This window comes from Dama dama, chromosome 25 (genome assembly GCF_033118175.1).
Source record: "Dama dama isolate Ldn47 chromosome 25, ASM3311817v1, whole genome shotgun sequence".
In the NCBI taxonomy this organism is placed as follows: Eukaryota; Metazoa; Chordata; class Mammalia; order Artiodactyla; family Cervidae; genus Dama; species Dama dama.
In genome coordinates, this window is record NC_083705.1 from 55,453,574 (window position 1) to 55,525,662 (window position 72,089).

A 72,089-nucleotide genomic window follows, 5' to 3' on the forward strand; every position below is an offset into this window, starting at 1 on the left:
TGTAACTGGGCTCAGAATCTCACACATGTCATCTCATTTAGTCCTCCCAACACACTGAGTGGTTGGCATCACCATCCACAGTGGTAAAGAGATTAATCGATAAATTTAAGGAAAAAAAAAAAAAGATTCTCAATTACAGAACTGTAGAGTCAGGAATTAAGTTCAGGCCTGACTCCAAAGGTCACGCCTTTCTCTCTATGACTTATCTCCTTTTCCATTATACTATTAGAGTCATCAACCAATGAATGTGCATGAACTTAGCAGTGTATATTACAGTGACATGTTTATACATTTTATTAGCATTAAAAAGCTAATGGTTATTGCTATATTACTGAAATATATGTTGCATAGTCTTAATGGTTATTGCAATATTAATAAGGTATGAAAGAATATTCTTAGTGGTGATTGCCATTTTAAGAAGATATATGAAGAAGTTTATAGGCTACAAAAGAAATAAATATGCTAAAGGAAAACCTTGTCATAATGCATATTCCAAGAGTAACACAGCTTGAATGGTTATAGATTACAAAAGTCATTTCACTGGAAAATAATTTTAATGTCTAATAAATTTAAAATTATATAGAAGAAAGATATACTTAAAAGGGCTCCCTGTCATCAGGCTAGCCCTGCTTCAATCCATCTACTAGAATTCTCTTCTTCCTAAAACATAGCTTGGAAAGTATTAAATCAGTCTTCCAAATTGCTGAAGTTCCATTTCATTCAGTAGTGAAAAGAAAATAAGGTCCATTTCTGGTAACTTGATATAACAAGCCAATCATTACCTGACTCATCTAAATTTCTAATTTCTAAACTGACATAGTTTTCGTTTTTGGAATAAATTTTATTGACTCACTGTGTATGTAAATTCTAGTTACATATCATCTCTTCTCCTAGATGGCCAGTGTCTGCATGTACACAAAATAGTTCTTCTATCTGTAAAGATTGCTAATACCCTGTTCCTATCTTATTTTGTCAACAAGCTTGCATTAGTTCTGTTCAGTCACTCAGTCATGCCCAGCTCTCTGTGACCCCATGGACAGCAGCACACCAGGACTCCCTGTCCATCACCAACTCCTGGAGCTTGTTCAGACTCATGTCCATTGAGTCGGAGATGTCATCTAACCATCTCATCCTCTGTTATCCCCTTCTCCTTCTGCCTTCAATCTTTCCCGGCATCGGGGTCTTTTCCAATGAGTCAGTTCTTCACATCAGGTGGCCAAAGTATTGGATTAGTCCTTCCAATGAATATTTAGTATTGATTTCCTATTATGATTGACTGCTTTGATCTCCTTGCAGTCCAAGGGACTCTCAAGAGTCATCTCTCCAACATCACAGTTCAAAAGCATCAATTCTTTAGTTCTCAGCTTTCTTTATGGTCCAACTCTCACATCCATACAGGACTACTGGAAAAATCATAGCTTTGACTAGATGGATCTTTGTCAGCAAAGTAATATCTCTGCTTTTTATATGCTGTATAGGTTGGTCATAGCTCTTCTTCCAAGGAACAATCATCTTTTAATTTCATGGCTGCAGTCACCATCTGCAATGATTTTGGAGCCCAAGAAAATAAAATCTCTCCATGTTTCCATTGTTTCCCTATCTATTTGCCATGAAGTGGTGTGACCAGATGCCATGATCTTAGTTTTTTTTGAATGTTGAGTTTTAAGCCAGCTTTTTCACTCTCTTCTTTTACTTTCATCAAGAGGCTCTTCAGTTCCCCTTTGCTTTCCGCCATAAAGGTGGTGTCATCTCCATATTTGATATTTCTCCCGGCAATCTTGATTCCAGCTTATGCTTCATCCAGCTCGGCATTTCACATGATGTACTCTGCATATAAGTTAAATAAGCAAGGTGACAATATGCAGCCTTGATATACTCCTTTTCCAATTTGGAGCCAGTCCGTTATTCCATGTACGGTTCTAACTGTTGCTTCTTGAACTGCATATAGATTTCTTAGTTTACATTTGAAATATTTCTAAATATTATTTGAAATGGAATTTTTCAGTACACATTTTAATTGTGTATTACTGATATGTAAGAATACAATTAAGCAAAGAGGCCGTTAGACCAAAGTGGTCCAATCCATTGGTAGCTTACGTAAACAAAATCTAAGCTAGAGTCAATACACTTGAATCCTAGGGAACAAAACTTAAGAGCAACTGGTACAGACAGCCAACTAGGCTTTCCTAAGTAAGGTAACCACTTAAGCAATAGTGAATCAAATAATTTATTAATGTTTGCTTTGCCTTCTAGTCTTCTTTGTAAAAGACTTTCCTCTCGTTTCTGTCTGTGGAGTTCTAACCAATTTCAGTTTGCTTTGCCTGGTTGGAATTATATTTGCTCAAATAAAATCCTAGGAATTCTAATATTCTTCAGTTTATCTTTTAATAGATTTTTTATTTAAAGTTGCTTTTTCTAATGATAACGACAAATGTCCTTTACCTAGAATTTTCCTGGTATTATATTTTAAAAATACTACTTCCTACAGGGCAATTTAGACCATTTTACTGTTTATACTTTTCAGTGTATTAAGGACTAATTTCTATTATCATAATTTGTGTCTTCCTATACTCAGTCATTTATGCTATTTTTCTCCCTGATATATTTGGACTTTGGGTGTTTCTTTAGTTTCCAACCCATTCACATACTGGTTTAAAATTTATACACTCTTGTTCTTTATTTTTTTTTAAGTCTAATTTTAAAATCATTTCCCCAGTGGCTCAGCAGGTAAAGAATCCACCTGATGCGGGTTTGATTCCTAAATTGAGACAATCCCTTGGAGTAGGAAATGGCAACCCACTAAGTATTCTTGTCTGGAAAACTTCATGGACAGAGGAGCCATGGATTGTAGGACAATGGGTTACAATCCATGGGATTTCAGAGAGTTGGACACACACAGACTGAGCAGAACACAGCAGAGTCCTAGAGCTAACAAATTTTAAAAATGATGTGTGCAATCCTAAAATAATCTACTCCAGGGCAGCACAGACTTGGATACAGTGCAATAGGTAACCAATTTCTTTCCTCACCAATCCCTAAGATTATATTAATGTTTCAATAACTAGTCTACATATTGATATACCAGGATCTAACAGGTTTTAAAAACTTCTCATTATATTTAGTTACCTACAGTTTCACTAAGATATGCCCACATGAAGATTTATCCTATTGAATTCTTGTGCCTTTTGAATCTGAGAGGTCATTTCTTTTGACAAATTATTCCTTTGCCTTCTCTCCAGTCTTTCTGTTTCCTCCTGCTTTGAATAACACCTGCTAGCCTCTCCCCTAGTTCATTATAGTTTCTTTTCTATTTTTCCTTGTATTGTAATATGCATCGCAATCTCAGGTATTTCTATTTTTTTCACCTGAATTGAATCCACTGAATTAAATGTAATAAGCTTATAAGTTTTATCTATAATATGCTTAGATATATCACAAATGAATTTAAAATGATCTTTTCTCTTTTGATTTCTATGTTTGCTTTTCTTGTATGTTTAATCAATTTCTTTGTTTTAAATAAATTAAGCATTCTTCTTTAAAAGGCTATCAAATACTTCTATAATCTGTAGCTATTGGGAATTTAATTCTGTTACTTATTTTATTTACTAATAAATGACTCATGATATATTTTCCTTTTTTTACCTTTGGCCTACATAATAATCCTTCCTCAGTACTATATATGTTGCAAATTATTTCTTCAAATATAGATTTGTAGGCCTTTGAATATGTAAGTCCTTTGTTCTATACTGTTGCTTTTTGTATTAATATAGTTAAATCTGGGTGTGTTCAACAGCACATTTTTCCAGTACTTTTTGAGTTTTTCTATTTATGATTATTAGCTTTGTAATTTCAATTGACTTTTGTGTATTCAAAATAAAAATCTAAATTTAATTTTCTATATGCAGAAGCTATTACACAACATGAATTTCTGAATAACTAATATTTATCCCACAGATCTGAAATGTTAAATTTATGATATAATAAATTTCCATGTAGGTGGAAAAAAGAAGAGAATAACTAGTATGAGTTGCTGGCTTTCCCCCAAAATAGGGATACTTCAGGCTTGAGATGACATAGAAATATGTGGATCTGCAAAACTGACACAAAAATCTGTGTGAAAGCTCTTTAGAAATAGAAGGCATTTAAGAAAAAAATGTCATCCTAGGATACAGTGTGCATGTTTCAGGGACTGACAAAAGAAGATAACATACAATGGAAAATCTTTTTGTGCACTTTTAAAATTTTGGACTGCTCTATTACCACTTGCAATCCATTATATATTTTGTTACATTCATGAAATATTGGAGTGATAATAATTCAATATATTAAGAAAATATCTCAATAAATTTCACTTCATATTTGTGACTTTCAAAACATATTCAATTAGAAAGAATGCAAAGGAACATTCTATTAATACCTTAAGATGTCTATATTACACACACTGAAAACAATCATCAAAATTCATGAAGTTACTAAAATGTATTTCTCTTAAACTTCAAAAAAATAATTTATAAAAGCATGTCTGTCACTACTGCTATTGTTTTTAGTTAAGCCCTATGAATATTTTAAAACAAAAAAAAAATGCTGTATGAGAATGCTGTAATACCTGTTAGAATGAGAAGATAATTAATTTTTTTTTGTTATTTTTAAACTTTATCAGCCACATTATAAATCCATCAGGTGCAGCAAGTCATTTTATGGATACTGATAAACTGATTCTAAAGTTTACATGGAGAAGTAAAAGATCCTGAATAGCCAATACTCTATCAAAGGAGAAGAATGGAATTGCAGGACAGATGCAACCATACTCCAAGACCTACTATAAAGCTATAGTAATTAAGATGATGTAGTACTGATGAGGGCTTCCCTGGTGGCTCAGACGGTAAAGAATCCGCCTTCAATGCGGAAGACGTGGGTTTGATCCCTGGGTCGGGAAGATCCCCTGGAGGAGGGCATAGCAACCCACTCCAGTATTCTTGCCTGGAGAATCCCATGGACAGAGGAGCCTGGTGGGCTACAGTTCATGGGGTCGCCAAGAGTCAGACATGACTGAGTGACTAAGTACAGTACTGACGAAAGAACAGGCAAATAGGCCAGTGTCACAAACTAGAGACCCAAGAAGTAGATCCACATAAATATAGTGAACTGATTTTTGTAAAGTAGCTAAGGCAATGAAATGGAGCAAAGATAGTCTCTTCATCTTTGCAAAAAATGGTGCTGGAATAACTGGCCATCCACATGAGACAAAAATGAATGTAGAAAGACCTTATATTCTTCACAAATTAACTCAAAAGGGGGCACAGACCTAAATGTAAAATACAAAACTGTAAAACTCCTAGAAGTAGAGAAAGCCTATGTGATTTTAGGTATAGGGATGCCTTTTTATTTTTACTTATTTATTTTTTAGTATGATTTATTTGGCTGTGTCGGTCTTAGTTGCAGCAGGCAGGATGTCTCATTGCCTTTCATTGCACCATGTTGGATTCTCTCTAGTTGTGGCAGAGGCTTAGTTACCCCACAGCATGTGGGATCTTAAATTCCCCAGCCAGGGATCTAACCTGTGTTCCCTGCATTGGAAAGTATATGTTTGTTTGTTTGTTTTTAATCCACTTTTATTTTCCTTTTCCTCCTCACATACGGAACTTTTCTACACACTGAATTTCTTGCATCTGTAAGGTCATTTGATGCTGGTCAGGTACCATTTTATCCCCTAAAATAACTTTGCTGGCATCAAAATATGACAGTTAACCAGTGTTAAATCTCTAAAAATATTTGCATAGCACAGCACATTAAGTTTTAGACACTTGGCCATCAAACCACATAAAAATTGGACAAGACCCCCAACCTACATGTTCAGAATCAGGTGTTCACAGTCCCTATCTGGTGACTGTACATGGTTCAAAAGGCAGCAGAGGCAACAGGCAGTTACCGCAAAGGACACGGACCTCTGTTATCCGGAAGCACACTATGTGATGCCAGTGTCAGGTACCACTCCACCTTTTTCTCCAAGGCGGTCTCATAATTCTGGAATGGCAGGTCCGGCTGATACAAAATGAAGACAGACAACACAACGTTTACTCTGTGGAGACATCCTAACTCCTTCCATGCATGGTGATCTTGCATGCAACTCGTCCTAAAAACTTGTCATGGTCATTCTGGGTTTATAGGTTGGGTGATCCATCAATCTTGCACTCAACTATTACTTCTTTTACATCACCATCCCTACCAAAGCTGAGCTGGACGGCAACCAGTGGCTGCGCGTAGCACCCATGCAGTTTTGTTTTGTTTTCCATAATATGGAAGTATTTTAAATCTATCTTTCCATTGGGAGGATAAGTTGATAGAACTGCTGTGTTCTCACTTTTTGTAATACAGTCTATCCTTGGTTCTCCTTGAGGCTTTAATACAATTATCCTGCTCATTTTCACAAGAATACAAGGGTTTCCTGATTGGTAGCCAAAGGTGGGCTCATCCACACCACCGTATGCTTCACGTAAAGCAAGAGGAAACATATGCTGTGTATGCCGGACCCTTCTGCTCCAAAAACTTCCATTGGTACGATCTGTGAGATTCTTCTGTTCTTCTAAGCCATACGGCTTTAAAACTTTCTTAAGGTCATCCATGTACCCTTGATAGGATTCTGAATAAGACAGGCTGAATGAAAAATCCAACGCTGGCACCGGTTTTGGAAAACCCATAAGTCCTGGACTAGGAATCTGGTCACGCTATTTTGGAGCCATCTTCGTTCAGAGTCTGAAGCATGGCCCACATTCTGAATGAAAAGCGTGCAGCCAGGAAAGCGTAAAAGACGTGGTAGAAGATCAAGGTCAAAACCCCAGCTCTTGGCCTTGAGCCCCAGGAACTCTCTGGTGGTCTGGCTGTAGATGAAGAGCTTCCACTCGGGCAGGCTCCAGTTGAAGGACTTCTTTTCTCTCTTCATGGTGTGTGTGCCTGCTCCGAGCGGAGCCTCGGGGCGGAAGCTGCGAGGAGGGCGGAGGCGCATCCCTGTTAGGGCAGAGCAGCCCTGAGACGTTGGCGGAATGCGCATCGGCTCAAACAGGAAAGGTGGTTTTTTGTTTGTTTTTTGTTTTTCCCGTTATTATTTTTTTTATTGAAGGATAATTGCTTTACAAAATTTCATTGTTTTCTGTCAAACCTCAACATGAATCAGCCATAGGTATACATATATCTCCTCCCTTTTTAACCTCCCTCTCATCTCCCTCCCCATCCCACCCTCCCAGGAAAGTGTATTCTTAACCACTGGTGGTGGTTTGTTCAGTCGCTAAGTCGTGTCCAGCCTTTTGTAACTCCGTGGGCTGCAGCATGCCAGGCTTCCCTGTCCTTCCCTCTAACCCAGAGTTTGCTAAAACTCACGTCCATTGAGTCAGTGATGCCATCCAAGCATCACACTCTCTGTCGTCCCCTTCTCCTCCTGCCCTCAATCATTCCCAATATCAGGGTCTTTTCTAATGAATTGGCTCTAGGAATCAGGTGACCAAAGTATTGGAATTTCAGCTTCAGCATCTGTCCTCCCAGTGAATATTCAGGGTTGATTTCCTTTAGGATTAACTAGTTTGATCTCCTTGCTGTCTAAAGGGCTCTCACCAGGGACATTCTGTCGATTCCTTTTTAGATATAGAATCAAAGGCACCATCCACGAAAGAAATAGTATTTACTTCATTGAAATCGAAAACTTCTAACCTGTAAAAGACAATATCAAAAGACAAGTCAAGACTTAAAATGTTTACAAAAGACACATCTGAACAAACTAAGCATACTCTTGTTATACTATTGAGCAGTCAAGCTCCTTCATATGTATTCAAAGGAGTTACAAATTATGTCTATACAAAAACATGCACATGGATGTTTATAGCAACCTTATTTGTAACTTTCAAAACTTGGAAGCAACCAAGATGTCCTCAGTAGTTGAGTGTATAAATTGTGGTATATCCAGATGATGGAATATTATTCAGCACTAAAAATAAATGAGCTATGAAGTTATGGAACAACATGGAGAAATCTTAAACATACATTATTTAGTGAAAGAAGCCAACCTAAAAAAGCTTTGGTTTGATACCAAATATATGACCCTAGAAAGGGCAAAGCTTGGAGATATTAGAAAGACCAATGGCTGGTATGGTTGGAGGAATGGGGAAATTAATTGGTAGAGCACTAGAGATATTTAATACAGTGAAAATATTCTCTCATATTATCATGATGAATATATGTCCTTATACATTTATCTAAGCAGTGAGTGTTGATGTATGATAGATTTTACAACACTAAGAGTGAACCCTTATGTTTTTTGGATGATAATGATATATCAATGTAGGTTCATCCTTAGTAAAAATTAGCACTGAGCTGAGTGATGTGATAATTGAGGAGAATATGTATGTATGTAGGTGCAGAAATTATATGGGAAATTTCATTATCTTCCTCCCAATTTTGCTTAAAACTTATCTTTTATAAAAGTCTTAAAAATACATCAGAATTTGAAATTAAAAAGTGATGAAACTTCATCACAATTGCTAAATATAATATCAACTTATAAAATTTAGTGATTTTTATTTAGAATATTACTTAGTATAAAAACCAAAAGCAAGATTAATATAATTAAAAATCAAGAAAGCATTTTTTAAGAATTAATACACAAACAAGTCACAATAGATTATGAAGAACTGTCAATAAGTAACATAAAAAAAATCTAAATAAAGACAGAGATAAATCAGCTCATGAATAACATTGTATTTTAACATTGTATTTTAACATTGTAAAGTTTGTAATCACTTTTTCCAGTAATAGGTAAACATGTTTGTATTCAAGAGAAAAATTTAACTGTGTATTTTTGAAACTCTGTACATTTGGAATTTTAAAAGAGTAAAGGCTCTTTGATAATTAATTTCTTATAAGAACAGAAACAGAAATCAACTTAGCAGGTACACAAATATACTACAGAGCCATATCTTTTAAAACATTTTCTTTTCTTTCTTTTTGCCAAAAAATCAGGAAAATAAGACTGATGGAACACACTAGAAAGTTCAGAAACAGATGCACCCAGGAAGATACAGCAATAAAGGTACCTGAAATAAATGAGGAGGGGTGGAATATTTAGGATTTGATTTAGAACAATCTGGCACACCACATGCAAGAAAAAAATGGCCCATATTTTGTTATAAAAAAATGTAAAAAGAATTAAGATTGTGGGGCTAATTATAGAAAATTCCAGATGATAAATCAACAAATAACTGCAATCTTGAGTCAGGAAAACAGATTTTAGAAAGCTAAAAAGAATAATTCATAAGAAGAAAATATAATGATTAGAGTGCATAAAAACCAGTGACTATATTCAATGTAAAATTTTATAGTATGTTAATTAAAGCCAGATAGTCACACAATTTAAATTATATGTAAAGCATCTGTACAATGTCTAAAATAATTGGAATGCAGTGCAAAATGGCACAGACTATAGGTCATTGCCTGTTTTCAAATATTGGCACATATTTGATTTTTATTGTTGTTTTTGTCATAGGCATATTTCTTAATGTCTTTGTGGATCAGATTTTTTTGATGTTCCAGTGTTATTTTGATCACTGTACTTTTATGGAAATTAATCAAGTTCATGCATGGGGTAATACTAGAACAGTGCATGGAATATAAACATCTAAATAAATAGTTATTAATATGCATTAAAATATAAGCTATTATTTTAAGTCTTATTACTTATATTATCATCTTTTACTGACAAAGGCATATAATTTAGATCATCAAAGGGATATTTAAATTCAATAAGATAAATACAAGACAACAAATAGATATATGGCCACAGATATAATTAGGCAATTCATAAATGGGGAAACAGATAATTAATAAGTAAAGCATATCAAAGTTAAAGGATACACAATTATTGTTTTCTCTTTCTATCATCCGTGCAATTTGCATGTAGCTTACATTTATTGTTTCATGTGATTTAATTGACAGATTTTTAAACTGTACATAATTAATGGAGAAGTGGATCTTAAATTGTTTGCCGTCTCATCATTTATGAACAGAGTATAAAAACTCCTTAATCTCAGAAGTAATCAGGGAAATGCAAATTTGAGAAAAGAGAAAACTTTACACTCATGACATTGACCCACATACTAAAAAAGTTAAGTTACAAAAATGTCTGATGACGATTTGGAAAACAGAATGCATCCTGCGGGCTTCCCTTGAGCCTCAGTGCTGGATACTGCTTGCCTGCCAATGCAGGAGACTTGGATTTGATCCTTGGTCCAGGAGGATCCCACATGTCATGGAGTAACTAAGCCCATGAATCACAGCTCCTGAGCCTGTACTCTAGAGTCCAAGAGCCACAAATACCGAGGCCTGCACACCCTGGAGTCCATGTTTCATGACAGGAGAAGCCACCACAATAAGAAGCCTGCACACCCCAGCCAAAGAGCAGCCCTGCTCACTGCGACTAGAGAAAAGCCCTCAAAGTAAAAAATAAATAAATAAATACAATCATTAAAAAAAGAAAAAGAAAGCATCTTGTATCTCTAATGGGAGTATAAGTTTGTCAACAACCCTGGAAAGTCATCTGGGAGTACGCAATGAAAGTGGTTATTTGTATACCACAAGACTCACCAAAATTTTCTATCTTATCTATCTAATCTCCATTGTATACATCCAAGAGAAGTTATTACAAAAGTACTTTAAAACACTTCGCATTGGTAACTGTAATGTATTTGGGGATTTCAAGGTCATTTAGCAATAACCTAGGATTTCATCCTATGCAAAAATCAGACATAAACTACAGAATATAGTCATCAACAAACTAGATATATACACAACAGCATAGGTTGCACTAGCATACATAATGATGAATGAGAAAAATCAAGAAGTGAAAAATATATTCGTGTAAATTAAATGTTACATACAGGCTAAAATACACAACTAAATATGTGTGTTCAAATGCCTATACGAATAGACATACAACATTTTTTTAGTAGAACGTCTAAATGGGAAGATCCCTTGGAGAGGGACGTGGTGGAGACTTGCCTGGAGACTTGCCTGGAGACTCCCCATGGATGAATGAGACTTGCAGGCTACAGTCCATAGGGTTGCAAACACTGAAGAGACTGACTTAGTGCTCCTGGAGTTAGGGAAATAGCAGTGCGGATTTAGGAATAGAGTGGAAAAAAAATAAAAGAAAGGAACTGTCCATTTTTGGCCCTCTGATGATAACATATTATGAACAAGAGCACAAGTTTGATATTTTAAGTTAGACAATTAATGAATGAACATTATACTGGTTTGGGGCTTGAGATTCTGTTTCCTTTATGTTTGGTTTATTTCTGCACTAATTGTACATATTAGGTGCTGCTAGTAGTAAAGAACCCACCTGCCAGTGTAGGAGATACTAGACATGGATTTAATTCCTGGGTCAGGAAGATCCCCTTGGAGAAGGGCACTGTGACCCACTCCACGACTCTTGTCTGGAGAATCCATTGGACAGAGGAGGCTAGTGGGCTATGGTCCATAGGGTTGCAGAGTTGGCCACAACCTAATTGACTTAGCACTCAGCAAGCATATATTCGCTTTAAATCTGATCTTCTGAAGTTCTCACTCCCTCACTGTATTCATCATTTCCCAAACTTCTTGCTGGAGGAGGTCATGGCGAGGACTTGACTGCTGGTTGACCTGCAAGCTGGACCCAGGCAATCAGAGATTCTCTCCACCCACCAGCCCTCCACCCTCCCCGCAGAATGTATGTTCCCACCCATCATTCCAATGCTAAGAGCTATTTAAAAGACACAGCTTTGAGAGAGTGAAGTGTTGTTGAGACCATCTGGACTGAATATGTGACCAAACCCAATTAAGGCCTCTGTATAAACTTTTAAGATTCTGATAGGCAGATGCTGAGAACTACTTGTCTTGTGGCTGCCAAGACAAGTTTCATGTGTAAAGTTCCCTTGCTTATTAAGCCTGCCACTTATTAACCGAGACTGGTCTGCCTCTTCTACTCTTTGTTTGGTCTCTTCTTGCCCTTCTCGTACAGGGACCAGTTTCGAATTTCACACTGGTGTCAAACCAGCAATAGTGGAGTAAGCCAGGAGACTGAAGAAATGGGTCTTAGGAAAGAGGCATCCACAGGGGAAATCCCAATGGTGGTGCTCAATCACTCAGCCATGTCCAACTCTTTGCAGCCCTATGCACTCTAGCCCTCCAGGCTCCTCTGACCATGGAATTGTCCAGGCAAGAATACTGGAGTGGGTTTCCATTTTCTACTCCAGGGGATATTCCCAACCCAGGGATCAAACCCGGATCTCTAGTGTCTCGAGCTTTCACAGGCAGATTCTTTACCACCTGGGAAGCCCAAATAGGCCATGAACCTCTACATGGGGTGTTGTGACACCTAGGATAGATGTCTGTAGACTATGTGGATGCTCTAAAAATGTTGGCTGGTTTGATGCCTGTGTGTGAGGAACTGTACGCTGTGGCAAAGAGAGGAAATAAAGGCCTGTGCAAGGAGCTGGCCTTTGCCACAGGCTATTCGGCTGGCCACAGATCCTCAACTAGAGGTTGAAGGCTGAGTTAGAAAGCTGGAAGAAGAGCTAAGATTAGAGGGGAACTCTGCAAACTTTGGGGCTGACAAACAAGATGGGAGAGTAGGATATTATGTCTGAGACCTCAGCTTGCCATTTTGTGAGGCTGTGCTGTGCTTAGGCACTCAGTCATGTCCGACTCTTTGTGACCCCATAAACTTGGCCTATCAGGCTCCTCTGTCCATGGGGATTCTCCAGGCAAGAATCCTGGAGTGGGTTGTCATGCCTTCCTCCAGCGGATCTTCCCAAGTCAGGGATTGAGCCCAGGTCTCCAGAATTGCAGGCAGACTCTTTACCATCTAAGCCACCAGGGAAGCCAAGAATACTGGAGTTGGAAGCATATGGAGAGCACAATCTGCTTTGGATTCAGGTTTGGCCACTGTGGCAAAGCCTGTGGGACCCTGAGAAGAGGGATTCTTTGGAAAGTGAGAAAAGCAAGAAGGAATATATGGTGAGCGTTGACACTGAAATGGACAAAATATTCCATACTGCCTGATCCCCAGTACAAAAGGAAACCAAGACACCAGCAACAATCCCAGTCAATGGGGCAACTCCCAATTCAGGAAATGGTGATGATGAGAGAATGTATTCCCACTGAACTTGTTGGTATTGCCCCCGTGTTCTAGCAAAAGGCCAGGAAAAGCATTCAGGCATCGTTAGCGAGGCTATGGGATACCTGACGGGGGTGGGGATGGTGTGGTGACAGCTTTTCTCTGACTTGGGGCAGGAAGCACGGAAAATAAGCAATATTACTGTGCACCGTGCTCTCAGGCATTGCCTGCATAGTGCTCAGGGGTTCAAGGTATTCACTTCCTTTTAGATTGCATTCTTCTAGCCTGCAGGAGGCTTGGCCCAATGAAGGGGATCTCCCTGGGCACATGGGGCCTTATAAGTCTATAAAGGAGGTACAAAAATCTCATAGGGAGTTGGGAATGAGATAGTCTGTCTAGGTCCCTGTGTTTGAAGGCCCTTAAAGAACCGACCTGTCAATGCAGGGGACATAAGAGATGGAGGTTCAATCCCTGGGTAGGGAAGATCCCCTGAAGGAGGGCATCTCAGTCCACTCCAGTATTCTTGCCTGGAGAATCCTATAGACAGAGGAGCCTGGTTGGTTACAGTCCATGGGATTGCAAAGAGTCAGCCGCAACTGAAGTGACGTAGCATGCACAGTCAGACCACATTCATTTCAAGAATAAAAGCCAAGATATGCCAGTTCACCCCCAACACCTGGTATAAATGCCAATATCCACAGTGAATCCAGATGTGGGACAAAACATATAATGTTGAACGATCCATTGCTGATCTGAGGGGAAAATGATAGATCCTGGGAATGGATATAAGTTGTGGGGAAGCCATAAGATAGAGAGGAAGCTAAAAACTATAACACCACCTTGATTAGATTCTTCACTATGGGATAATCTACTATTTTTGTAATTATTTTATAGGTTTCTCATATTCACATATTTTTTATTTCTGCAAGAAATTTGTCAACACGGTTTTGGGGAGATTTTTATATCTTGTCATTTTATTGATAAGAAATTATAATTTATCTAGTTGTATTCCTTTATGTATGTTTTAAAAATGTATGCCTACACATTTTTCTTGATTTTGATTGCCCTAAGTTTTGTGCGTGTTATATTCAAAAATTGCACTATTTTTTCAATTATATAATTCATACTTTAATTCTTAGTAATTTACTTTTTCCTTTTTTAAAATAGCTTCCTGACTAGAAAACTTAGTTGCTATATTTTAAGTTTTGTACCTCTTTTGGCAGAACAGCTTTTCTGTTTTTTGGATGTAATTATTTCACTTTCATTCCATCATTATAAGAAGATATGTTTATAATTTAACATTAGTTTTTGTAGATGTCTGATTTTATTTCATTGTCTTCAGGGAGAATGATTTGTAAGAAGGTGGATTTTGAAATTTTGTTGACCTTTATTTTGTGACCTAATGTATCATCAGATTTTCTTTGTGGTTTCTGTGAATTGGAAATAAAATCAGTTATAGCTTTGTTGATTATAAAGTTATTTATGTAAGTATTATATTTAGTTATTATACAGATCCTCTGTATTTTGCTTATATTTTGACTTGGTTTCTTGGTGTCAAAAATCAGCCTATAAGAGAATTCTGTATTAAAGTTTTGCAGATGCAACTTAGCTTCATAATTTTTCAGGTCTTTAAAAAATAAATAGAACATAGATGAATTTTGACATTTTAAAATTTCGTGTTTAATCTTTTACTTGAAAGATGATTTTATCAGTTCACAAAATGATAAATAAATATGATTTGTCCTGTAATCTTAGTTTTTGTTTTATCCTTGCCTTCCTTTTCACATACTCATATGGTTCCATATTTTAAAATTTAAAAACTTTGATAGAGAATTTAGTTTGATAAATGCTTATGCTAATATTTAGATTATTCTTTTCTCTAAATAGTTGGCCATCTGTAACCTATGATTAGCACTTTATTTTTTTGCATTGCTTTTCAATTGGTCTTTATATAATAATTATCCATATTATTAGTGTCTATTATTATTCACTCCCTGTATGGGCTCAGTTACTAAGACTTGTTTGACTCTCTACAATTCCACGGACTATAGCCCACCAGGCTCCTCTGTTCATGGCATTTTTCAGGCAAGAATATTGGAGTGGGTTGCCATTTCCTCCTTCAGGAGATCTTCCTGATGTGGGGATTGAACCTGCATCTCCTGCACTGGCGGGAGGATTCTTTACCACTGAGCCACCTGGGAAGCCCATTACTATTCACTAAATTTCATTAATCTGCATAATTGTGAGCCAGTGTCAAAAATATCTAATTATTACAACTTTAATCATCTTGTTATTCATTTTTTAAATAATTTTCTCATCTATCCAGCTATAATTTACTATTTATATAATACTGAGATTTTTTTCTTATTTAATGATCATTATATAGATGTATTGAGCTTAATTTAATAGATAAAAGAACATTCTATTTATAATGTTTACAACATTGAGTATTTATATTCAAGAAAAAATTATGTTTCCATTCTTAATACTTTTCTTTTTTTATTTCTAGTTCAACTTTTCAATTATCTAACCTAAGTCTTGCATACCCTAAAGTGTCACCTTCTTAACTATTGTTACTATAAATATTTCTTTTCTATATTACATTATTTTAAAAAGCAATTGCTGGTATTGAATGCTAGTTAGAGTGTTTATTTTTCTTTTAAAATTAATATGTTCAAAAAAAAATTAAAAAAAAATAAATAAAATAAAATTAATATGTTCATTCAATATAGTTGTGTAAGTCCAGAAATTTTCTCAAAGTTTGTAGGCCCAGATTACAACATAGATTCAATTCAGATAATTTGTCAAATGAGAGTGTTAATAAAAAAGAAGGAAAAAGAGATTCAAAATATTAATGTGACAAGTTTTCATTATGCAAAACAGAATTATGGAGATGGAGAAATTTAGAACATAAAAGTGGATTTGAGTCTCAAAAAGATAGAATTTCTGTGAGTGTAATTGACCTAGAAGAAAAAAGGAGTGACTAGAAATTTCTGAGGAGAATTTAGTGTCACATTAGGAGACACTAAGGAAGTGGGGAGAATGTAAATAAGCAGAAGAGGGAACTGATTTTTCAGGAATTTGGTTGACACATCTTTATCAACATGAAGTTACCAAGCATAATGGAACAGTTTGGGGGATACAACAAGGTTGTCTCATCAAGTTTCTGATTGTTATCTTGAATTATTCTCATGGGTTTTACAGATGCCAAATTAAATCTTGTAACAAAATCATATTACTGCATATTTTTTTCCAGTTACCTTACATCTTTTGTATTTCTCTAGACTAATTGTACTGAAAAACCATCATCATCATTACGTACCCAGTGTCTTTAATAGACACATATCTATTCTAATATTTAATGAATATTCCAAACACATTTCATTGTTTTTTATTATTTTTAATGAGGAGAAATTTATTCAGACATTTATTTCATAATGTAATTGTGTCTGGGAACTGAATAGTCAGAAAAGACTTATGATAGGCTAGACTGAGGACTAATTTAAAGAATGAAAATAGTCTACATTTTTTCACTATATAAATTCTACATGTATAGGAGAACAGTATGGATTTTCCTTAAAAATAGAGCTACCATATGATCCTACATTTCCACTCCTGGGTATGTATCCAGAAAAAATCATGATCTGAAAGGATACACACACCCCAATGTTCTTTGCAGCACTGTTTGCCATAACCAAAACATTAAAACAATCTAAAGGTCCATTGACAGAAGAATAAAGACGATGTGGTGCATATATACAATGGAATATAACTCAGTCATTATAAAGAATGAAATAATACCATTTGCAGCAATATGGATGGACCTACAGAGTCCATACTGAATGAATGAGGTCAGACAGAGAGAGTTCATACTGAATGAACATGTGACAGTGCCTACATGGGAAATCTAAAAGAAATGATACAATTGAATTTGTTTACAAAAGAGAACCAAACTCACAAACTTGGAGAGGGAACTTAGAGTTCCCAGGGAGGAAAGGGTAGGGGGAAGAGACTGTGTGGGATTGATATGCACACACTGCTATATTTAAAATGGAAAACTAACAAGGATCTATTTACAGCACAGGTTACTCTGCTCAATGTTACGTAGCAACTTAAATGGGAAAGGAATTTGAAAAAGAATAGATATATGTATATGAATAAGTGAATCACTTGGCTGTCCACCTGAAACTATCACAACATTGTTAATAATACTTCAATATAAAATAAAAAATGAAAAATAAATTATATATATATAATTTTATACATAAATACACATGTAAATATATATAAATACATATGTGTGTGTATGAACTATGCAGTATGACCTCCTCTACTTCACTGTTGTCAACTCTTAAAACGTGGAGAAAGTACACAGATATACATGTTTGCAGTCAAATATATATGTATTTAATATATGTATGCAGTTAAATATATATACATGCACACACACACACACACACACACACACACACACACATATATAATTAACACAGAACTTGTATTTCTTATTTGTTTTGGCAACTGATGTCAAACTTTAAGACAAATAAAATGGCAGCTCAATTATGAAATAGTCTAACATAATGACATAGTTCACCAATTGATTTTGTTCAATTAAAGAATCCATCACTTTGTGCAATTAATTTTACTAAATTGTCACTAAACTGCCCAATTTGCTTATTTCAGTTTATTCATTTGAACAGAGTTAGATGGATATTTTCTAAAATTCATAAAAATTGGAAACCAAGGTCAAATCACCATTATAACAAAATAGAAGACATCAGGTTTATAACTGGCAAAATATCTCCTGCACTATCCTAAAAGGAATCTCCCTGTCAGAGATTGTGAATTATGTCATTTAGAAATTATTGAAAAATAGCACAAATATCAATAGGGAAAATGCTAGAATGCCCAATTACATTAACAAGAAAATATTACACTGCATATATAAAGTTGAAATGTTTTCAAGTGGTGTAAATATATTTAATTTCAAATATTACTGGCTCAGATATAAAATAATAAAGTAAAAATGTATACAATATTTAAGTATAGAGCATATCTTTGATAATTTATAAGTAACATTTTTCCATAATTTTCTTTTGAAATAACTTGAACTAAAGATAAAGCATCATTCAGATCTGAATGAGGATAAACAACATATCCTTTCTCCCTTCGACTGCATCTGTTTATCCTGCAATGTTCTCAAATAAGAGACTCGGGGAATCCAAGAACTGTCCCCTGATTTTGGCTCAGAAACATAGGTTGTCTGGATGAAAGAGGATTCAGGTTTTAGCAAAATCGGCAGTGTACTTGAAGATTAGCCATTAGCTTCAAATACATGCCAACAGTAGCAGCTGGCCTTTAAAAGACTCACATGTTCATTTCATTTCTGCTCATTGATTTATCTAAAATGAGTGAAGAAGAATAAACAATAAGAAAAGGAGGACATGAGTATCTTTACAGTGTTTTTCACTGTTCTGGAGTTAAATTTAATTATTTTTGTCATTTAAGGATCAGTAAATTTGCATGTAATAGTGAATATTTGGGACCATATCTCAGAAATTTTCTCAGACAACAGTCTTCATATATTATGTACTATGTGTATGTATATATGTGTGTATGTAAGTATGTTGGTATGTGCCATACAAGTATGTGAAAGGGGAGAAGGAAAAGGCAACCCACTCCAATATTCTTACCTGGAAAATTCCATGGACAGAGGAGCCTGGTGGGCTACAGTCCATGGGAATCGCAAAGAGGCAGACACAACTGGGCAACTTTCACATACATATATACATACACATGCACGTAGATATATGCATACACATACATATATATACACATGCACACATATACACATGCATATATATACAAACATAAAAAGTTTACAATGAATATGAAAAGTAGAAGCAATGTATTAAAGATGCATAATTTGCTGTCTCTCTTGACTATATATCAAGATTACATAGCTAATTATATGTAGAGGTGCTGGTAAGTAACTATGATAGCTGGCTATCAACATTATTTTAATACCATATATAAAAATCCAAGGTGGCACCGTCAGTAAAGAATTTGCCTACCAATACAGGAGACACAAGGGGTGTTGGTTCACTCCCTGGGTCAGGAAGATCCCCTAGAAGAGGAAATGGCAACCCATTCCACTATTCTTGACAGGAAAATCCCATGGGCAAAGAGCCTGGCTGGCTACAGTCCATGGGATCAAAAAAAAAAGCCGGACACGAGTTAATGACTAAACAACAATGACAAAGATCACTTTAGCAATGATAGCTATCCAACAGTGGATGGAAGGATTTGGGACATAAGCCTAGAGACCTAGAGACATAGAAGGATATGACTGGGGACTGTCCTGGGGCTTCAAGGGGCACCTCTGTAGCTAAGCATGTTTAGAGAAAATCTGTAAAAAATATGTGGCATGTCATTTCTAAAGATGGGAAGGGTTTATAAGAGTGAGAGTTCACTCAATAGTTTGTAACAACCTAACCACCTTTTTTCAATCTCCCTTGACATTATACTTCCAAATGATATCATTTAATTTGCATAAAAGTTCTTCCAAATGGCAATGTGTTGTCTTAAGAAACAGAAAATATGGAAATTCAAGAAGATATCTGCAGTGTGTTTTGCAAATCTGTGAGTTGAATAAATTTTGAAATCATTAAAAATAAAGTGAGAAAATTTCCTCTTCTCACAGGATCTATCATTATGAGAACATCTGGCATTTGGAAAACAGATATTAAAATAAAATTCATGAAATTTTACAATATTGTGCACATTATATAATTGATCTTTTTAAGCAGATTTTTCAAGTTAGCTGTTCTTGTTTTCCTTTCAAAACATATTTTACATGACCAAAACTTTCTATGCTACATTAAAAATATTTTAATGAGAGAATTATAGTATGGTTTTTAAAGAAAATTAAAAGCATAATAACTTCATGGTTTGAGAAATTATTTAAGACAAATAAAAAAATATACATCATATTCCCAGGAAGGAAATAAACTAAAATATCACCACCGGATAACATCTTTTATCTTCTTGGAGAAGCAGCTGTGTGTTGTCATATATCTGCACTGTTTGAAAAACAAAATGCATAATTATTGGTCATTAAGACAGTAAGGTTATTCCGTGCACATGCCAGTCTTGTTGATGTCCCCATGCAAGGGGATTCTTGCCTAATAGTAAAAGCAGAAACAACGTTTTATTTTAACAGCCATGAAAGGCCATGTGAAATCATAATTTAGAGTGAGTTTTCTTCAGAGTCCTTAATTACAGGTCACTTCAGTGGTGCAGCAGATGGTAGAATGGTAAAGTGGATAACAAGACACAAAGACAGGTAGCAGTGAGACGGAGGGAATTTTTTCTAAGACGTCAGTCTTAGCATTTGGTGACATTGGGACTCCCAGGGCAAGATCATGGGTGGAGTCAGTGCTAATCTTAAATCACTTAAGAACTGATAATTGCCTTAAGTCTAACAATCAAGGGCTGTTAGCTATCACCTTGAGAAAAAAGTACACAGAGTTGTCTTTTGTAAACACAATACTATTTCTCATGGTTTTATAACTTTTTGTTAGGAATCAACAACTTAAAATACATGTCTGGTGAACCAAAAATAAAGAAATGAAACAGAAAATATTTGGAGAACTTAATTTGTATTAACCAGGACATTATTAAACACATCAGTATAAACCAGTATATATATTTTTATGATTCATACAGGAAAATATCTCATGATCTCTTTAAAATCAATTTCTGTTGGTTTGACTGTCCTTGGAGATGAAAGCAAGGTAGAGGCTAGGTTGTCCCAACTTTGAATGGAAGGACACAAGTGCCCCTGGGATCTAGTAATAGCTTATTTTAAAATTCTAGAACTCATCTACACCAAGATCACCAAATCAGTTTAAATACAATAAAAAAGAGTCTACAAGGAAAAAAAAATTAATACTAGAATTGGGTGAAAAGATTCCTCAAGAAAAAGCAAAGCCGGTAACAACCAGAGCAGAAACACAGCAGAACGCTCTTAAATTTTTCTTATTTGCTGCAGCGGATTAAATGGAGCTCCATTAACTAACCATGTCTAAAACTTTGAGAGTGAACTACTGTCTGGCATGATTGAGGAATTTTGTAATGCTCCAAATTTCACTAGAGCAGCACTCAACACTTCAGCACAATAGTGTGTATAAATACAAAATTAGAAAATAGGTAGTTCTTTTGTGTTTTAAAAATAAGAATCTAGACTCAGTAGCACATCTTTTATTTGGAATTGACTTTTTTCCCCCCAAAGTCAATGAGTAAAATTATGTTCAAACAATAATGACAATACTAACAAACAAAATGTGTTTATAAGCTCAGGATAAAAGCTCCCAATAATAAAAAAGACTCCATTTTCCTACTTTAGTCATACATTAAATTGATTTTAAAACAATGACATTATTGTGTCTTTATCTTTGAGTAGTATTCCTTAAGAAAAGCACAGGACAAAGGACAAGGAAAAAAAAAATTCCCTTTAATTAGGAAGAAAGTATTGCCTAAGTCTCAAAGTTAGCTGCTGCTGCTGCTGCTAAGTCACTTCAGTCGTGTCCGACTCTGTGCGACCCCATAGACGGCAGCCCATCAGGCTCCCCCGTCCCTGGGATTCTCCAGGCAAGAACACTGGAGTGGGTTGCCATTTCCTTCTCCAATGCATGAAAGGGAAAAGTGAAAGTGAAGTCACTCAGTCCTGTCTGACTCTTAGGGACCCCACAGACTGCAGCCTACCAGGCTCCTCCATCCACGGGATTTTCCAGGCAAGAGTACCAGAGTAGGGAGCCATTGCCTTCTCCGAGTTTATTGCTAAGTGGGAAGATATTTAGTAGACTTAGTAAGGACCAATCAAAGGGGGCAAAAAAAAAACTACTACGTTGACAAACTACAGTGCAACTGATCTAATACACACACACACATAATATACATATATAATAAGTCTCTTAATATTCCAATTACAGATAATGCAAATTTCACTGAATGTATTAGAATTTGGTTAACTTAAAACATTGTGCTGGTCTTATTATCTCAGAAAACTCAAGAATGCAATAGAGATAGTAAGAAATGATGACTTTTTCCTTCTTCTCTTATAGATTCTTTGGCTAGTCTGATAAATGATGTAAGACAGATTAATGAAAGAAAAACACATTTAATTTAATTTTGTACATATAAGAGGCTCAAGGACAGTCAGGTTTATTTGCCATCCTCCGCTAAGGAGAAGGGGGCAGGGCCTGGGGCTTCAAAGGTAAGTCCACTGGCAGCAAAATAAAAATGTTTTTCCTGCTGTCTTCAGGCTATCCCAGAGTCACCTACCATGAGCAACAAAGTCTCCGGAGACACCTTCTAGGAGGTGGTGCAGAAAGTGCAGGGGATCCAGCGTGGGAACTGGAAGCTTTTGGAGACGGTGGCGCTTCAGGTCAGTCTGAAGAACTATGACCCTCAGAAGGACAGATGCTTTGGGGACATGTCACGCTTAAGTCCTCCCCATGCCTGGGTTCTTTGTATGTGTTCTGGGGGACCAGCACCACTGTGACAAGGCCAAGGTTGTGGGTTTCCCCCACATGGACATGGTTAGACCCTGAAGAAACTCAACAAGAATAAGAAACTGGTCAAGAAGATGGCCAAGAAGTATGATGCCTTTTTTGTTTCAGAGTCACTGATCAAACAGATCCCACATTTCCTCTGTGGAGGCCTGAATAAGTCTGGCAGTTTCCTTCCTTGCTGATCCACAACGAGAATGTGGTGGTCAAAGCTAATGAAGTGAAGCATCAAGTTCTAGATAAAGAAGGTGCTGTGTCTGGCAGTAGCTTTTGGCCACGCAAAGATGACAGATGATGTATAAAGCATCCACTTAGCTTTCAAATTCTTGGTGTCACTGCTCAATAAAAATTGGCAAAAGCTCTGGGTTTTGAACATTATGAGCCCCATGGGGAAAGTCCAGTGCCTGTACTAAGGTACAAGCTTAATAAAGCATACACCCACCATTTATAAAAAACAACAACATGATTTTCCTGCCTTGTAGACATAATGGGACACAGAGAAAGCTTTGAAAAAAGATGTGTTGCTAAATTCTACCCAGACTATCAAAACCAGTTTATAATCTTTATAGTTATCTCTGTGATTACTCTTTTCTTGGTATAGACTCTCCCTCTAAATTCTTGTAGGCAGTTAAGGGGGAGGTAAAAAAAAAAAAAAACTTCTAGACTCTTTAGTCTCTTAAAACTAATCAGCCCAAAATAATGCTCATAACAAAGAGGCACATTTGGGGTGGCAGATTTTGCTCCCCTACAAGATCCATATGGTCTTAAATTTGCATGTGTCTTACAGTTCCTATTTTATTAAGATATTATAAAATTTCTAACAAATTAAAAGCATCAAATAATGCAAACACTTTGAAAAAGAATAACTAATCATGTCTCAAAACTAAAATTAAAATTTTACTAGATAGATTTTTGTGTTAATGCTAATCTAGCAAAAAAATCTCTATTACAGAAAAATGTTACATAAAGCCACAGAGATAACAATAAATAAATACAGTTGCTACTGCTGCCTGGGAGAGACATTCAGCATTGGTAAAGAGACTCTCTGCATTGGTAAAGCTCCCCCACATACTGTGGGGACTTCCCTGGTGGTCCAGTGGTTAAGAGTCAATGTTGCAATGCAGGGGATAAGGGTGTGATTCTCTGGTAAGTGAACTTAGATCCCGCATGCCATGGGCCTAAGCCCACATGTCACAACTAGAGACTATGTGAACCACAATGAAAGAAACTGCATGAAGCAAAGCTCCCTCATGCAGTCAAAAATAAATAAATAAATGACCATTAAAAAGAAGACATGCTGTTTATTTAAGAGCAGTATTTATTCTGATTGGCCTGTGCTTTTTCTTAAATAGTTGTTAGATATTTTGAATATCTTTGCTGATTTTGGCAAACTGTTACCATGAAATGGTAGAGACATGTTCATTTGAATTTTATGTTGAATTTCAATGTGTAGGCTGCCATCTCCTGCTAGTTCAAGACGTTAGGCACTGGGTCCGTGAGTGGCTTTATACTGTGGTCAACTAGTGGGGACAATCCTCTTTACCACATAAGGAGAATTTAAATTTATACTTGATTCAAGACAGGAATGTTCAAGAAGCCATTCCATGCTCCATGGGGTAGAAGCCATTGTACTATCTCAGGTCCAAAAGAAGGCATAAGTTAAACCATTGTGCTTTGAAGGTTAGAAAAGGAAAGCAGAGTTCTTTCTCCTCCACATAAAAGTTCCAGCATCAGCAGAGCTTATCCAAGTTTTCTTCAAGTAGCTTACACATCTCCCTAAATTTAGCTGATGAAATTACCTATCCCTATAAAAACTGATAACTTTCACACCCTCGTGTCCCCTGCCTTCCAAATGCCCCAGACTCTGTCTGTGGAGTGTGTATCTCCTTGAATTAACCTTCTTTTGCTTTACTGTGGCCTGTTCTTGATCCTTTCCTGTGTGATGCCAAGAACTTTCACTCAGTGGCTGTTCCAGGGACTTGCCTAAGACCTGGAATGTGACCATTCTCTCAGAGTCCACTTTTTTCCCTGTAACACCAGCCCCAAGTACTTCTCATCTTATTTTTTAATAGGGACATTGAACATGTAGTTGGTTTAGGAATAAGGTGGGCTCTTAATCCAATACGATAAGTGTTTTATAAAGAGATGATGATATGAAGACTGAGAAACCCTGGGAGAATGTTTAAAGGCAGAGATTGGAGTTTTGCACCTGCTGTAAGGAACACCAATGATTCTGGCAAAACAACAGAAGCCAAAAGAGTCTCTACTGATTTCAGAGGGATCATGGCCCTGTTGATACAGGAATTTCAGACTTTTAGGCTTCAAAACTGACAGAACACTTTTACATTGCTTGAGCTTCTTAGTTTGTGGAATTTCATCATGGCAGCCTTAAGAAACAATTATTTCCATCTAAGGAAATGTTCACTAATTAAAACTAATGTTAAACAATTATATTTTATGCCATTTACTTTCCTAGGAAGATTGCTTTTTGTGTTGATTCTTCCTCCACAATAATAAAAGTACAAGAGTAGAATATAGAATCCATGTCTTCCTTTTTCTACAATGTTTGTATTTAGTTCAGTCTTTAAAATGCCCAAATTCATGTTCTTACACAAAAAGATTTCAGACAAAACCCCTACAGTCCTCTTGAAAATGTTTCAGGTCCTGACATGCTTTATCAAGAAGTCAAGTCTCCTACACTACTTCTTAGACAAAGACAGATAGTCATATCTGGAATGGTCTACTTATAAATTACTTCTGTTAACAAAGACAAATGCAGTTTACTCCTTTATTTTTCTATAAAATTGCCTGTTACCTAGCAAGCCTTTATTAAATATTTCTTGACTATGTGATTATAGTAATATATGACTGGATGTAAAACAAAAAATAACTGTGCTAAGTAACAATGAAATTGTACTTAAGATTTGCTTTACAAAGTTTATTTGCTTTATAAACTACAGAAGGAAAAATTCAGATAGAGACATTATCTGTTTTTAAGGTAATAGCATATTGCTTGGGATATAGGAAGGAGCTATTATTATTATTTTTCTTTTTGCCTTTTATTTTGCCATTGTAGTTACGTAAACAAATATGCTTGGAGAGGGAAACAGTGATCATCTTCAAATGTTCTAGTACTTTTCCTTCAAGAATGAGTACAGATTCGGAAATGCCAAACATTAAGTCACTAATAGAATCATTCATAGTTAGGAAATAGGAAATATCCCTCTAGATTTGACTCACGATTATGATCATAAAATAGTTTGACCCTGAAGCACTTAAGAAGTGCCACACAGTGAAAGGATTATGTTAATTTGGATTATATATGGATCCAACTCTGGGAAAGCTATGTATAGTGAGGGTTCTGTTGCTGAATTATAAGTTGTTGGGTGCCTAGGCTCTGCAGACATTGAAAGATTTTCTGTTTAAAGGTAGGAAGCTAAAATGATTTCATGCAAGTTTTGAGGAAACTCTGAATGTTTGAACGTATTGTTCTCTATTATATTAGAACATGTATCCAAAATTTCAAGAAATCAGCTTCTGTTGTTTTATGAACAGTCCCAGAGATCATCTCTCTGGCATTCAAATAAATTGATGAGATTTATCCTTTTTAATTCAGTAAAAATATATTTAGACCTGGTAGAAGGGGAAACAACATAAAGGGTTTTAAAGAATATTTATAAATCCTTACATGCCTCTCAAACTATAACTCTGTTCCTCTTTATTTCTAAACTTTGAGGCATTTCTCACAGTTTCTGATAAATCAGATTTCATCCTTCTTGCTTTTGAGTATAGGTATATATTTTATATACTGTCAAGAGATGGGGATTCTTTATAATTCTTAAATAGATGGGAATACCGTACCACCTGACTTGCCTCCTGAGAAATCTATACTCAGGTCAAGAACTAACAGTTAGAACTGGATATGGAACAACAGACTGGTTCCAAATAGGAAAAGGAGTACATCAAGGCTGTATATTGTCACCCTGCTTATTTAACTTATATGCAGAGTACATCATGAGAAACGCTGGGCTGGAGGAAGCACAAGCTGGAATCAAGATTGCTGGGAGAAATATCAAGAACCTCAGATATGCAGATGACACCACCCTTATGGCATAAAGTGAAGAAGAACTAAAGAGCTTCTTGATGAAAGTGAAATAGGAGAGTGAAAAAGTTGTCTTAAAGCTCAACATTCAGAAAACTAAGATCATGGCATTCAGTCCCATCACTTCATGGCAAATAAATGGGGAAATAGTGGAAACAGTGAGGGATTTAATTTTATTGGGCTCCAAAATCATGGTAGATGGTGACTGCAGCCATGAAATTAAAAGATGCTTGCTCCTTGGAAGAAAAGCTATGATCAACCTAGACAGCATATTAAAAAGCAGAGACAATAGTTTGTGGACAAAGGTCAGTCTAGTCAAAGCTACCAGCTACCAAAGCTACCATAGCTATGGTAGTAGCTTTGACTACTACTCCTACCACTATTTTTCCAATAGTCATGTATGGATGTGAGAGTTGGACCATAAAGAAGGCTGAGCACCAAAGAACTGATGGTTTCAAACTGTGGTGTTGAAGACTCTTGAGAGTCCCTTGGACTGCAAGGAGAACAAAGCAGTCAATCCTAAAGGAAATCATTCCTGAATATTCATTGAAAGGATCGAAGTTGAGGCTGAAGCTCCAATACTTTGGCCACCTGATGTGAAGAACTGACCATTGGAAAAGATCCTGATGCTGGGAAAGATTGAAAGTGGGAGGAGAAGTGGATGACAGAGGATGAGATGGACATCACCGACTCGATGGACATGAATTTGAGTAAGCTCTGGGAGATGGTGATGAACAGGGAAACCTGGCGTGCTGCAGTCCATGGGGTTGCAAAGAGTCAGACACAGCTGAGCGACTGAACTGTACTGAATTGAACTGATATATTTTGCATGTGTATTATTTCTTAATATCATTTCCTAGATGTATTGGATTTGATGCACAAAGGAGAAAGAATGGATATGTAGTTGTCATTTTGAAAATAATGCCTAAAAGGTTCATTTCCAGGATTTGATAAATGTCATAAACTGTGACTGCTTGGACTTGGATCAGTATGTGTTAAAACCAGTTTTAATCTGATTTTACTCTGATCCTATCATTTCAGAGGCATCTTGTCACCAATTTCATCTCTTGGTATTTTAACACATACTCAGGTTGACTCACTAGAGGTGTGTCTTGAAGTACAAAGTGTTGTTTGAATTTTATACAGCACTAACATCCATGGAAAAGCACAATTAAAAAGAATTTATTCTTTACATAGTTAGCTGATTTCATTATTGACATCTACGCTTTTCAAGGGGTCTTGATTTTTTATGTTCAATTTAAAGCCAATATATTTTGTATTTTCGAGCCAACAAGACAAAAGAATTTCTGTAACTAATGAAATAAGATCTATTGCTCTCACAGACATGCGAGACAGAGGACGTGTAACTGACCACATTGTTTTTTTTTTCAATTATTTTTATTAGTTGGAGACTAATTACTTCGCAACATTGCAGTGGGTTTTGTCATACATTGACATGAATCAGCCATGGAGTTACATGTATTCCCCATCCCGATCCCCCATCCCACCTCCCTCTCCACCCGATTCCCCTGGGTCCTCCCAGTGTACCAGGCCCGAGCACCTGTCTCATGCATCCCAGCTGGGCCGGTGGTCTGTTTCACCATAGATAATATACATGCTGTTCTCTCGAAACATCCCACCCTCGCCTTCTCTCACAGAGTCCAAAAGTCTGTTCTGTACATCTGTGAACTGACCACATTTTAAGAAGGTGATTTGACTTTCATATCAGGATACATTTGGGGACCAACTTTGAACTATGATTTATTCCTTGAGGTTCCTGGAATCTTGTATTTTCACTAGTGAAAGGTCCTGATGAACTGAAATGCAGAGAAGCTTCTCCCATTTAAACACTTTCCACATTTACTATTTTCTCTCTATGTCTGAGACTAGTCAAGTTGTCAGACACAAATGAAAACAGACTTCCCTTTATGTAATGCTTTCTATGGTCCTAAAAATAGTAAGTCTTCCTGCTTGCCAGTACATGAGAAGCCAACTATTGTTTTCTTTTAGAATCACAGTATGAAAGTTAATATTAACTGGACTACGTTGTAGTTCCTTTTAAAGATGTCTGACAAGAAGCCACCAAAATCTTTGTAGGGAAATTGACCCAGACAATTTAGATGCATTAATTCATAAATCAGAAACAAAACTGCTTCAAAAGATTCTCAGATATGAGTTGATAAAGCCCTGTTCCAGCACCATGATGTAGTCAGGTGGTTAGTAAGTGTTATGATCATGTCATTTATTATCCAAACCTGCATGTTTTGGAATCAATGAGGGGTGTTATTAATTGTTCAGGAAAACAACCATAATGGAAATGTCTTGGGCAAGCTCTAGCATATGCTTACCCAGTTTGCAAATTCATGAAATCTGTCAATATCAAGTAGTATCTGATGGGGTTTGTGTTTCAACAGACAAATCCATAAGGTATACGTTAATTAGTGTATGTTTAATTAGCAGATACATATACAGTCATATACAGATATTTTCTTATTCTAAAACTACTTGATTAATACGAAAATAAAACCCCAGACTTGACACTCCTTAACTCTATGGTCCAACTAGTTTAACTAATTGACCTGTATGGAAACACACATTCATGTTGCTTGATAAATACTTTGCAATGGGCTTAGTTGCTCAGTCATGCCTGACTCTTTGGAACCCCATGGACTGTGGCCTGCCAGGCTCCTTTGTCCATGGAAATTCTCCAGTCAAGAATACTGGAGTGGGTTGCCATGTCTCCAGATGATCTTCCCAACCCACGGATCAAACCTAGGTTTTCTTTGTTTTGTTTTACCATCTGAGCCACCAGAGAGACCCTCTAAGTCACCAAGGAAGCCTGCCATATTATCTGGAATGCTTTGTCTGAAAACTAATATTGTTACAATGTATAATAATAATATAAAACTATTGGTTTTCTAAGTTTGATTTTATCATTTCTATTTAAGCAAGTGAAAAATGAGTACTATTTCCAGATGTTACACATATGCACAAATTTTTGTGCTTGTGAATTGAAATTGTAGATGAATCTTTTACTTCTACCACCACTGCCAAAAGTTTTTTTTTTTTTTTTTTTTTTTTTTTTAAGAAATCCCCATCCAAGAAGTTAAACTTCTCTGGCACTTTATGTAGGTTAGTTATCCCAAATTATGGATCCAAGAGGCTCAATCTTAAGTACAATTGAGATTTAAAATTGCTTTTTGTCTAAAACAGTTATAATTTAATAGGCTGGCTGCCTGAAAAAGAACTCATGTGAATGTATCTTTGCTTCCTTTTCTAGTGCAAAAATTATTGTTCTGTTCAGAGCACATTTTAATAAGATGATAGGTCAATATAACAGTTTCTGGTCTTACTTGTGAATTTTATATGGCAAACATATTTATGATATTTTATAACTCAATGTATTTTCCCAGTTGTCCCAGTTAACCTGTAATCATGCAACAAAAATGCTTGATATGAAATCAATTACTATCAATGTGATTAATCAGTATCCCAAAGTCAAATTTATTTACTTTACAAATTAAATGGGTATTTTGATGTACAAATTTATATTATAGTTACTTAACCCAATGTTAATTTCTTTTAATCTTCATTATTTTAACAAGAAGCTTAGCTTATATGTAATGCCTTTATAAGCTTAGGTATTTTGAAATTTAATTATGCATTTTCCCTCTTTACAACCTATATTATGATCTAATCGAGTTTGCTTAGAAAAATCTATAATCATTTTATAAATGCCAATGGTTTTAGTTTATCCTTTGCATAGGTATGTTAATTAAAGATATGCTTGTTTTTTTCTTTTTGTTTTGTTTTCATCAATGTGAAAAATGCACCCTGATACAAGGAACAAAATTAGAATAAGACAGATTACAGGCTGAAATGGATTGTAAATCAACTTCTGTACTGTGAATATTTTATAGCACACATTTGCAAAGTAAAAAATCTGACATTTATACAGCAATGCATGCATAATTTCCCTCTTACATGTTATTTCCCTGAGATGAAAGTAATTTTAAAATGCAAGGTCAAAGAAATGATTACCCCTAACAAATAATAGTAGAAGTTGAGGACAAATATCAGGAAGCAGTTTGGCATTTTTCTGTTCTGTAGAGCATTTAATATCTAAATGTACACCTTCGGATAAGACTAAGAAAGTTGAAGTAGGAAATCTTTGCCGGAGATAACTTCAAGGTAGATAAATCATTCCCTTAATTTAATAGCTGTTTTGTTTCTGGCCCAAACACAGTTGGAACTGTACTTGTGGGACTCCATTATCTCCTATATCTGATAAATGGTATGACCAGGACAACCTCAGTCTCCGCAGGAGAGACTCTGAACAAATTGTCAGCATGATTTACATACAAGTTGTCAACAGCATCTGGGTTGCTCTGTGAAAGAATGATGGGTAACAGATGTTCTGGGAAATGCTACCATCTGCCCTTTCTCAAAATACATCCCCTGTGAAACAATACATTTGAATGGATGCCACAGCGATACCTTTCTTTTGAAAAACTTGAACATCCTCAATATTTCAATGTTACTTGTGGCCATCACAAAAGCAAACGGGCTTAAGAGTGTAAATGCAATCAGGTTAAGTAAGCTGACAGGTCCTTCAAAGGTCTTTAAATTTAGTCACATAGTTTGGAAAGAGAATGCTTGATGATTCTTTAGGAGGTATACTGGAAAAATTGTATCAGGAGGTCAGGAACTCCACTTGTGCTGATCTATTGAATGATGTCACTCTAGTGTATTATTTCGTAAGTGATTTGTTGAAATTCTACAGTGTTTTCATAATACTTTAAAACTATTTGCTGCATGCACCTGTTGTATAGATATAAACTTAGCAATGTATCAATGTGTGGAAGGTTAAGTGTGCAACAGTTGATCAGTACTAGCAATAGTAATGGGTCAAGGCTTTCAACAGGGAAAATTACCCACTTTCTTATTCCATTTCTCCTCAATATGAATTGTTTTTTTAAATAAAATGTTTCTTTCTTCTGTAGAAAGGGTGACAAGATAGGTGTTTGCTAGACTTGGAACTCAACATACAGTGAAAAATTCCATTGAATTTAACTGTATTTTAAAAACCTACCAGTTTGATATACTGAATTATTAATAAGAACATTATTTGTAAACATACAATTAGTGCAAGAAAACATTCACAATTTTTTTTCCTCTGTGGATTTATTTCAAATCCTAATGTATAGACTTCTTCTGCTTGTGATGATAATACATGTTTTAAAAATAGGATAATGGAGGTTCATCCTAACAGGCACTTAATAATATATATGAAAACAATATAGACTTTGCTTAGTTTACTATGATTTTTTTTATAATGATCCTGAGAAATTTTAAGAACTAAATATCTTTCAATATTAAATATGATCTTATTTCTGTTCTACATTTTATCACACTTAAATGTATCAAGATTCTCCTACAAATCTCTGCTTACTTGCTCAGTTGTGCCCAACTCTTTGTTTTGCATGGACTGCAGCCCACCAGGCTCCTCTGTCCAAGGAATTCTCCAGGCAAGACTGCTGGAGTGGGTTGCCACGCCCTTCTCCAGTGGGTCTTCTGGACCCAGGGATTGAACCCATCTGCATTGCAGGCAGATTCTTTACTATTTGATCTATGTAATGCTTACAGATTTGGTAGGGATGACAGTATTATGGTGATGGTAGTTTAGTCACTAAGTCTGACTCTTGCAACCCCATGGACTGTAGCCCACCAGGCCACCAGACTCCTCTGTCCATGGAATTCTCCAGGCAAGAATACTGGAGTGGGTTGTTGTTTCCTTCTCCAGTATTTTGGTAACCAGAATATTAAATCAACAAAAGTAGCGTAAGCTTAATTAAGCTTCATTTGCTTAATTCTGAGCAAAAAGAAATATATATTTCTTTGGAATTGAATATATCCTTGTGAGGAGATTAGATTAGCCTAAGAGTGGAATCATCTACCCTCAGATATACACAGGACCCTCATGGTTGGTCAGAATCTTGATATTAAAATAATTAAATTGTGGGACTTCCCTGGCAGTCCAGGGGTTAAGACTTGTGCTGCCAAGGAAGGGAGTGCAGGTTCTATCCCTGGTATGGAGCTAAGACGGCACATTCTATGTGGCACGGCCAAAACAAAAATTTTTGTTAAATTAAGATCACACACATGCACACATTCAGACAGGAAAGTAATAGCCAGCGAGTGTGTAGGAACATACATATGAACCCCTGCAAACTAGCCCAAGCCAATTCTCTTTCATGTTAGAATCCTAGCAAGAACTTATCTTCTTCACTTTTATATTTTAATCTCATTTTGTCTTCTTAGCTTTTCACCATCATTTTGACAAAATCTGGGAAGGAATTGCCAAAGATAGTTAGACCAATCTGACACAGATATCCACGGTGGATGCTTTGAAAATTTAATTTACATGAGCTAATATGTCAAATTAATTTAATAATTTGTTTTTGTTTGTTGGCTTATTTGCTTTTATCAACAACAGAGATAGGAACTTCATGGCCATTCATTTATCTATGATAAACTTGGCTAATTTTTCTATTTTCACCCAGCCATAAGTTGCAGACATAAGTGAGTCCTCAATATGTATAAATATAGTTTACAGCAGAGGGCAAGGATGAATGCTTTTGTTACAGATAACATGCAAGGTATAGGAAATTGATTTTAGTGATGGCCAACATTTTCCACTCTTCTCCCTGATATCCATGTTTTTGCTATGTGACTTTGCAATTTCTCTCACTAAAAAGCTTGAATCTATTTCCCCAGTACCAAATTTTGAGTTGAGACAGGTAACTCACTTAGACTAATGGGATGTTAAAATATGTGTTACATAAAAAGGCTTGAAAAAATGCTCATGTGTATTAATTTTCTCTCTTGTTTCTCTTGGAATGACAAGAGAATTTACCTACTGGAGAATGACAGACCACATGGTCTTCCCAAAAGAGGCTATTTCAGGTCATCTGAAGGCCAGAAGAATCTACAGGCATGTGAGAAAGTCCTACCTAAATTGAAAGATGAAATATACATGAACTTGCCCAATTAAAATAAGTGGAATCCCCCCACATGTGTGAGTTAAATAAATGTTTAATGATACACGTCACTGAGATTTTGTGGTTGTTTTCTATATACCATAATTGTGGTAGTAGGTAACTAATGCACAAATGCACAAGGCTATCCTCTGTTTGTTTTTATTGTTTTGCTTTTGACTAGCACGATATTAAAAAATGTGATTTGAATGGATGTACTTAGAAAGGCATGCATCTTCCAATTAACTGGAATCAATCAGATCCTTCTGTTGTACACTCAAATCACAGATTTATGTTATTTGCTTGAATTTTGCAGCTCTTTTACAGCTCTTGATCTTTAGGGCATTATAAAATATTCATTCTTTGTAAATTGTAAACTACTTGACACAGACTTTTGTTTTACAAATCTAGTTGTCTATGAGCTGAAATGTCTCCAGCTTTTCTGCCAAATAAAAGTATTTCAAGAATAGTCATTCAAATTCAGTTCATATTGTTAACTTGTCTTGTAGGGTTTGTTAATTGTCAGGACCAATGTCATACAGAAAACCCAAATAATGCACTTCGTAGCACTTTAAATAGTAAATAAAGAAATTAGAAAAACAAAACAAAACAAAATAAGTAAAACCTGTTTCTGGTTGCAAGAACATTGAACATTTTTTCGTAATTAAATTTTGCTTTCAGTAATAAAAAATCTAGTTCTGAAATTAGTTATATTTTTCAAATATAATGAAAAACTTCAGGTAGTTTTGTTGATGTGTATTTAGATAGTTAAAATTATTTCATTTCATTAATATTTTAGTTGTGTATCTCTTCTAAAATGTTATATTAGGTGATAGCATATCAAGCTAATAGACAGTCATAAGCATATTGCATAGATAAATGTCTAATAATTTATGTGGTGCAAAACCCATCACAAATAGCTCCTTTTCAAAGCATTTTTTTTTTTTTTTTTCTGAACTGCTCTAAACATCACTGGTTCTTTTCCCCGCCCTCTATTGCATTCCTCTACTCTTCCTTTTTTTCATTTGGTATGTATAGTTCTATATTAAGTATATTTCAAATCCTAAAAGATGATGCCATGAAAGTGCTGCACTCAATATGCCAACAAATTTGCAAAACTCAGCAGTGACCACAGAATTGGAAAAGGTCAGTTTTCATTAAAATCCCAAAAAAGGCAATGCCAAAGAATGCTCAGACTACCGCACAAGCGCACTCATCTTACACGCTAGTAAAGTAATGCTCAAAATCCTCCAAGCCAGGCTTCAACAGTACGTGAAACATGAACTTCCAGATGTTAAAACTGGTTTTAGAAAAGGCACAGGAACCAGAGATCAAATTGCCAACATCCACTGGATCATTGAAAGAGCAAGAAAGCTCCAGAAAGACATCTATTTCTTCATTATTGACTATGCCAAAGCCTTTGACTGTGTGGATCACAATAAACTGTGAAAAATTCTTAAAGAGATGGGAATATCAGACTACCTGACCTGCCTTTGAGAAATCTGTTTGCAAGTCAGGAGGCAACAGTTAGAACTGGACACGGAACAATAGACTGGTTCCAAATAGGTAAAGTAGTACGTCAAGGCTGTATATTGTCACCCTGCTTATTTAGCTTATATGCAGAATACATCATGAAAAATTCTTGGCTGGAGGAAGCACGAGCTGGAATCAAGATTGCCAGGAGAAATATCAATAACCTCAGATATGCAGATGACACCACCCTTATGACAGAAAGTGAAGAACTAAAAAGCCTCTTGATGAAAGTGAAAGAGGAGAGTGAAAAAGTTGTCTTAAAGCTCAACATTTGGAAAACTAAGATCATGGCATCCAGTCCCATCACTTCATGAAAAATATATGGGGAAACAGTGGCAGACTTTTCTTTCTTGGGCTCCAAAATCACTGCAGATGGTGACTGCAGCCATGAAATTAAAAGACACTTTCTCCCTGGAAGGAAATTTATGACCAACCTAGACAGCATATTAAAAAGCAGAGACATTACTTTGCCAATAAAGGTTCGTCTAGTCAAGACTATGGTTTTTCCAGTGGTCATGAACAGATGTGAGAGTTGGACTATAAAGAAAACAGAGCACCAAAGAATTGATGCTTTTGAACTGTGGTGTTGGAGAAGACTCTTGAGAATCCCTTGGACTTCAGGGAGATCCAACCAGTCAATCCTGAAGGAAACCAGTCCTGAATATTCTTTGGAAGAACTGATGTTGGAGCTGAAACTCCAATACCTTGGCCACATGTGAAGAGTTGACTCATTTGAAAAGACCCTGATGCTGGGAAAGATTCAAGGTGGGAGGAGAAGGGGATGAGAGAGAATGAGATTGTTGGATAGTATCACCGACTCAATGGACATGAGTCTGAGTAAACTCCGGGAGCTGGTGATGGACAGGAAGGCCTGGCGTGCTGCACTCCCTGGGGTTGCAAAGAGTGGGAAACGACTGAGTGACTGAACTGAACTGAATACTGAGTACAGGCAAAGTACTTGACCATGTACCAAGCTGTACATGTCCTCTGCCTTCAAGAAGGCTTTAGTCTGGATAGGAGGTAGACTTTTAAACAAATTAACTCCTGCCAATCTCACCTAAATCAGGTATCTTGCATTGCTATTTTATTCAAGATAATGGAGGCTTGTCCTTTACTCAATTATGCACTTGATTATCAACTCATCAAGGCTAGTGTAGTTTTATCTACAGATAAAACTGCTGTTCAGTGAATTCCAAAGCCCTAGAACTGTGCATGACATGCCGTAGCTCCCTAGTGGACTCTCTGGAGAGTCCACTTCACATTGCCTGGCCCCTTTTGTATCCACTGCAGTTGTGGTCCATAGGCCCTAAATCTCTTCTGTCTGCCCTGGGGTCTTCTCCAAAACTAGAGGAACTCACTCAGCCTAGAAAAACATGCTCTGGAGGGTGGAGGAGCTGGTGTCCATGGGGACAATGCTCAAACAACTGGGGAAAGGAGTTAGTGAATAAATATTACAATTTATTGTAGTAAATAAATATTGTAATTCTCTTGTACAATTCTTGGAGCCATTCTCATCATGCTTCTCAGAAAGTCACAGAGGATCCTCCCTGCCTGCCTCTGCTCTCTGTTGTATTGTCCCAGTTTGCTGGGTTCACTTCCATCTGCCTGCATCCAAATTTCTCTCTGGTCTCAGAGGAAATCAACTAAGTCACCTGTTTATAAGTACTCATTTATATTTTTTATATATTTTCTACTCCATAAATATTTATTGGTAAAGAAATGGCTTCTCACTGTTTAGCAACATCCTTTGCAAAGTATCTAAATGAATATCTTCAAATAACAGTGACACCTTCACCTTCAAGCCCAAGGTTCCATTAAGTCCATGATTTGCTGATTATTAGATTATAAAATTAATATGGAGCATGAAAATGGGTAGACACAATGGCAACCCACTCCAGTACTTCTGCCTGGAAAATTCCATGGACTGAGGAGCCTGGTGGTTTACAGTCTATGGGGTCGCAAAGAGTCGGACACGACTGAGCAACTTCACTTTCACTTTCATTAAGCAACTATTGAGTTGGCCAAAACTTCCTTCAGGATTTTCCCTAAAAATCAGTGTTGTAGTTCAGTCACTCAGTCTTGTCAGACTCTGCAACTCCTAGGGACTCCAGCATGCCAGGCCTCCCTGACCTTCACTGTTTCCCAGAGTTTTCCAAAACTCATGTCCATTGAGTCATAATGCTATGTAACCATCTCATTCTCTGGCATCCCCTTCTCCTTCTGGCTTCAGTCTTTCCCAGCATCAGGGTCTTTTTCAAAGAGTCAACACTTTGCATCAGGTGGCCAAAATATTGGAGCTTCAGCTTCAGCATCAGTCCTTCCAATGAATATTCAGGAATGATTTCCTTTAAGATTGACAGCTTTGATCTCCTTGCAGTCCAAGGAACTCTCAAGAGTCTTCAACACCACAGTTTGAAACCATCAATTCTTTGGTGCTCAGCCTTCTTTATGGTCCAACTCTCACATCCGTATATGAGTACTGGAAAAACCACAGCTTCGACTATACAGAACTTTGTTGGCAATGCAATGTCTCTGCTTTTTAATATGCTGTCTAGGTTGGTCATAGATTTTCTTCCAAGGAGCAAACATCTTTTAATTTAATAGCTGCAGTCACTGTCAGCAGTGATTTTGGAGCCCAAGAAAATAAAATCTGTCACTGTTTCCATTGTTTCCCAATCCTTTTGCCATGAAGTGGTGGGATCAGTTGCCATAATCTTGCCAATATTTTTTGAATGTTGAGTTTTAAGCCAACTTTTTCACTCTCCTCTTTCACCTTCATCAAGAGGCCCTTTAGTTCCTCTTCAATTTCTGCCATAAGAGTGGTGTCATCTACATATCTGAGGTTATTGATATTTCTGCCTGCAACCTTGATTCCAGCTTATGCTTAATCAATCCTGGCATTTTACATGATATACACTGCGTATAAGTTAAATAAGCACGGTGACAATATTCAACCTTGACATACTCCTTTCCCTATTTGGAACCAGTCTATTGTTCCATGTCCAGTTCTAACTGTGGCTTCTTGACCTGCATACAGATTCTTCAGGAGGCAGGTAAGGTGGTCTGGTATTCCCATCTCTTGAAGAATTTTCCACAGTTTGTTGTGATCCCACAGTCAAAGACTTTAGAGTACTCAGTGAGTCTGATGTAGTTGTTTTTCTGGAATTATCTGTTTTTTCTATAAGCCAGCAGATGTTGGCAACTTGATCTCTGGTTTCTTCTGCCTATTCTAAATCCACCTTGTACATCTGAAAGTTCTCAGTTAATGTAATGTTGAAGCCTATCTTGAAAGATTTTGAGAATTACCTTGCTAGCATGTGAAATGAGGGCAATTGTGCAATAGTTTGAACATTCTTTGGCATTGCCCTTCTTTGGGATTGAAATGAAAACTGACATTTTTCTGTTTTCTGGCCACTGCTGAGTTTTGCAAATTTGCTGGCATATTGAGTGCAGCATTTCCACAGTATCATGTTTTAGGATTTAAATAGCTCAGCTGGAATTCCATCACCTCCACTAGCTTTGTTCTTAGTGATGTTTCTTAAGGCCCACTTGGCTTTGCACCCCAAGATGTCTGGCTCTAGATGAGTGATCACACCATCATGGTGATCCGGATTACAATCTTTTTTGTATAGTTCTTCTGTGTACTCTTGTCACTGCTTCTTAATATCTTCTGCTTCTATTAGATCCAAACCATTTCTATCCTTTATTGTGCCAATTTTTGCATGAAATATTCCCTTGATAGCCCATGGTATAAGATGTCAATAGCTTACTGAAAACCCTGAACAAATTTTTTGGCTGTTGCAATAATATGAGTTCCCTTTGTGTGTATGTGCTTAGTTATATCTGACTCTTTATGACCCCATGGACTGTGGCCCGCCAGGCTCTTCTATCCATGGAATTTTCTAGGCAAGAATACTGGAGTGGTTTGCCATTTCCTCCTCCAGAGGATCTTCCCAACTGAGGGATTGAAACCTGGTCTCCTGCATCTCCTGCATTGGCAGGTGGATTTTTTACCACTCAGCTACCTGGGAAGCCCCATGAATACACATTACCTTTGTATGATTCTAAAAGTTTAACACTTATTTGTATTTTGCAAGATGCTATATTACACTGTTCATGGCTTAAACACTTTGCATTTCCTGTGTGAAACAGTATGTTTATGTTATGAATATAAATCTGGTTTTGAAAAAGTAATTAAAAAGTTAAAATGGACATTTTATTTGGAGGAATACATATACGAAGAGATGGTTTCTGGAGAATTAAATAAATAACACTTAATATTTAATACACAATAAAATTTAATATTATAACAAAATGGAAATTTCTAGTGGTGTTCCCTGGTTTATAATATTAAAGTAATATTTCATTGGAACAGGTATGGGAAGTTTTATATGATATGAAATTGATCATAAAAATTTATAGATCAATTGTAAGATAAACTACATAGAAAATAAAATTCTTAAAGGATAAAAATATCCAAAGTTTCATTTCTGAAGCAGAAAAGTAACACAAGTGTGGCAGACAATTTTCTTTACTCTTGACATTTATTTACTTATATAATAAAATTTAATTGTCTGTGCCTCTTAAAAATGGCTTATTTGCTGTTATTTAGAGAAAGTACATTTATTTCACCAATTACATTTTAAGGTTTGAAAATATATCTGCTTTTACATTTTATAAGTGTTCAGGAAATGATGTCAGCTTTTCTTAGTATGCTGTGGTTTAACCTGTTTCTCTAATTTCATAAAATCTAGAATTTTAGAAACAGATTAATAATACTATTTTTGTCACATGTATATTTATCTTTATATTGATATGGGTGTATATATAAATACCTTAAATTTAAGATTCTATTTTAAATGGATTTTTTTTTTTTTTTGGTTTGGGTTTCTTATTTCATCTGAAGTGTTCTGCATTTCACAGTCAGTATTTCATACAGTGTACATATGTCAATTTTTTTAATAGTTTTTCATCTCTGAGGATTTAGCTGTTACCTTTTTTTTTGATAAGGGACTGTTCAGTAGCATTGTGTGGTTGTTTTGATATTATATAATGTGGTACTTCTCTAAATGCTTTTCAATAAATTGTTCATCTTAAAGATATTTTACTTCAGTTCTACTAAAAATTGAATGATTGTGTCACCTCAAAATTTGTATGCTGAAACTACACCACTAATGTGATGGCATTTGGAGGTGGGGCCTCTGGGAGATGCTTAGGTCACAAAGGTAGAGCCCTCATAAAAGAGATTCATGTGCTTATAAAATAGACCCAGAGAACCCTTCCACCATACGAAGACACAGCAAAAATACTGGTCTATGAACCAGGAAGTCAGATCTCACCATATCTTGAATTATCCAGTTCCTTGATCTTAGACTTCCCAGTCTCTAGAATGTTGAGAAATCAATTTCTGTTGTTTATAAGCTACCCATTCTCTGGTATTCTGTTAGAGAATCTTGACCAAAACAAGTACCTATAGACTTAAATTTTCTTTTTACTCTCATATTTATATTATAATCTTTTACTTCCATATTATATATTTATATTTTCCTTATTATATTACAAATATAAGTTGACCTAAGTTTAGCCAGTTTTTACAATTTGTTATAATTACTGCTGCTGCTGCTGCTAAGTCACTTCAGTCGTATCCGACTCTGTGTGACCCCATAGACGGCAGCCCATCAGGCTCCTCTGTCCCTGGGATTCTCCTGGCAAGAATACTGGAGCGGGGTGCCATTTCCTTCTCCAATGCATGCATGCATGCTAAGTCGCTTCACTCACGTCCGACTCTGTGAGACCCTATGAACAGCAGCCCACCAGGCTCCTCTGTCCATGGGATTCTCTAGGCAAGAATGCTGCCATTTCCTTCTCCAGTTATAATTACTATAAACAATTAATTGATTAGTGCATTTTTGTACTTTTTAAAAAATTTGGTTCTTGAGAGAGTGTGTGTTGTTTTTTTAGAATTAATTTATTTAAATTTTATTTATTTATTATGGCTGTGCTGAGTCTTTATTGCTGTGACAGGCTTTCCCTAGTTGCTGCCAGTGGGCGGCATGGGGTTTCTCATTGCAGCGGCTTCTCTTGTTGCAGACCAAGATAAGAGCTCTAGAGCTCAATAGTTGTGGCACAGGGACTTTGTTGCTCTGCAGCTCATGGGATCTTCCCTGACCAGAGATTGAACCCATGTAATTTGCCCTTGGCAGGCAGATTTGTAATCACTACTCCACCAGGGAAGTTCTGCATTCCACTTTCTACTTTATAAGTGGACCAATGAGAATCTTTGCTGGCAGCATGGAGCTATGGCAGCTGAGGGAAAAAGACAAAAAAAAAAAAAGAAAAGCAATATATAAAAACAATGGAAGAATGTGTACACTACAGGTGAGAGAGGATAGAAACAGAAAAAGAAATGTGTAGAAAAGAAGAACTGGAAGAGAATGTAAACTGAGGGAAGAAAATGTCAGGGATCACGTGTATAACTGACACTAGCCCCTCTTGCTCTGAGGAGGTTCACTTTCTCTCTGGTTGAGCCTGATTAGGGCATCAGAATCATCATTGCTGGACTCCAGACAGTCCTCTTAGTTACTCAAGATGAGATAAATCCTATTTATCACTCTAGGTTTAAAGGTTTTTGGGGTTTGTTTTTTTCCCCTACTTCTTTAAAATAACAACAACAACAACAACAGTCTTATTAAGTAGCTCTCTGTATATCAAAACAACATCTAGAATATCTGGGGAATCGCTGATTAAATCACATTTTTACTTTTCTTAATAATCAGGTATGACATCATGGGTATTCATTTCCAGTCTTGCGGTAATCTTCCTTTTCCTCTAATATCCTTGGATTCCACAAGGATATTTTTCAAATCATTTCCATCAGATGAAGAGGATTTGGCAGTTATTACAGGAGTTTACAAGTCAGCCTGACACAACATCAATAATATCACATTCTTAGGCAGGTGGTGGTGATTTAGTTGTTAAGTCATGTCCAACTCTTGTGACCCCATGGACTGTAGCCTCCTAAGCTCCTCTGTCCATGGGATTCTCCAAAATCCATGGCTGATTCATATCAATGTATGACAAAACCCACTGGAAAAAAAATAATAATAATAATAAAAATAAATAAATAAATAAAAAGAATACTGGAGTGCATTGCCATTTAACTTCTTTCCTATTGAATATTCACGGAAAGTTAACCTTAAATTTACTTTCCTGTAGGTCTAAGGAGGTCCCTGGAAATCATTGTTTTTGTCTGTTTAATTTGTTTGTCCAGTTATATCTCTAATACATTTTAATAATTCCTTATCAATTCCTTCTCCAAATTCTTGGGTCCTGTATGTTTCAGAATGCAGTTCGTTTTGAATTTTAACATATACATCGGTAGCATGTACATCACTAGTGTGCCAAGATCTAGGGCTAAAGTCTGTAGTCAAATTTCTCTTATTGCTGAACATGAATAGTTACAGCTTGTGGGCTAAATAATGGCTATATGAGACCAGTTTTGCTGCGAAATGAACTTGCGCAAAACCTTCAACAGCAATAATAACAGCAACGGCAGACTTTTGGTTTTCTAAGGTTTCAGGGTTTTGGAATTACTAATAGTATATTGAGAGATGTATTGTTAAAAAGGAGATTTAAACTTTATTAAACTATTCTTATTATTTAAAGTGATATTTGATTCTTCAAACTTAAGTAAACCTTTTCTGTAATCCAAATATATAGACAATTTAAATTCCTTTATGATTTTTACTTTGCACATTGAAAAAAAAAAAACAGAATCTAGACAAAGTGTTAGGTTATTTTTCTCATCTACACTGAATAGAATGGATTGAAGTTTACTTTGTTTACTGTTTGTTTTTTTTCCCTTTGTATAATGTCTCTGAAATAGATTTTTACCTAAATTCTGTGTAAAGTAACGCAATCCAACAAGACCATTTAAGTATCTTGTGTTATATTGAATGATATCCTGGGTTTTTAAGAAATGTATATTCAATGACTAAATGTATTACCAAAAAGAAAGGTGATATTGAATTAAAGACCCAATATTTTGGCAAAGCATCATTACCCATAGGAGTCTCATTAATGCTTTGGCACAAAAATTGGGTAAACAACATGTGGTTTAGTAAATCTATCTAGCCCCAGGGGAGGACTTTAGCATCGAGAGAACAATGTGGAACATCAGCTTTTACTGTGTTTTCCAAATGGTCATGGCTATTTTATGGAGATGAGGACACAGGTAGTATTGCATTTCCCAAGTAATATATTTACCAGTGTGCAGGCATTTCAATACTGGAGGCTTTAATATCACCACAACTATCCTCCACAAACTATCCACACCAAAACAGAGAAGTACGCACATGAAACTGTCTCATAAAGAAGTTTTCACATTTAAAAATGCATTTTGTATAGGTGTATATATATATATATTTTTTTTTTCCTATGTATGAATTCACTCTAAATATATCTTTCCAATTAAGATCTAATATTTTCTTTGCTGGTGGTGAGGTAGTACACTAATGTGCAGAGCTACTGCTGGCAAGTACTTGTTTTTGTTAGAAATGCATAAAATCACCCTTCTGGATGGAGGGAATTAGGACATTGTTCCACACCAGAGCACATTGAATTTTCAAACATCATTTGCTCCCTTTGTTGAAAATTGCTGTGGGAGCTGTTTAAAAGTGATTCCTCTAAGTAAAATCTCTGTCTCTCTGTCTCTGTGTGTGTGTGTGTGTGTCTGTCTGTCTATCTGTCTGTCTCTCTCTATATATATAAGTGTATACTTGGGTGTAGTGTACAGAATGAATGAATCAATCCATGTTCACAACTAACTTCAAACTATTTTGAAATAAGATGATAATGCCTTTACTACAATGTTTTGTTATGTTTCTCTTAATCTACAGTTATTTTATTTTCATGCCCTGTCACACCTTAATGTTGAAATAAATGAAGACCCAACTGAAATCAAACTGAGACTATTTATTAAGAACATTCTATAGCAAAGAGTTAGTCACGATCATTTGAGTTTGCCAGAGATTCAAAGGCAGGCAGGAGGTAGGGAAGCTTTACAAGGAAAAAAAAAGGACAAGAGTTCTGCTATGTTCTGAATGAAAGGTATTGCGGGAAGAAAGTTGGAGAAGGACTAATGAGAAGCAGGACATCTTTTGTGATAGGTATGGGAAGCACATTTGATGTTCTATTGTTGGTCCTAAGTTGAAAGTGGGGCAGAAACATAAAAAGGGAGGAGGGATGCTGGCAGTCATTGATCATGTCCTGATGATTTTGGATGGGTTGCTTCTGAGGCTGTGGTTTGGTTTCCTGGGCTGGTTGCTGTGGAAATTGCAGGTCCAAGTTCTATTGCCATATATGGTCTGGCCAAGCCCACTTATATATTCAGCCTCTCATTCAGTATTTAATACACATTGGTGACTACTTATGGCAAAAATTCCTACAGGTTTACCAGGTTTTAGGAATACAGGTCCTCATCTCCATCCCAACCAGCTTTGAGAATCACTGTCTTCAATCTTTTGTGCTTTTTTTAAAAAAATAAATACAGGAAATGATGACATACAAATATTTTTCAAACAATATTCGATTTTTTTTCCCCTCCAAGAACCCAAGAATGTCCAAAGAAGGTCTCTTTACCAAAGGTCAATGTTTACTCAAAAAGGACAGTCTTATATCTTACGGATAGATACTAAGACTGCTTGACTAAGGGACCCTAAAAATTCCACTCATTTGCAAGTTTTTCTCCATTGCTTTGATGCTTGTGGAACCCCACTCCAGTACTCTTGCCTGGAAAATCTCATGGACGGAGGAGGCTGGTAGGCTGAAGTCCATGGGGTCGCGAAGAGTTGGATATTGCTGAGCGACTTCACTTTCACTTTTCACTTTTATGCATTGGAGAAGGAAATGGCAACCCACTCCAGTGTTCTTGCCTGGAGAATCCCAGGGACGGGGTCGCACAGAGTCAGGCACAACTGAAGTGACTTAGCAGTTGATGATTGTGTAGCCCAGGAGTCTGCAGAACAGACATATCCATAGTTTGCCTAAAGCAACATAATTAGTAATTTTATAATTTAACTACCTCAATCTCTTTAAAATGTATCATTCTGTCTTTTACCATAGCCCTGGTAGATGAGTGGGCTTCCCTGGAGGCTCAGACAGTAAAAAAAAATCCACCTGCAATGCTGGAGGCCTGGGTTCCATTCCTGGGTTGGAAAGATCCCCTAGAGGAAGCTATGGCAACCCACTCCAGTATTCTTGCCTGCAGAATCCCCACGAACAGGGGAGCCTGGCGGGCTATAGTCTATGGGGTCACAAAGAGCCGGACACGAGAGCGCAACAAGCTCAGCACACAGGTAGATGAGCACAGCAGAGAGAATAGATACAGAAATACTTGAGGAGTATTCGCACAACATAATTTTAATTGAAGTTTATAAAAATTTAGTGTTATGCTCAGAAAAGCAATGATATTATTATCTTTATTTATAACTTAGATATTTGATTAACCAACTATATTGAGATAAATGGGAAAAGAAGCTCTAGGAAATCCTGTACTGGGCTGTACCTTATTATTTACTATTGTTTCTATACCATATGGAATATTTTGTATCACAACCATTCAATAAATAAATGGTAAGGAGATGGATATTTACTATTTTGTTGACATTCAATGGTTCTTAACCAATCCCCTCCCTACACACACACACACACACACACACACACACACACAAACACACATACTAACATGTCCTGCATAAATTATTCAGGACTATTATAATCTTTGGTTTTGATTTTGATAAGAAAAAAGCATGTAATTTTTATGCTAAAAAGAAAACACTGATTTGGGGAGAAAATTTTTAATCTTGTCTTTCTCAATTTTATTCTTTCAGAATAAAGTTCATCCTTTCTGAACTTATTTTTCTTGGTTATCTGTTTTTCTCTACTTGATCTGCAAAGTAACAAGTCCTTAATGTGTTGTGTTAATTGCTTTTATTATTTCTGCAGCAGAAGTTATTTGTTTTTTGCATTTTTTCTTTCATTTAACATTTTGACAACTTATCATATTTCAGACCCTATGTTGGGTAATATCTGTCTGAAGAATAACTTCAGCCTTTAACCTCATGGAGATCTTCAGTTTCCATGTTGCAATTTCTTTCAGGACAAAATTAAAAAAAAAAAAAAGAATTACATAACCAAAGAATTCCATGTTTTCGCACATACTCTTAGCATGATTTTGTCCTACTGGAGCACTCAAACTTGTGGTTGTTTTAGTTTATTAGGTTATTTAGTTTATTCTTTAGTATTTAATAAACTACTTATTAACACTGTAAATTAACACTTATTAACACTCTACTTATTAACACTGTAAAATTAACATAATAAAAATATGCTCAACAATTAGAATCATCACTCACATTTAGAAAATTTGGATTTCAAGTGGTGCAATCACACAAATATATTTTGAGATGAAGAGAATGAGGCAAAAATAAAGAGTCTTCTAAAATATAACACCAAAAATATCTCTTAATTAGTTGGTGATTTTAACATATGTTCACACATTCTTTGCTACTCTTCCCTCAAGGAGGTAGATTTAGTTATCCTCGCATTGCACATAGGTTGGACTTAGCAAACCCCTTGTAATGAACAAAGGAGGCAACAGCTTTTATAAAACATACTTTTACAGTAGCAAAACCTGGCAGATACTGTTGTAACCAAGTGGTCAAGGTTAACATCACCAGGTGATATTTAATATCATCTTCCCAACAGGCTGCAATCAGAAGGGCAGTTCACCTCTCTGGCATTATCTCCAATATTCATAACATCATCTAACTGTGAGGAAATGTTAGACAAACCAAGTGGAAAGACATTCTAGAAAATATTGGACTAGTTCCTTCAAAACTTCAAGAGTGTGAAAAGCAAGGAAACACTGAAGAACTAAATGCAACATACTATTCTGGACTATGACTTGGAATTTTTAAAAAAGGGACTTTAGTGTAAAAACTGGAGAAATATTAATAAAGTCTCTAGTTTAGTTAATCCTACTGTAACAGTTAATTTTTTCATTTTGACAGCTATGCTGCAAGGAGGTAAGATGTTAACTTTAGGGGAAGCAGAAGGAGGGACAGACAAGAGCTCTGTAAGCTCTTTGTAATTCTTCCATAACCCTAAATCTATTTCAGAATAAGAGTTTTAATAATGAGTCTCTGTCACTTTACTGAATGCTGGCCAGTTTCATAAAAATACTATTGTTTTGTCAAATCAGCTCTTCAAATTGTCTCTTTGCTTCCATGCTAATGCCAACTTGTGGCTTTAAACTTTCTTATTTCTGTTTTAGGTAAAATCTATACATTAAGAAATATAACAAGCATATTACCATTTGACAAAAACAATAATCTCTGGAATTTGTGATAAACTGATACTTTTCATCTTGCCTTTCTATGGATGAAAGAGCACAGATCTAGGTGTCTAAAGACAGAATCTGGATCCAGATAGACTACTTACAAGCATGTGCTGATACAATAGTTCAACCTTTTTAGAATTCAAATTTCTTATCTGAATGGTAATTATGTTTATTTAAACTTAAGAGATAGCAATTCTGCCAAAAATAGCTTCAGAAATTAGCTATATTACTTAAAAAAAGAATAAGAGCTTATCAAAGATACTAGGTATTAATGAATGTTGAAAACAAATTACATATGTATATATACAAGATCATAAAAGGATTTAAAATATAATTTTAAACATTGTTTATAATAACAACAAAAAGATTATGTAGGAAACATAAATTCTCTATGAATTTGTTAGTAAATTTCATGCAAATCCTAAATAAATAAACAGTCTTTCATGAAATTTAGCAATCTGATTCTGAAAGTTATATAAAGAGCAAAAACAAAGAGTTGCTCAAAATTTTTTGAATAATAAGAACTAGATGAGTGAACTTTCCCTGTCAGGTGTCAGAATTACTATAAAGTTATAGTAATTAAGAAGATTTTTGTAATAACACACAAAATAAAATGTAGACCAACTGCACAGAGTAGAGACTGTAAAAGAAACCTATTTATGAAAACATTGATATATAATAGATATTGCCTTAGATTAAGTATCTAATGGTGGATTCTGTAGTAATAAGAAAGAAAGCTGATGATCCATATACACAAATATAATAAATTGTTACCATGTTTCACAGACAAAAATTAATACCAGAAAAATTAAAGTCATAATTTGAAAAGAAAAAAATTACAAAACTTAGAAAAAAAGGACAAAAATGTTATCCTTATAAAGCCAGTATTAAAAATATAGTATATAAAATATAAAAATATGTGAAAGCGCCAAAAATGCAGGAAACTGTTGAACTAGTCAACCATCCTAAAGTTGAGTTTTCGATCAAATAATAACAATAAAGGATATGAAAACATATGCTACAAAAGAGAAGACACTTGCTGAACATGTAATTATGGCATTCAGACTACATGAAGAATCATATATATCCATAAGAAAAAAAATGCAGTAGAAAAAAAGCCATAACATAAATAATTATTTCATAGAAGTCCCATGTTTGTCTAATTAAACATTAGATTAATTGAGCACACAAAAATATGTTCAAACTCATTAAATAAAGAAAATGAAAACTAAAATCATGGTGAGATTCCATTTTACATCCCTGCATTAAAACATTTAGCAATCCCATTACTGGTGAGTATTTGAAACAAAAGGGGTCACATACACAACCAGAATGGAGATAGATTGCTCTAATTCTTGAGGACATTCAGGCACCATGTCTGTAAGCGTTAAAAATTTCCAGGCCATACAACCTAATGTACTATTCCGAGATGTACAAGAGGACTACAAGAGCTTACAAGGCAGTTTACAGCAGCATTGTCGAAAATAACAAGAGATGATGTTGAGCAGGATAAGGGTGTAAATTCTAGCTACAATACTGTAGATGGATACTAGATACCAGTTTTGAGGAGGAAAGAAATAAAGCACAGAAAAGTACATTTAGCTTAATACTTGCAAAAGTGAGAAGAGGCCATGATAATAATTTTGCCCTGAAATAGCAATCACTTAACTAAAAGAAGGTTTATTTCTTCTTGTACAGTCCTATATGAGTCAAGCCATGCATTTGAGCATCTCTTCTCCGTGACTCAGAAATCTCAACTGTTTCCGATTTATGGATTTACCACTCAAAATGTTGTCCTCATTATTGCCACAAAAAGGGCAAATGCACAAAATAGCTTACTTTTCTTTGCTCTGGTGTGGAAGGTACATGTGTCCTTTTGCCACTGGTCAAAAACAGTCAAGGGTTATGGGGAGATGTGGGTGATTCTGGCTATTCGGGAAATAATAAATGGAGCTATCTCAATAGCATTTTCACAAGATCAGTAGCAACAGCAACAATCAAAATTTACTCTTTGGGAATAACTAAATATGAGATATGATTATAAGAGTCAAAGAAAGAATAAAAAATAAAAAATATTGACTACATTAAGTAAAAAACAGAGCAACAGAACAATGGTGATCAGGAAGAAGACAGAATTTTAGTAGTGCTTTATATTAGAAGTCATATAATTGGGTCAGAATATCTTTTTGTTATAAATAATTCTAGTATAACTTACATTTAGATTTCATGCTTTCTCTTTCATGGAAAGAAAAGTTTTATAATAAATGTAAAGAACATCCATAATGTGGGTAATTTTAATTTTTTAAGAAATGGACTTTTCTTCATTAGAAGAAATATACAAGGAAGGCGCTTATGCCACATTAAACCATGAAATGACTCTTTAGTGGAAACCTATAAATTCCTCTTGTGTTATAAATTTTTAATATCTTTTCCTTGACTGTGTCTCTCCCTTCTTCTCTTGAGTTATTAAACATAATAAATAGCATAAAATTAAACTTTATGTTACCCCTAAGTAATGGAAAATCAGTCCTAAGATTGATTTTGATAATCCACAAAAGTTGAGATTTGAAATATTTTATTCATGCCCTAAAAATTAGCTGGACTAAAGCTACATACATAAAAGTGCCCAGAAATTCAAGGCTGCAGCCTCATCTGGCCTTCAGGAGAATCCAAATAAAATTGCATACTCAGAGGTTTTCCCCATCTGCACCTTTATTTCAGAGCGCCAAAGCACAAAAGCTGGCTTCATGATTTATCAATAACATCCTTCTAAGTAATTCACTTCCTTTCTTCTTATCCTATAAGCTATTTACAGGCAGTACTTTGGTGAAGTCAACCCCTGGTGATTTTTGTGCTCCTTTGGGGAAGACAGTGTTAGTCTGCTGTGGTATACTAAAGGCAAATTCTGCACAGCTAATATAATCTTTTAGAGTTTTTCCTGAGGTTTTGGAATTCACTGCAACATGACTTGCACAGTAACTAGCCTGCAAAATGGAGGGAGTGACAGGAATGTACTTCCTAATAAGACTCTTGCAGAACAGAAAGCATAAGATATAAATAGAGGGGAAGTCTCTATCAGGTTTTACCTACCAGAAGAGTTTTCTCACTTTCTGACACTCACCTCATGCTCCCAAGTGACACTATGTGAGGAACAGAGAAACCCAGTTCAGAGAAAGAAAAGAGAAATGCCTTAGAGAGGATTCTATTTTCTGTCCTAGGAAATTGAGGGATCTGTTTTGTTTGTTTTTTTTTTTTTTTAGTGGATTGATGGAAATTCCTGAAATCTCCAATGGCACTGACCTTCTGGGTACCAGAGAAACCATTGAAACACTTTTGCCACAACAAAAATGAAAGAATTAATTTTGGATATTTATCCCAGAGGCAAACAGTAAAATTGGAGAATTAAGGATAATGATCAAAAAATTGCTTCCTTCATTTACTCTTATTAAGCAAACGACCTTGCATTACCTATTTCTGTACAAATAGCCATATCTCATAAATATAGACCCTTTTGACATTAAAATGAGAGATTATTGCACATATTTGTGACAAATGTAATGGCTTAAATCATAAAAAATAAATAGCTAAAACAGTAAATCTTCTTTTTTTGATGACTGCAGAAGATATATCATTGTTTTACTAAGAAATAATCAATTCCTCAGAATTAATTTAAAAACTTGTGGTTTTGAGTAACACAATATTCTTGGAAATTGCCTCAGTTTATTTATTGATAGAGCACTTGATATATTCTCAAACCCAGTAGCTAATGGGCTTTTAATCAACACCTCTTTAAGATAACACATATTAGAGAAAATAAGCATCAATCAATTTGCAAACCAAAGAGGAATAAATATCAGAAGAGAAGCAACTAGAGATAGAAAATTCAATGCTCCCACTAGGTTTTTAGTACTTTATGTTATAGGAATAAAGTTTTACTTTATTGTAAATATGAAAATATAGAAAGTGAGTCATTTATATTTTGAGGTGACAATTATAGTTTATCTTTTTGTATTTTATGAAATAATTTCACTTCTGTTACAAAATAATTGTTTACATTTTGACAAACTATGTTCATGCTATTTTTTATTTCTAATAAACATTCAATTTTATTATCCAGAGTATTTGTGATATTAAGAATAAGTACTGCTAATGATACACATTTGTATGAGTTCAAGCAAAAATTTAATAAGAAACTAGAAGTAATTCTAATTCCTGAATCCTTTATAAATGAAATAATAATAAATATAGAGCAAGCAAAGTGAACAAATAGACAAATATTCTATTGAGAAAAGAAAACTATCAGAACATGGTTGAATTAAATTTAGTCATAAAAATTAAAAATGAGTATTGATTTTGACTTATCATATAAGAGCAGAGAGAAGCGTGAGTGTTTACACGTGATGTTTACATGTGATGTTTAATGTGACATCACAGAAACAAATACTCATTTACTTAATTGCTGTTGTTGTTCAGTTGCTCAGTCATGTCCCACTCTTTGTGACCACATGGGCTGCAGCATGCCTGGCTTAACCTGTCCTTCACTATCTCCCAGAGTTTGCTCAAACTCATATTCATTGAGTCAGTGATGCCATTCAAAGATCTCGTCCTCTGTCTTAGTAGGAAGACATTTCTTAGTAGGAAGTCAATTCATAATGCCTAAATTTGAAAAATAAAAATGTTTGAACTTGGCACTTAGAGGTATTATCATAAATATACAAAATCTTAGTTAAACAAATTGGTGATAAAATTACTCTAGAGAAGTAAGTATGGGATTTGCAAAGGAAAACTATATTTTTCCTTAAATAATTAGATTAATCAATAATACAAAGGCAATTTAAAAAATAAAAGCCAAGAAATGGTAATGGACCAGTTATAAGGAATTCATATGAAAGAGCTTTGCATGATAAAATTTGGATTTTACTCTGAAGGACTATAGAACAAATCCAAGAGTTTGGAGTAGGAAAGTGAGATACTTTTTCTCAAACTGTCATGAAAAACTTCAATCTTTTTCTGCCTTTAATATTATGTCATGATTTCATTTCCATCACATTAAGAAACTATTTGATGTTGGTGCATGCTTTGGTAAAACACAGACACATATTTTGTATATGTTCTAATTTCACACACACACACAGACACACACACAACAAAATGAAAATCTGTATGTAAATTGGTGTTCATACAATTAAAAAATTAAAAAATAATAGCAAATTCAGAAAAAATATAGGAGTCCATCTATCTTCTATGAATATTAAAGACATTGTCAAAATGTAAAGCCATTTTAAAAGTAAATAAGCCTCTGAAGTGATTTAGAAGCTGTTCATTGGTGGCTCAGATGGTAAAAAGAAAACTGCCTGCAATGCAGGAGACCCAGGTTCGATCCCTACTTTAGGGAGATCCTGTAGAGTAGGAAGTAGCAACCCACTCCAGCATGCTTGCCTGGAGAATTCTGTGGACAGAGGAGCCGGCGGGCTACAGTCCATGGGGTTGCAAAGAGTCAGACAGGACTGAGAGACTAACACTTTCTCTGTCATCTGATGGAAGATAAGGAAAACCTGGAATGACTGAGAAGCTCCTAGAAGACCTCTGTGGGACAGCCACTTGGTGCTAGGACTGAAAGGAAAACAGGAGCACCATGTTGAAACCTCTTAAAGGACAACTAGACCATCAAGGCCTTTGGACCTTTTTTTTTGGTATTGATTATAATTTTTTTTATTTTTCTTACAGGTTTTGGCTTCAGAAATCCTTTCCATTCTTAAATGCTTTACAATACTTAAAAAGGATGTCATTGGGTAGCCTAAGAAACTATTTTAAATGTGCGTGCATGTGTGCTAGGTTGCTTCAGTCTCTCGGACTCTTTGTGACCACATGGACTGTAGCCCACCAGGCTCCTCTGTCCATGGGATTCTCCAGGCAAGAATACTGGAGTGGTTGCCATGCTCTCCTCCAAGAGATCTTCTTGACCCAGGGAATGAACCAGTGAACCAGCGTCTCCTGTGGCTCCTGCCTTATAGGCAGATTCTTTACAGCTGAGTCACCAGGGAAGCCCTTTTAGATGTAGCAATGTTTATTAATGTTTACCATTTTAGAAACTGAATTGGGGCAACTGTTAGAATATTTACACAATAACTTGTTTGAGAAAACAATGGTAAATCATTGCATGTTAACATATTTCATGAAACTAACAAAATTTAAAGCACTTTCTGAAAAAAGCAGCTTTATTTTGCATTTTGGCAAATGTCTTTAATATCTGACTTCATAGAAGTTGCTTATAATTTTTTCTGCATTTAAACTGTTTCAGTATAGAGTTTGTATGGCATGTAGGAGGAAAATTGGGCCTCATACATTTTTTGTATGACCAAATAAGATTTTAAAAGTGAAGAGTAAATTTTTCACATAGATATGAATATTTTTTTGTTATTATACCAGTATTTGTTGTATAATTAAGCCTCTAAAGATGGCCACTCTCTTGCTATCTGTGTATACCCTGATAGACCAGTGCCTGCTACACTTACCCCCTATTCAAGTGACTGACCTCGCTACATACTGGTCCCAGGCCCCAGTTAATGAGTATTCTTATCAAAGAGGTGGTGAGGTGTGTGCCCCTCTGCTATTTTCATGGCAATTGATGAGCCAACCCTATGTCAATTCCCCCTATAACTGGCACTCTCCTCCCTCCACCCAGGGAGCAAAGCCTACAAGCATGTCCTGCCCATCATCATGGTTGATTCATATAAGCTCCCTCATCCATAAACCACTGATATCTCTGTTGCTGACTAGAGACTCTCTCTTCAATCTTAAAACTGGACAATTGCGGGCCCTGTAGGCCTGTGGGTTTCAGCCCAACACTTGTTAATGCCATTTCTTGAAAGTTAGTTGTAACATGTGGAATCTAAAAGCATGTTGACCCTATTTTTTTCATTTTGTTGTATTAAAATCTCATACTTTGCACTTTGAGAGTATCTTTTATCATGTAGGACTTTGTAACAGCATGCATTATTCATTTGGAAAGTATTTGTTTATTAATTGTGCAGATTATCCAAAATTTAATGCATTGGGTAAAACTTGTGTGTATCTAAAAATCACATTTTTAATTTTAGTAATGATTTCATTAGAAAACCTGTACTTGTCAGGAAGCTGTTAAGTTCATAGCTATAGATACGAGTTTTCCAAATTTACAATTTTTTCCTTGGAGCCTGAATGTCATCATTGACATCAGGTAGTGAGAATTGATTTCTTTGAAATGACATGCTCATTACGTGCATTTTAAAGAAAATATGCCAAACAACCAAGCTTGAATAACTAGAAAATTTTAAACTTAATTTATTTTTTAATTGAACAATAATTGCTTTACATAATTTTGTTCTTTTCTGTCAATCCTCAACATGAATCAGCCATAGATATATATATGCCTGCTCCGTTTTGAACCTGCTTCCCATCTCCCTCCCCATCCCATCCCTCTAGGATAATACAGAGCCCCAGTTTAAGTTTCCTGAGACACACAGCAAAATACCCATTGGCTTTCTATTTGACATATGGTATGTTAAGTTTCCATGTTACTCTCAACATGCATCTCACCCTCTCCTCCCCTCTCCCCATGTCCATAAGTCTATTCTCTATGTCTGTTTCTCCATTGCTGCCCTGCAAATAAATTCTTAGTACCATTTTTCTAGATTCCATATATATGGGTTAGCATGCAACATTTATCTTTCCCTTTCTGACTTACTTCACTCTCTATAATAGGCTCTAGGTTCACCAACCTCATTAGAACTGATTCAAATGTGTTCCTTTCATGGCTGAGTAATATTCCATTGTGTATATGTACCAACACTTCTTTATCCATTCATTGGTTGATGGGCATCTATGTTGCTTCCCTGTTCTAGCTATTGTTCATAGTGCTGCAATGAACAATGGAATACATATGCCTTTTTCAATTTTGGTTTCCTCAGGATATGTGCCTAGGAGTGGGGTTACTAGGTCATATGGTGGCTTTATTCTTAGTTTTTTAAGGAATCTCCATACTGTCTTCTATAGTGGCTGTATCAATTTATATTCCCACCAACAGTGCAAGAGCATTCCCTTTTCTCTGCACCCACTCCAGCATTTATTGTTTGTAGACATTTTGATTATGGCCATTCAGATAGATGTGAGGTGATATCTCATTGTAGTTTTGATTTGCATTTATCTAATAATGAACTAAGATTAAGGCATCTAGTCCCATCATTTCATGGAAAATAGATGGGGAAACAGTGGAAACAGTGGGTGACTTTATTTTTCGGGGCTCCAAAATCACTGCAGATGGTGACTGCAGCCATGTAGTTAAAAGGCGCTTACTCCTTGGAAGGAAAGTTATGACCAACCTAGACAGCATATTAAAAAGCAGAGACATTACTTCGCCAACAAAAGTCCATCTAGTCAAGGTTATGGTTTTTCCAGTGGTCATGTATGGATGTGAGAGTTGGACTATAAAGAAAGCTGAGTGCCGAAGAATTGATGCTTTTGAACTGTGGTGTTGGAGAAGGTTCTTGAGAGTCCCTTGGACTGCAAGGAGATCCAACCAGTCCATCCTAAAGGAGATCAGTCCTGGGTGTTTATTGGAAGGACTGATGCTGAAGCTGAAACTCCAATACTTTGGCCACCTGATGTGAAGAGTTGACTCATTTGAAAAGACCCAGATGCTGGGAAAGACTGAGGACAGGAGAAGGGGACGACAGGGGATGAGATGGTTGGATGGCATCACTGACTCAATCTACATGGGTTTGGGTGGACTCTGGGAATTGGTGATAGACAGGGGGTCGTGGCATACTGCGGTTCATGGGGTTGCAAAGAGTCGGACACGACTGAGCAACTGAACTGAATAATGAGCGACGTTGAGTGTCTTTTCATGTGTTTGTTAGCCACCTGTATGTAGAAATACAAGTGATTTCTGTATACTGATTTTTGTATCCTGCAACTTTGCTAAATTCATTGATTAGCTCTAGAAATTTGCTGATACTATCTTTAGGGTTTTCTACATGCAGTATCATGTCATCTGCAAACTGCGAGAGTGTTACTTCTTTTCTGATCTGGATTCTTTTTTTTTTTTCTTCTTCTTTTCTGATTGCTGTAGCTAAGACTTCCAAAACTGTGTTGATTAATAATGGGGAAAGTGGACACACTTGTCTTGTTCATGATCTTAGGGGGAATGCCTCACCACCGAGAATGAAGTTTGCTATAGGCTTATCATATATGGCCTTTACTATGTTGAGGTAGGTTCCTTCTATGCCCATTTATTAAATAGTTTTAATCATAAATGGGTGCTGAATTTTGTCAAAGCTTTTTTTTGCATCTGTTGAGAATATCATATGTTTTTTATCTTTCAATTTGTTAATATGGTGTATCACACTGATTGATTTGTGTATATTGAAGAATCCATGCATCCCTGGAATAAACCCAACTTGATCAGGTATATGAGCTTTTTGAAGTGTTGTGGAATTCTGTTTGGTAAAATTCTGTTGAGGGTTTTTGCATCTATGTTCATCAGTGATGTTTGCCTGTAGTTTTATTTCTTGTGTGTTGTCTTTGTCTGGTTTTGGAATTAGGGTGTTGGTGTCCTCATAGAATGAGTTTGGAAGTGTTCCTTCCTCTTCAATTTTTTGTAAGAGTATAATCTCTATAATCTCTTCAAAAATGTCCTCATACCCCTTCTTTTACTCTTCTTCTTCTGGGACCCCTATAATTCAAATATTGGTGCATTTGATATTGCCCCAGAGGTGTCTGGGACTATCTGCAGATCTTTTCATCCTTTTTGCTTCATTCTGCTCTTCAGAAGTTATTTCCAGCATTTTACCTTCCAGCTGACTGATTCGTTCTTCTGTTTCAGGTAGCCTGCTATTGATTCCTTCTAGAGTATTTTTAATTTCAGTAAGTGTGTTCTTTGTCTCTGCATGTTTATTCTTTAATTCTTCCAAGTCTTTGTTAATTGATTCTTACATTTTCTCCATACTTTTTTTCAAAGTTTTTGATCATCTATATTATCATTATTCTGAATTATTTTTCAAGTAGTTTGCCTATTTCATCTTCATTTATTTGGACTTCTGTGTTTCTAGTTTGTTCCTTCATTTATGTAGTATTTCTCTGCCTTTTCACTACTTTTTTTTTTTTTTAGCCTATTGTGTTTGTGGTCTCCTTTTCCCAGTCCACAAGGTTGAATTCTTTCTTCCTTTTTGTTTCTGCCTTCCTAAGGTTAGTCCAGTGATTTATGTAAGCTCCTATAGGGTGAGATCTGTGCTGAGTTTTGCTGTTGTTGTTTGTTTGTTTGCTTGTTTGTTTTGTTTTTCCTTTGTTGTTCAAGGCTGAATAAGGTGGTAATCCTGTCTGCTGATTCTTAGGTTTTCACTTTTGTTTTGTCTGTTGTTTAGATGAGGCATCCTGCAAAGGGTTCTACACCCAGGTTGGGTTATTCCAGGTCTTGTATTCAAGTGGTTTCCTTTGTGTGAGTTCTCACTATTTGATACTCCTTAGGGTTAGTTTTCTGGTAGTCTAGGGTCTTGGGATCAGTGCTCCCACTTCAAAGGCTCAGGGTCAGGAATGAGGATTCCACAAGTGGTTTGCTATAGCATTAGGTGAGATTAAAACAGATACCCAAAAATGAGAAACCAGAAAAAAAGATGAACCCTAGACAAATGGCAGTTACAAAATCAGGCAAATAATAACTAAAATAATGGAATATACACCCATAAGCAATATCAAAACAGTCCAACAAAAATAAAGTACAATAGATTGACTCAGCAAAGAAAGGAAACCAAAAATTATACCTACCAGTTAAGAACAAAACTCGCTAAAGCACAAACTGGGAAACAAAACTAAAGCAAAGAGCCAAGTGGGAAATAAAGCAATGAAAACAAAGCTAACAAATATGTTTAGAGGAAAGGAAGGAAAGAAAAGAAAGAAAGAATGCATATGCAAAGTTACGTAGAGGTAGTTAAGATTTATATATATTAAAGATTAACTGTAAGGGGAAAAGAGTTGTAGGAAAAGCAAACAGAAGAATAAATGTAGAAAAATGTAATAAGTTTTAAAAATTAAAAATTAAAATTATAAAAAGAGAAAAGAAAAAAAGAAGAAGAAGAAGAAAAAACATTCCACAGAACTGCAAAAGCCCAACATAGAGGCAGAGGTTTATAACAAAAATAAAAAAATAATTGAGGGGAAAAAAAAAAAAAAACATCAAAAGCTTATTTAGATTGAATAGTCCCAATAAAATCGACAGCTACAATGGTGGGAGAGTGGAGGGGAAAAAAAAGACAAAGAAAAAAGTTTTTAAAAAATCCAAAGGAATCTACAGAACAAGTCAAAATGTAAGAATAATAAATATTTTTCTAGAGTCACTACGTTCAAAGTCCTTTCCCTTGCTGGAAGTCACAGTCCACCTTATTTCCCTAGGATGCCCTCCAACACTGTCCTGATCTCTGGACCTGCTGTGGGGGCAACTCAGATTCTAATCTGGTCCTACTTCTTTGTTCTCTTGCCTCCAATGTCCACAACTATCAGAACTAGTGCATTTTCTTTTGTGGAAGCTCCCAATGTCCTTTTATATATTCCATACACACAGAGTCTGCCTAGTTGATTGTGTGAATTTCATCTGCAGCTTGCACACCTGGTGGGAAGGCTTTGGGTCTTCCTCCTTAGCCACACGGTCCCTGGATTTCAACTGTGGTTTTATTTCCACCACTGCATGTGGATTGCCCACTGGGGTTTGCTCCTGAGGCTGCCCTGGAGGACCTGGGTCTGCCCCAGTGAGGGCCAGGTGTGGAGGTGGTACAGTTGCTTGGGCTGCAGGAGTTCTGGCAGCGCCAGGTACTCAGGGGAGTTGGTGGCTAAGGCAGCAGGAGATATAGTGCTCTAGAAGGGTAGGGCAACCGGTATTGCCCAATACACTCCAGTATTGGGGTACACTCAGGGAGAACCTCCCTGACAGAGGAGCCTGGCAGTCCACAGCCCACAGGGTCGCAAAGAGTTGGACACGACTGTATGCATAGGTGTAAGACTCCTTTTTGCCGGTGGCTCTGCCCCAGTGGGGGTTGAGTGTGAAGGTGATGCAGCTACTTGGGTTGCCAGAACCCTGCTGGCGCCAACTGTACAGGGACACGGACCGCCTCAGCTGCAGGCGTTATGGCCCTATCAGTCTGTTTTTGAGCCTCTGGTAGCTGGCGATCAGAAGGCCTCTTTGGCCAGTCTTTCTCCATAGCTCCACCTGTTCAGGCACGTAGAGGGCTCCCGGGCTCCCTTGCCTGGGGACCTTCTCTGATGTTCGGTGCATCAGGCACATAGATGACCCCACCCCCCCCCCCCCCCCCCGGCTGGGGTCCTACTCTGTAGATCGGCACATCAGGCACTTAAAGGGGCCCCCTGGGTGGGGTCCTACTCCGTGGTTTGGTGCATCATGTGCTTGATGGGTCACCCTTTCTATTGTTCAGCTGCCGATGCTGGAGTGGGGGGAGAGAGGCTATGGTGATGGCTCGACCCGCTATGCATGACTCAGTAGTATCACTTTGTTTGCATGGCTTCCTGGCTTTCCTCCACAGGCATTTCCCACCACAAATCTCCTCCCTCACATCCCCTCGATCCATCTCTCTGCAGTCAACAGCAGCCCTTACCTGGAGACTGCTCCACAATCCCTAAACTCTGGCTCCCAGCCACTGCGCCTTCCAGGGGATCCATGTCCCTGTCCAGGGTGTGTATGGCTGCGGCGAGGACTGTCTAATTCTCATTCCATTTAGGCTGCCACAGATCAGCTGTTTCACTCTCAGCCTGAAATGTGTCTTCTCTGGCTCGGACAATCCCCTTTACGGGGATCGGACCCCGGCTTCAGTTCCCCCACCCACTGAGGGCAGGTGCAGTTCTACTAACACTCCCGTTTTTCCCCCTAGTTTCTTCACCCTACCGAGTTTTGCATGATTCTACAGATTCTTTTCTGCTGGTGAGGTACTTCTGTTCGCTCTCAGCTGGTGTTCTGCATGCACTTCTGTCTCTGAAGGCATATTCCTGATGTGTCTGTGGAGACAGAAGTACTCCACGTCCACCTACTCCTCCCCCATCTTGTTCTCCCAGAAATTTTCTATTAGACAGTCTTTCAAATGAGAATGTTTTTCTTTGAAAAAAATTGATAGTTGAGTTTGCAAATGATACAACTGGCTTTCCTTCAGATAGCTGTGGTGACTTATACAAACTCCTCATTTCTTCACTTAAAATATTGAAAATAATGCATATTCAAGTGTCAAGATTAAATAAAGTTGGTAATTTTTAGGGTGTTTTCAAGAGGATTTTAAAGTGAAATACTGAGTGGATAATGGCAAAGAATTCAGTGACTACGAGTCCAGTTTTGTACCACATTTAGAACTAATACAAACTATATAAAAGTGCTAAATATTCTTTCTAATTATGTTTAGAATTAATTGTGCATAATTTTTCCAAATGATTTAAATAATGAAACATTCTAGAATAAATATAACGTATCTATTTTCAGATATGCATGTATTTTTTTCTACTAAAAGAACAGGACACATTTTACTCTAAAAAAAAAGAAAAAGGAAAAGAAAAATGAAATTTTGTTAGTTTGGAGAAGAAATATTTTTTGACCTCCATTACCAATCAGTACACACATGAAGAAAAATTCTGTTTTCTCTCATAATATATGTCAGATAAATATAGTTATGGAAAACTGTGGACTGTATGTTTTTATAAGGAGTTTCATAAAGGATTTTACTAATAAAATTATTTATGATGATAAAAGGTAACTTCAAAATTTTATTTTTGCCTAATACAGGAAATGTGAAACTATCAAATGTATTGTTTACTATGTTATTTTTAAACCTTTTAGTAGTTCTTTTTCTCTTATGGTAGACTAATTCCTAATAATGAGACTTAAATGGTAAGTTGCAGGGGACATATACTTTTAAATTTTTAATGACTAAGACTACTTGAAAGAACTCTTAGATTTTTTTTTTTTTTTTTTTTTTTTTTGGTGCTTGTTAACTTTTTTCTAGGTATCACATTTAAAAGTAACAGGTATGCGCATACCTGTTACTTTAAAAAAAAAAAATCTAAGAGTTCTTTCAAGTAGTCTTAGTCATTAAAAATTTAAAAGTATATGTCCCCTGCAACTTACCATTTAAGTCTCATTATTAGGAATTAGTCTACCACTCTATGACCCACCTCCCAGAATATTGGAAATAAAAGCAAAACTAAACAAATGGGACCTAATGAAACTTAAAAGCTTTTGCACTACAAAGGAAACTATAAGTAAGGTGAAAAGACAGCCCTCAGATTGGGAGAAAATAATAGCAAATGAAGAAACAGACAAAGGATTAATCTCAAAAATATACAAGCAACTCCTGCAGCTCAATTCCAGAAAAATAAATGACCCAATCAAAAAATGGGCTAAAGAACTAAACAGACATTTCTCCAAAGAAGACATACAGATGGCTACCAAACACATGAAAAGATGCTCAACATCACTCATTATTAGAGAAATGCAAATCAAAACCACAATGAGGTACCATTACACACCAGTCAGGATGGCTGCTATCCAAAAGTCTACAAGCAGTAAATGCTGGAGAGGGTGTGGAGAAAAGGGAACCCTCTTACACTGTTGGTGGGAATGCAAACTAGTACAGCCGCTATGGAAAACAGTGTGGAGATTTCTTAAAAAACTGGAAATAGAACTGCCATATGACCCAGCAATCCCACTTCTGGGCATACACACTGAGGAAACCAGATCTGAAAGAGACACGTGCACCCCAATGTTCATCGCAGCACTGTTTATAATAGCCAGGACATGGAAGCAACCTAGATGCCCATCAGCAGATGAATGGATAAGGAAGCTGTGGTACATATACACCATGGAATATTACTCAGCCATTAAAAAGAATTCATTTGAACCAGTCCTAATGAGATGGATGAAGCTGGAGCCCCTTATACAGAGTGAAGTAAGCCAGAAAGATAAAGAACATTACAGCATACTGACACATGTATATGGAATTTAGAAAGGTGATAACGATAACCCTATATGCAGAACAGAAAAAGAGACACAGAAATACAGAACAGACTTTTGAACTTTGTGGGAGAATGTGAGGGTGGGATATTTCAAAAGAACAGCATGTATACTATCTATGGTGAAACAGATCACCAGCCCAGGTGGGATGCACGAGACAAGTGCTCCGGCCTGGTGCACTGGGAAGACCCGGAGGAATCGGGTGGAGAGGGAGGTGGGAGGGGGGATCGGGATTGGGAATACATGTAAATCCATGGCTGATTCATATCAATGTATGACAAAACCCACTGGAAAAAAAAATAATAATAATTAAAAAAAAAAGTTAAAAAAAAAAAAGATAATTGCTCACAGAAAGGAAAAATCAAGCAACCCTTAAAAATTAAGGGGAATTCGACCTCAGCCTCAATAAAGAAAATGCTAGTCAAAAAAAAAAAAAAAAGTAACAGGTAAAATTGTAAAAGAATTCTAGGTTAATACATACTACATATATTAGCTAGATTTCTAAATTACCTTTGAAGGATAAAGAATTATAGTCTACTTCAAACAGAAGGTATACATAAAATTACTCACCTAATCTTTAATTCAGGTGAAAGTTTTGAATCTCTAGTTTTCTTGGCTGAAAATGCTTTTTACTTTTTTTGCTATTTTATAAATCCAGCTGAATTTTTGATAGAAAATCGAATGTCATATCTTTAAAACATTTCTTTTTAAAGTTAGTACCAATAATATTTATTTAAAATTTTCCAAAACCAATATACCTTTCCTGCAAATACAAATATAAGAGCTATTCATTTTCTTAAATTTTAGAGTTAAACATTTAACCTGTAAACATTTAAAAGTGTAGAATAGCAGAAGATATTTGAATTTCCTTAAAATTAGAATTGACTACTATAATATCTTCCAGATGACTATCTAACTCTTGTGATGTAAACAACTTCCTGGACAGTAATGAAGCTGTAACACTTTCAATTTTCTCCCAGCTGGACAACAACTTGCATCGACAGCTGCTCCATCTTTGCCTGGGGCCAACGAAGACCTGGATTTCAAAAGAGGCAAACTAGCTAAAAGCAATGAATTGATGAAGCAGCCACTTGAATTTTGACAGTTATTTACTTCCTTACTTAAACAAGCAGGTTTAGACTCAGGTTTTGTCATGGAAAGTTTACTTTTTTTTTTTTTAAATCATAGTCTCATAAGAATTTAATATTGAATAGCTAGGAAATTATACATTGAATGTGTATATATATTTATATATGAATTATGAGCTAGCTTGGTTTTTTAGAAGGTCAAGCATCAGAAACATTTTTAAGATACTCATCTTCTCTCAGGCATGTATTTTTACCAAATGTTTTAATAATAACTTGATATAATGTCAAACATTTAGAGCTTTGGCCTGGACCTTGGTGCCTGGTGTTATAGCCAATGAGATGTGAAGAATCAAAATAGAGATAGGGAGACCCAATTGGTGTGATTGACAAGGGGTCTTTGTGAAATCTGAAAACAAAGAAGGATCTTTGAATATAGTTTTATACCCTTCCAACTGAACTATTTCATAATCAATTCAATTCAATCACTCAGATACGTCTGACTCTTTGTGGCCCCATGAATGCAGCACACCATGCTTCCCTGTCCATCACCAACTCCTGGAGCTTGCTCAAACTCATGTCCATCTAGTCAGTGATGCCACCCAACCATCTCATCCTCGGTCATCCCCTTCTCCTCCTTCCCAGCATCAGGGTCTTTTCCAATGAGTCAGTTCTTCACATCAGCTGGCCTAAGTATTGGGGTTTCAGCTTTAGCATCAGCCCTTCCAATGAATATCTGGGTAGATTTCCTTTAGGATTGACTGGTTTGATCCCCTTGCTGTCCAAGTGGCTCTCAAGAGTGTTCCTCAATGCCACAGTTCAAAAGCAACAATTCTTCGGTGCTCAGCTTTCTTTATGGTCCAAATCTCACATCTATACATGACTACTGGAGAAACCATAGCTTTGACTATACAAACATTTGTCAGTAAAATAACGTCTCTGATTTTTAATATGTTGTCTAGGTTAGTCATAGCTTTTTTTCCAAGGAGCAGGAATCTTTTAATTTCACGGCTGCAGTCACCATCTGCATCTTGGAGCCCAAGAAAATAAAGTTGTCATGTTTCTATTGTTTCCCCATCTATTTGCCATGAAGTGATGGGACCAGATGCCATGATCTTAGTTTTTTGAACGTTGAGTTTTAAGCCAACTTTTTCACTCTCCTCTTTCACTTTCATCTTGAGGCTCCTCAGTTCTTCTTCACTTTCTGCCATAAGGGTGGTGTCATCTGCATATCTGAGGTTACTAATATTTCTCCCACCAACCTTGATTCCAGCTGTGATTCATCCAGCCTGGCATTTCACATGATGTACTCTGCATATAAGTTAAATAAGCAAGGTGACAGTATATAGCCTTGATGTACTCCTTTCCTAATTTGTAAACATTTTGTTGTTCCATAATAACATAACATAGTAAAATAAACACTTCTTTCCTCCTCCTTTCTCTCCCTGCCCATTCCTTCCTGATGAAGTCACAGACCTAACATAGTAGCTATTATTTTCTTCTTGTTAGTGCTTATTAGAGAGGGTCTACTAAAATCCTAGGTCTGGGATCAAAAGAACAAGCTTCAGTTCCCACATCTGTAAAATAAGAATGTTCCAAATGAAACTCTTGGTGTTAGAAGTAAGAAAATTGATTACTCTTATGGCACTGTTGGTCAGGTTCTGTTTCTTAATCTGAGTCTGATTAAATATTTGCAATACTTTTGTAATTATAAGTCAATATTAATAAAGGAAACTAACATCTATTAAACCCATATTAGAAGTCAAGTTAATCTATGTACATAGAAGTGGTTCCTTTCATTCAGAAGATATAAGAGAAGGGAGTCAGAAAATCAGCGAATGAAAATTTCAAATCTTTAATTAAAATTTAATTAAAAATTCAAAAGCCAATCGTGACACTATGATTCAGACACAACCTCATTTTCAAACGTAGCCCCCTGGTTACCTTCACGCATGTACAAGGGCATGCTTAGTCTCTAAGTCATGTCTGATTCTTTGCGACCCTATGAACTGTAGTCTGCCAGGCTCCTCTGTCCATGGGAGTTCCCAAGCAAGAATATTGGATTGGGTTGCCATTTCCTTATCCAAATCATTCAAGCAGTTACCACTTACTCCATACCATCATCGGATCCTCCCAACAAGCCCAAGGCTAGCGCTGCTCATGGTTCCCATCTGACTTTTGCAGATGGGGAAACTAAGGCACATGGATAGGTAGGGGTATATAGGTATAACAGAAAACGCTATAATATGTGAGATAAGAAGGACATAAGTTTTGATTCAGAGGGAAACTTTGGAATGTGGATGAACTGGTGAATTGTGAGTTATAAGTTCAGTGGTGCCTTAGAACACCTGAGAAGCTAGACAGCTTTGCAGGCGTTCGTGATTATAATCACTACCTCAGAAAAATCACCCTTCAGCAGAGGCAAGAAGAGAGAGGAGATGAATAGAACAGTGGAGGAAAGGAGTTTGGTGCGTGGTAAAAGCCATGCAGGGAGTAAAGATGAGATTTTTTTTTTTTCCCAATGGAAATCACAAAGAATAAAGTTGTTTTTGCCTTGCTGTTGTTAAGTCACTAAGTCATGTCCAACTCTTTGCGACTCCATGAACTGCAGCACACCAGGCTTCCCTGTCTTTCACTATCTCCCAGAGTTTGCTCAAACTCATGTCCATTGAGTCAATGATGTCATCCAACGATATCACCTTCTGTCACCCCTTTCTCTTCCTGCCTTCTTGGGGCCACGCCAAAATGATAGTCACGACTGCAGTAGCTGTGGCTGGTGCTAACTGTGAGTGTCAGCAGTACAGAGCTCCTGAATATTTCTTTTCAAAAGGCTGGCATCAGAGTTCTTCCTTATGTCCTCCATGATACCCCAAAACAAAGATTAATTGCCATGGAAACCTTGGTGAAATGACATATTTAGATAGATAAATATATAATTTGATAGATAAATAGACTGGTAATGGATATTTGCATTTAGATATTTGGGAATGAATCCAAAGGGATTCTGAACAAAGGCTCTTGTGCTTCATTTTCCAACACTTTAATTTGAAAGCAGTTTTTAAATTTCTCCTAGATTCATTAGTGCTTTTTTTTTGGGGGGCGGGGGGAGGGAGAAGAAGTGAGGAGAAATACTTTTTAGAAACTTTTGGTAAATAAAAGGAGGACTTTATAATGGGTCTGATTTATCTACAGAATACTTAAGCATCCAGAATAGGACCCTAGGGTTTCCCAGAGTCTGGTCTAACAGATTATATGTAAGACTATATACATGTGGAAAGAACTTAGGTTATTTTGGAAGAAGAGCTAAGATCATAGTTGAGAAGCATGTGTGATGTGTGGCTATCACACACAGGTGAGGGTTTAAAAGGTGGGTAAATATTAGACAGCATCACCCACTCAATGGACGTAAATTTGACCAAACTCAACGAGATAGTGAAAGACAGAGGAGCCTTGTGTGCTGCAGTCTGCAGAGTCACAAAGAGTTGGATACAACTTAGTGACTGAACAGCAGCAACAATAAATATGTCAGAAGGATCAGGAATTTTCACAGTGAGTCCAGAGAGGCCATGTCTAGAGATTATAATTCTAGAGTTGCAATTATATGTAATTCTAGGAAGGCAGGAGTTGCAGTACAAAGGAATCATTCCAGATTCTACAACTGTAGCATTAATACATTGCTTTTAAAGGTCAGATTTATATTAATGATAAAATTATGAGCTGAATCTTGATCTCCTATAAAGAAAAGCCTCCCTTAAGGTGTTAAGAGTGAATTCCTGAAATGAAGATAAGTTTTTCCAAGCTAGTCAGCACTTTGAGTCAAGTGAGGTCTGGTGGTAAGAGGAAGTAGAGAAAGGAATAAGTTTGTGTACTTCACAGAAAGGGGAGGAAGGGAGAGCAGTTTAACTTATTTTGCTGCTGTACCCCCTGGCACTCATGAAAGCATTAAATAGGAGGATCAACTCATTTAAACCAGTTATTTTGGGAATGAAAAGGGATACTATTAATAATTAGGGTGGACAATGGTTGTAAATTGGGCACACTATCATTAAGGCAATTTTTGCATGCATCAGCTGGAATGTTCAGTACATGGAGAACACAGTTCATTTGTTTATTCAGGACTTGAGTTTTGTGTCCTTTGAACCTTTTAGCACTGTCAGAGTTGTAGGGACAACTGCTTCTCTGGCATTTATAGCTTCCTGAAGTTTCTCCCTGGTTACATTTACATAGGTCTGATTTTCAACATATTTGAGAATTTCTTGAGCAAAGAAACTATGACTAGTGTAGAATGTGACATGGAAATCTATGTATTAAAGGTGAAACCAGAAGAAACATTAGAGATAAGGAAAGTAAAGATGACTTAGTTTGTGAACTTTGAGTTAAATCTCAAATTCACCTCTTTTTACTCTTTCCATATTCTGGTGGTATTGTTTTCAATCACTCAGTCAGGTCTGACTCGTCGCAACCCCCTGCAGCATGCCAGACTTTCCTGTCCTTCACTATCTCCAACAATTCGCTCAAACTCATGGCCATTGAGTCAGTCATTGAAAAGGAATTTTATAAGAATGAAACATCAAAACTACAGAAAAATGTCAGCTTAAATCACATAGTTTACTATTTTTTTCATCAGTAAATTGTTTAAAAAATTCCTTTATCAATAATTGGGCACTGACCACCACAATTAAATGACTTTAATTTAACCTGTGTTTTCATCTATTTGAATGGAAAATGAGATTTAATAAACTATTTAAAAAGTTAAAATATTCAAGGATGAATTTTTCATGAATATTTCAGTCACCCATTGCAAGCATTTATTTTTTTCCCTGAACATAGCAAAGGAATATATGCCAAAATACAGGAGTGAAATTTACCAGATGTCCAACAGCCTCAAGCCACACAGATATTGGTCAAAACTTGAATATTCACAGATGTAAGACAGTCTGTTATTCTGCTTCAAGCTCTATTTTCATTCCAGTAAAGCCACTGAAGTGTATGACATCAGATAAATCTATTTATATTTTAAATTTATAATTTTGATTAAATGAAGGCTTTCAATATATAGTATGTAAGCATACTTTCACTAATTCTATTTATGCCATTTGATATTTAGTCATATAAATAGAATAAAATATTTCATAGGCTAAATAAACAAATGTAGATATTCTCAGCTAAATAAAATTTATTAATTCACTTCTTAAATCAGCTTTTTTTAATATCATGTTTTATAAAAATGTAACAAAATATATTTATAAAATTTTAAAATAAAATTGGTGATTATTTATTGAATACCTACACTGCAGCAGAAATTGTACTAGATACTGTGCCAGGAAACAGAATCTCATAGATTCCCTCCCCACCTTTTTCTTTTAAAAATAAAATATTAATGTATTTTGCTTGTTATATTAACACTTTAAAGGAAACACATAAAGGACTGAGATGAATTGTGAGTATGGAGATAGGCTATTGAAGGAAGCCATCTCACTGAAGAGATCCCTTTATATCTGGATCCAAGGAATGAGATGCTGGTCATGTGAGGATTGGGGAAAGAAACATTACAGGCTGAGAAAACATCACATGCAAAGGCCCTGAGGAAGGAAATAATTTCTTATATATGAAGAACATAAGGAAAGATATTGGATACAGTTAAAGGGATCAAAGTTAGAGTTTATCTAGGAACAATGAGAAAACAGTATGCTTTAACAGTATGTGATTAAATGCACATTTCTATCACATACTATTCTGTTAGGGGGGAGACTAAATGACTGAGAAGGAGTAAACAAGTTAACCTGGTTAGGAGACACAATAAAGGCAGAAAGGGCAAACACCTAACAGAAACAGAAGAGATTAAGAAGAGGTGGCAAGAATACACAGAAGAACTATTAAAGAAAAAAAAAAAAAAAGTCTTATTGACCCAGAAAACCATGACAGTGTAATCACTCACCTAGAGCCCGAATCCTGGAGTGTGAAGTAAAGTGGGCCTTAGGAAGCATTACTAGAAACAAAGCCAGTGGAGGTGATGGAATTCCAGCTCTTCCAGCTATTTTGAGCTATTTCAAATCCTAAAACATGATGCTGTGAAAGTGCTGCACTCAATATGCCAGTAAATTTGGAAAACTCAGCAATGGCCACAGGACTGGAAAGATCAGTTTTCATTCCAATCCCAAAGAAAAGCAATGCCAAAGAATATTCAAGTTACCATACAATTGCACTCATTTCACATGCCAGCAAGATTATGTTCAAAATCCCTCAAGCTAGGCTTCAGCAATATGTTAACTGAGAACTTCCAGATGTACAAGCAGGATTTAGAAAAGGCAGAGGAACCAGAGATCAAATGGCCAACATCCATTGGATCATCAAAAAAGCAAGGGAATTAAAACAACAACAACAACAACAAAGTCTACATCTGCTTCATTGACTATGATAAAGTCTGACTGTGTGGATCACAACAAACTGTGAAAAACTCTTAAAGAGATGGGAGTACTAGACCACCTTACCTGCCTTGTGAGAAACCTGTATGCAGTACAAGAATCAACAGTAACAAGTGGACTGGGAACAATGGACTGGTTCCAAACTGGGAAAGGAATACCTCAAGGCTGTATATTGCCACCCTGATTATTCAACTTATATCCAGAGTATATCATGGGAAATACTGGGCTGGATGACTCACAAACTGGAATCAAGACTGTGGGGAGAAATATCAACAGCCTCAGATATGCAGATGATACCACTTTAATGGTAGGAAGTGAAGAGGAATTAACAAGCCTCTTGTTGAAGGTGAAAGAGGAGAGTCAAGCTGGCTAGAAACTCAACATTCAGAAAATGAAGATCATGGCTTCCAGTCCCATTATTTCATGGAAAACAGATGGGGAAAGGGTGGAAACAGTGAGAGATTTCATTTTTTTGAGCTCCAAAATCACTGTAGACAGTGACTGCAGCCATGAAATTAACAAACACTTGCTTCTTGGAAGAAAGGGTATGACTAACCTAGACAGCATATTAAAATACAGAGACATCACTTTGCTGACAAAGTTCAGTATAGTCAAAGCTACGGTTTTTCCAGTAGTCATGCACAGATGTCAGAGTTGTACCATGAAGAAGGCTGAGCACTGAAGAATTGATGCTTTCCAACTGTGGTACTGGAGGACTCTTGAGAAACCTTTGGCCAGCAAGGAGATCAAACCAGTCAATCCTAAAGGAAATCAATTCTAAATACTCATTGGAAGGACTGATGCTAAAGCTGAAGCTTCAATATTTTGGACACCTGATGTGAAAAGCCAACTTAATGGAAAAGACCCTGATGCTGGGAAAGAATGAGGGCAAGAGGAGAAGGGGGTGACAGAGGGTGAGATGGTTGAATGGCATCAAAAACTCAATGGACATGAGTTTGAGGAAACTCCAAGAGATGGTGAAAGACAGGGAAGCCTGGCATGTAGCAGTTCATGGGGTTGCAAAGAGTTGGACATGACTTGGCAACTGAAAAACAACAGCAAAGATATGATTGCAACTGAATCCATGCTTTCATGGAAATGCATTAGATGGGAAAAAGAGGAAAAAACTATGTTGTTGCACTTAGGAGATGGAATTGATAAGGCTTTTGAATGACAGAATGGTTATCAAGGAAATGGAAAAGTACAAATGAAACTCAGGTTTCAAGCCTGAATAAGTGGACTGTGTGGTTTTTTTCACCAAGATAGAGAAGATTAAATTGAAGGAATCATAGTAAGTTCCAGGAAAGGGAAAATTGGAATGAGGGAAAAAGAGATACTTTATGCACAAGTTAATTTTGAGGAATCAAGGAGGCATCTACATAGAAGTGTGAGTGCAAAGTTGGATGGGTTTGGGCTCAGAAGAGCATTCTATTCTGGATCTCTACTTTTGGGAGTCATTGTGATAGGGCAATATTTAAATCCATAGGAATTGGCAATATCACTCAGGGAGAAAGTTTAGAAAGAGAAGAGGACCAAAAAATTATCTCTGAAATACAGAATGTTTATAGACTGAATAGAGGAGAAAGACCAACCATTTGAATTAAATCATATAACTAATATCAAAAATATGAAGAGCAAAAAGAAACATTTATCAAACATTTGATATGAGATGTGTTGATATATATTATCTCATTAATTTTTTTAAAGTCTATTTAAGTTACATATTGTTGTACTCAACAGGTTATATTAACTAAGAAAAACTA

At 36.2% G+C, this 72,089-nt stretch overlaps 2 pseudogenes; one reads left to right on the forward strand and one right to left on the reverse strand.

The window, feature by feature from the left end:
* Positions 1 to 6,092: 6,092 nt before the first annotated feature.
* Positions 6,093 to 7,048, reverse strand: LOC133046627 (sodium/potassium-transporting ATPase subunit beta-3-like; annotated as a pseudogene).
* Positions 7,049 to 22,484: 15,436 nt separating this feature from the next.
* LOC133046818 (large ribosomal subunit protein uL1-like) lies at positions 22,485 to 23,123 on the forward strand (annotated as a pseudogene).
* Positions 23,124 to 72,089: the final 48,966 nt, after the last annotated feature.